This window comes from Lagopus muta, chromosome 22 (assembly GCF_023343835.1).
Source record: "Lagopus muta isolate bLagMut1 chromosome 22, bLagMut1 primary, whole genome shotgun sequence".
NCBI classification, from domain to species: domain Eukaryota; kingdom Metazoa; phylum Chordata; class Aves; order Galliformes; family Phasianidae; genus Lagopus; species Lagopus muta.
The window spans coordinates 6,523,987-6,592,924 of record NC_064454.1 but is presented as its reverse complement, the minus strand read 5'-3'; the positions used below and the strand labels follow the sequence as shown (position 1 = coordinate 6,592,924).

The window sequence follows — 68,938 nt, the reverse complement described above, 5'->3', positions numbered from 1 at the left end:
ATAAAATCTGGGGTTTTTCCCTTAAAAATGGCTTTTTTTCTGCCAGAAATCCCTGTTGATCCCCTAAAATCTTGGGTTTTCTCCTTAAATATGGTTTTTTCTCCTAGAAATCCCTGGTTTTCCAATACATCTGGGCTTTTCTAACAAAAATCCCTTGTTTTCCCCTTAAATATGGGGTTTTTCCCTTTAAATATGGCTTTTTCTGAGAGAAATCCCTGCTTTTCCCATTAAATCAGGGGTTTTCTCCTAGCAATCCCTGTTTTTCCCCTTATATCTGGAGTTTTTACCCTTAAATATGGCTTTTCCTCCTAGAAATCCCTGTTTTTCACATTAAACCTGCGGTTTTCTCACAGAAATCCCTGTTTTCCCTTTAAATCCCTGTTTTTTCCACTGAAATATGGCTTTTTCTGCCAGAAATCCCTGTTTTTCCCAGCAAACCTGGGGCTTTTCCCCTTAAATATGGTTTTTTTCTCCTAGAATTCCCTGTTTTTCCATTAAATCTGGGCTTTTCTAATAAAAATCCCTGTTTTTCCCCTAAAATCAGGGGTTTTTCCCTTTAAATATGGCTTTTTCTCTCAAAAATCCCTGTTTTTCCGATTAAATCTGGGGTTTTCCCATAAAATATGGCTTTTTCTCCTAGAAATCCCTGTTTTTCACATTAAACCTGCGGTTTTCTCACAGAAATCCCTGTTTTTCCGATTAAATCTGTGGTTCTTCCCCTTAAATGTGCCTTTATCTCTCAAAAATCCCTGTTTTTCACATTAAATCTGGGTTTTTTCCCCTTACATATGGCTTTACTTCCTAGAAATCCCTGTTTTTCCCATCAATCTGGGGTTTTCTAACAGAATATTCTGTTTTTCCCCTTAAATCAGGGGTTTTCTCCTAGAAATCCCTTTTTTTCCTATTAAATCTGGGGTTTTCCCCTGAAATATGGCTTTTTCTGACAGAAATCCCTGGTTTTCTCCTTAAATCTGGGGTTTTCCCCTGAAATATGGCTTGCTGTCCTAGAAATACCTGGTTTTCCCTTGAATCTGGGGTTTTTCCCCTGAAATATGGCTTTTTCTGACAGAAATCCCTGGTTTTCTCCTTAAATCTGGGGTTTTCCCCTGAAATATGGCTTGCTGTCCTAGAAATACCTGGTTTTCCCTTGAATCTGGGGTTTTTCCCCTTAAATATGGCTTTTTCTGACTGAAATCCCTGTTTTTTCCTATTAAATCTGGGGTTTTTCCCCGGAAATATGGCTTTTTCTGACAGAAATCCCCGTTTTTCCCATTGAATCTGGGGTTTTCCCCCTTATATATGGCTTCCTCCCCCCAAAATTCCTGTTTTTCCTATTAAATCTGGGGTTTTTACCCTTAAATATGGTTTTTTCTCCCAAAAATCCCCGTTTTTCCATTAAATCTGGGGTTTTCTCCCAGAAATCCCTGTTTTTCCTATTAAATCTGGGATTTTTCCCCTGAAATATGGCTTTTTCTGACAGAAATCCCTGTTTTTCCTATTAAATCTGGGGCTTTTCCTCTTCAATATGGCTTTTTCTGACAGAAATCCCTGTTTTTTCCTATTAAATCTGGGGTTTTTCCCTTAAATATGGCTTTTTCTGACAGAAATCCCTGGTTTTCCTATTAAATCTGCTGTTTTTCCCCTTAAATACTGCTTTTTCTGCCAGAAATCCCTATTTTTTCCTATTAAATCTGGTTTTTTTTCCTTAAATATCGTTTTTTTCAGAAAGAAATCCCCGTTTTTCCTATTAAATCTGGGGTTTTTACCATTATATACTGCTTTTTCTGCCAGAAATCAGTATTTTTTTCTATTAAATCTGGGGTTTTTCCCTTAAATATGGCTTTTTCTGACAGAAATCCCTGTTTTGACCATAAATCTGGGCTTTTCTAACAAAAATCCCTGGTTTTCCCATAAAATCTGGGGTTTTTCCCTTAAAAATGGCTTTTTTTCTGCCAGAAATCCCTGTTGATCCCCTAAAATCTTGGGTTTTCTCCTTAAATATGGTTTTTTCTCCTAGAAATCCCTGGTTTTCCAATACATCTGGGCTTTTCTAACAAAAATCCCTTGTTTTCCCCTTAAATATGGGGTTTTTCCCTTTAAATATGGCTTTTTCTGAGAGAAATCCCTGCTTTTCCCATTAAATCAGGGGTTTTCTCCTAGCAATCCCTGTTTTTCCCCTTATATCTGGAGTTTTTACCCTTAAATATGGCTTTTCCTCCTAGAAATCCCTGTTTTTCACATTAAACCTGCGGTTTTCTCACAGAAATCCCTGTTTTCCCTTTAAATCCCTGTTTTTTCCACTGAAATATGGCTTTTTCTGCCAGAAATCCCTGTTTTTCCCAGCAAACCTGGGGCTTTTCCCCTTAAATATGGTTTTTTTCTCCTAGAATTCCCTGTTTTTCCATTAAATCTGGGCTTTTCTAATAAAAATCCCTGTTTTTCCCCTAAAATCAGGGGTTTTTCCCTTTAAATATGGCTTTTTCTCTCAAAAATCCCTGTTTTTCCGATTAAATCTGGGGTTTTCCCATAAAATAGGGCTTTTTCTCCTAGAAATCCCTGTTTTTCACATTAAACCTGCGGTTTTCTCACAGAAATCCCTGTTTTTCCGATTAAATCTGTGGTTCTTCCCCTTAAATGTGCCTTTATCTCTCAAAAATCCCTGTTTTTCACATTAAATCTGGGTTTTTTCCCCTTACATATGGCTTTACTTCCTAGAAATCCCTGTTTTTCCCATCAATCTGGGGTTTTCTAACAGAATATTCTGTTTTTTCCCCTTAAATCAGGGGTTTTCTCCTAGAAATCCCTTTTTTTCCTATTAAATCTGGGGTTTTCCCCTGAAATATGGCTTTTTCTGACAGAAATCCCTGGTTTTCTCCTTAAATCTGGGGTTTTCCCCTGAAATATGGCTTGCTGTCCTAGAAATACCTGGTTTTCCCTTGAATCTGGGGTTTTTCCCCTGAAATATGGCTTTTTCTGACAGAAATCCCTGGTTTTCTCCTTAAATCTGGGGTTTTCCCCTGAAATATGGCTTGCTGTCCTAGAAATACCTGGTTTTCCCTTGAATCTGGGGTTTTTCCCCTTAAATATGGCTTTTTCTGACTGAAATCCCTGTTTTTTCCTATTAAATCTGGGGTTTTTCCCCGGAAATATGGCTTTTTCTGACAGAAATCCCCGTTTTTTCCCATTGAATCTGGGGTTTTCCCCCTTATATATGGCTTCCTCCCCCCAAAATTCCTGTTTTTCCTATTAAATCTGGGGTTTTTACCCTTAAATATGGTTTTTTCTCCCAAAAATCCCCGTTTTTCCATTAAATCTGGGGTTTTCTCCCAGAAATCCCTGTTTTTCCTATTAAATCTGGGATTTTTCCCCTGAAATATGGCTTTTTCTGACAGAAATCCCTGTTTTTCCTATTAAATCTGGGGCTTTTCCTCTTCAATATGGCTTTTTCTGACAGAAATCCCTGTTTTTCCTATTAAATCTGGGGCTTTTCCTCTTCAATATGGCTTTTTCTGACAGAAATCCCTGTTTTTTTCCTATTAAATCTGGAGTTTTTCCCTTTAAATATGGCTTTTTCTAACAAAAATCCCTGGTTTTCCCCTTAAATCTGGGGTTTTTCCCTTTAAATATGGCTTTTTCTGACAGAAATCACTGTGTTCCCATTAAATCTGGGGTTTCTCCCCTGAAATATGGCTTTTTCTCACAGAAATCCCCATTTTTCCCTTTCATCTGGGGTTTTTCCCTTTAAATATGGCTTTCTCTCCTAGAAATACTTGGTTTTCCCTTCAATGTTGGGTTTTTACCCTTAAGTATGGTTTTTTCCCCTAGAAATCCCTGCTTTTCCATTAAATATGGCTTTTTCTGCACGAAATCCCTGTTTTTCCTATTAAATCTGTGGCTTTTCCCCTGATATATGGCTTTTTCGGACAGAAATCCCTGGTTTTCTCATTAATTCTGGAGTTTTTACCCTTAAATATGGCTTTTTCTGCCAGAAATCCCTGTTTATCCCCCAAAATCTTGGGTTTTCTCCTTAAGTATGTTTTTTTTCTCCCAAAAATCCCCGTTTTACATTAAATCTGAGCTTTTCTCACAGAAATCCCAGGTTTTCCTATTAAATCTGGGGTTTTTTCCCCTGAAATATGGCTTTTTCTGCCAGAAATCCCTGTTTTTCCTATTAAATCTGGGATTTTTCCCCTGAAATATGGCTTTTTCTGACAGAAATCACTGTGTTTCCATTAAATCTGGGGTTTTTCCCCTGAAATATGACTTTTTCTGACAGAAATCCCTGTTTTTTCCTATTAAATCTGGGGTTTTTCCCCTTAAATATGGCTTTTTCTAACAGAAATCCCTGTTTTTCCTTTTAAATCTGGGGTTTTTCCCATTACATATGGCTTTTTCTGACAGAAATCACTGTGTTCTCAATCATTGACAGAAGTCAATTTCATTGGCAGAAATCAATATGTTCTCAATCCACAAATCCACTGAATTGCTGTAGGAGGCTAAGTGTGGTTTTAAGGCTAGATTCCTTTGCTTTGAAAAGATATGGTTTTGATGACAGGGAAGACAACGGAATGCTGCCAGAGATGTGTGTTGATCAGACAGAAAATAGTGGGTGTTGGCCTCCTGTGAGCTGGGCTTGATACTGATCTACCAGGACTCTTCTGTCCTGGATTTCTGCAGAGAACGTTGTTCTGGCTGCTTGTAGTTTTGAAGTGTGGGGAAGGAAAGAGTGGTTATGAATTGAGAACCTCAAGATAATATGGGATAGGTATAACTAACGCAGTTAAAGACAACATTTCCCTCTGAAGAATCCAAGTGCTTTGCATTGTGTATTAGTTCAGCTCCCCCAGACTAATGTTTGAGTGTGCCTGTCTTCTCCAACTGAATGATGAGAAAGCAAAATATATTAATTAGCTACAGCTAGTGCAGACTCTGTGACTATGCCCTCAAATTCTTTCCTTTACTGATAAAGGATCCTCTGAAGTAATGTTTCAGCACTATGATAGTCCTGTCTCTGGCATGACCTGGAGACGTGTGTCCCTGTGTCAACCTTAGGTGCCTATTTCCAATAAGATCATGGTTGTCTCAACTAAGCATCTCCCAAGAGCTGCTCATGGAGTACTACTTCTTACAGTATGAAGATGATGCAATTGGCCTTCCACTGAAGAACAGAATTGCTGAAATGCAGGGGAAGAAAACAGTCTGAAAAATGAGCCAAGTGAGAGGTAGAGATAGACAGCAGGATTGGATGCAGAGCTTTTCAGTTCAGGTTTTCTGTATGTTCTCTTTGCACGTTGATTAGGGTCGTAAACACTGGGATTTACAGTTAAAGATAGTTGTATTATTGCATTTCCACTATTTTACCACTACGTGAAGCAAGTGCTTTGGCTTCCTCCGGAGAGATGCTTTGCTCTGACTGGCAGCCACAGGCTCCTTCTGGGCTGGCAACCCTGCAGTTGCATCTGTGCTGGAGGAAGCAGCATGCCCAGTAGCTCCCCTTTCCTCCTCCCAGGCACGGATGCTAAGATTCTGGCCTGCTCCAGACTCGGTGGCCATCTGTGCTTTGCCCTGACGGTGCATTCTTTTTCCTTGGTTTCCTGGGCTGAAATCTGGGGCAGTCGGGTGAGATCCGGATCACAGGGGTATTTTCTGCGGCCCTGGGGTGAGATGTGGGGTCACAGAGGTGAGATCTGGAGCGCTGGGGTCAGCTGGAGCGTCAGAGCTGGAGGAGCTGCTGCCTTACCTGCCGTGACAGCTGGAGAGTGGCAGTTGGGGGAGCCCCTCCCCCCACGGGGGTTCCGTGACCGTTGGGCTCAGCCCCTTTCCCCCCGGCTTGCTGTGCTTTGACTTTTCGTACCCAGACCTCCTTCCCATCCCAGTGGTTTCGCATCCCAACGATCAGTGACCGTATCAATGGGCATTTTGCAGCCCAGTGCCCTTCCTTCCCAAGGGTCTGCCCGTCCCAGTGGGGATTTGCCATCCCTGCAGTGCATTCTCACCTCAGAGATGGTTTCTCCTCCCAGTCAGGATATCCGTCCAAGCGATTGCCAGTCGTCACCACCCAAAACCGTGTTTATCCAGCCCGTGGCTAAGGACTTAAACTGCCTGCATTAATTACCAGTTCTTGAAAGTGGTGGCAGCCGTGGTGGGCCAGGGTGGGCCAGTTAGATGGGTGGCAATGAAAAGGAGTGATTTCGGTGGGACAGCCCTGATTCAGCTGAGAACAGTGCAGGAATGATCAAGGCCCGTGCAGCGTATGCTGAGCTTGTTACTGTGAACTGGTCCTGTGTGCCTCCAGAACGTCACTAACTTCGAATCGTGGACTTTTTCTCCTCGCTTTGGCTGTGTTTTGGGGCATTGCTAGCGAGGACAGAGCAGACAGCGTTGTCTTTTCTGCTCTTCCCTCTTCTGTGCTTCCCTTTTCTGCTGTCTTCCTTACCTGCTCTTCAGCTCTTCTCCATTCGTGTTATCCTCTTTCTTTCTGCTCATCTGCAGTTCTTTCTTCCTTGTATCCCGACTCCTCTGCTGCATCTGTGCTCCTCTTCAGCTTTTCTTTCTTACCCGTATCCTCTCCGCTCCTGTTGTTCTCTTCATCCGCTCTTCTGACTTAGCTGTGTCCTCCTTGCACATCTTATGCTTTCCTGTTCTTCTGTTATGACCGCTATGTGCTCTTCTACTTTGCTGCTCTTTTCCTTCTCTGCTCCCCTGTGCTCTCTTCCTCCCTTCTGTTCTTTTTTTGTTTCTGCACTTCTCCCTGGCCTGGGTCCTCTCTGCCCATCTTCTGTACTTCTGCCGTACCCGTGTTCTCTCTTCTTCTCTCCAGCTGCTCTCCACTTCTGCTTTTCTGTCTTACCTGTGTTGGCTTACAGAATCACACAGAATCACAGAATCACCCGGGTTGGAAGGGACCCCAAGGATCATGGAGTTCCAACCCCCCTGCCTAGCAGGGCCACCAAACATACACATTCAGATCAGGTTGCCCAGGACCCCGTCCAACCTGGCCTTAAACACGTCCAAGGATGGGGCATCCACAACCTCCCTGGGCAGCCCGTTCCAGGGCCTAACCACTCTCCTAGTAAAGAACTTCCCCCTAACATCCAACCTAAATCTTCCCTCCTTCAACTTAAAACAATTTCCCCTAGTCCTGCTATTGTCAGCCCTTCTGAAGAGTTTACTCCCCTCCTGGGTGTAGGTTCCCTTCAGGTATTGATAGGCTGCAATGAGGTCACACCGCAGCCTTCTCTTCTCCAGGCTGAACAAGCCCAACTCCCTCAGCCTGTCCTCATAGGGGAGGTGCTCCAGCCCCCTGATCATCTTAGTCGCCCTCCTCTGGACCCTTTCCAAAATCTCAATGTCTTTCTTGTACTGAGGGCTCCACACCTGGACACAGTACTCCAGATGGGGCCTCACAAGAGCCGAGTAGAGAGGGACAATCACCTCCCTGTCCCTGCTGGCCACCCCTCTCCTGATGGAGCCCAGGATCCCATTTGCCTTTCGAGCTGCCAGAGCGCACTGCTGGCTCATATTCAGTCTCTCGTCCATCAGGACCCCCAGGTCCTTCTCTGCCGAGCTGCTCTCAAGGACCACTCCTCCCAGCCTGTACAGGTGCCTGGGGTTCTTCCGGCCCAAATGCAAAACCCTGCACTTTGCCGTGTTGAACCTCATCAGGTTCACCCGAGCCCAGCCCTCCAGCCTGTCGAGGTCCCTCTGAATGGCATCCCTTCCTTCCACCATATCAAACCGCACCACTCAGCTTGGTGTCGTCAGCAAACTTGCTGAGGGTGCACTCAATTCCCTCATCGATGTCATTAATAAAGATGTTAAAGAGCACCGGTCCCAAGACAGACCCTTGGGGGACACCGCTTGTTACCGGCCTCCACCTGGACATAGAGCCATTGACCACCACCCTCTGTCTGTGGCCTTTCAACCAATTGCTTATCCATCGGGTCGTCCACCCATCAAATCCACTTCCCTCCAATTTGGAGATGAGGATGTGGTGGGGGACCATGTCAAAGGCCTTGCTCAGGTCCAGGTAAATGACATTGGTCGCCTTCCCTTCGTCCACCAATGCCGTCACTCCATCATAGAAGGCCACAAGATTAGTTAGGCATGACCTTCCTTTGGTGAAGCCGTGCTGGCTGTCTCGGATCACATGCTCATTCTTTATGTGACCGAGCATGTTGTCCAGGAGGATCTGTTCCATGATCTTCCCAGGCACTGCTCTTTTCCTCATCTGCACGTCGTTCTTACCTTCATCCTCTCTTTTATGCTTCTGCTCTCCTCCTCTTCTGCTCATCTCCTCATTGCTTTGCTGTCTTGCCTGTATCCAACCGTTTTCTCTGTTGCACTTTTCATCTCCTGCACTTGTTTCTTACCTGTATCCTTTCTTCTTTTTCTTCTCTTCTGCTCTTCTTTATTTCTGCCTTGACTGTATGTGCTCATCCCCTCTTCTGCTCTTTTAGAGCTCTTGTCAGCATCCAGTCACTGCACCACAACTCTGTGTCGGACTTGATTTTGGGGTGGAGGAAGGTAGGTAGGGCCTAGATTTGTGCACGAAAAGCTATTGCGCTGTGCCCCGGAGGTGATGAAAAAGAGCCCTGAGGAGCCAGGAGCACAAAGGCAGCGTGTTTCTGCAGAGGCCACAGCGTAAGCACATGTGAACCTTGAAGGAGTGCTTTGTACCTCTCCAGGAACTGCTTTTGAGTGGGGAATTTTTTGGAGTTGTTTCCAGTTGTTGCTTGGAGGAGCTGAGGCCTTTCTCCTTGTATCTTTGCAGGAAAGGGAGCATCTGTGGTGAGATGCTCAGGTGAAATTGCCTTCCCTGCACCAGTAGCCTGTTTGTGTCCACATGAGGCATGGTGAGGAGAAGCCTGCAGTTCTGTGAGTAAGCCTGGCAAATGGAATAATGGTTGTGGCCTTCTTGGCAAGTGTGTGAGGAGGGGTCTTTGGACAGGCTGCTCTTTGGTTGGTTAGGTTTTTTTTGCAGGGAAATGCCATTTCAGTTGTTAGTTGCAACGGTTGGTTGGTGCTTGTTTGAAAAATACTTGTAGTCTAGACAAGCAGTGCTTTCGCACCAAAAAAGCGAGAAATCTCCTATGCATCCAGTGTTCTCCATGAGCTTTCCATTTAGAGACATTTAGTGCCTCTAAATGCCTCTAGCAATGGTGGGGGGATAAATGGGGAAGAGATGAGGTGCCATTTGTGTGCATACTCTGTGCACAGAGCAGGCGTCACCTACTGCGAGCTGGGAGCCCTGCAGAGCATGCTGGATTTGTTTTCCTTCCTTGTTGGAGCGCAAAGCTTTTGTAGGTGCTGTGTGCATTGTAAGTAACTGAACTGTGCTGAGACAACCGGTGTTCTAGAGAGAGCCCCGCTGCAGCCTTTTTCTTCGGGTGTTTTTATTCCCTCTGCGGATTAAAAGGGACTTGAAAAACTCACAAGTACAACTTGCTACTGCTCCGGCCTGTCAAGTGGAGGTGATGACTTTCCTGCCATTGGGGCAGGGAGGAAAGTAGCAAAGAAATTCATCTGCCAGCGTGAAGAAGCAGGACCGGAAGATGGTAACAGGCACGATGGGCCAGTTAGCAAGATGTTAGAATCCTAGAATCTGCAAGGTTGGAAAAGACCTCCAAGATCATCAGTCCACCCATGCACGGATCAGCAATAGTTCTCACTAATCCATGCCCCTCGACACAGTGTCTGAACATCCCTCGAGCACCTCCAGGGTCAGTGACTGCACCACCTTCCTGGGCAGCCCTTTGCAGCACCGACCACTCTTCTGGAACAGCAGTATTTCCGAACATCCAGCCTGAATCTCTCCTGGCACAAATTGAGTGCTCTTCCTTCCCAAGGGTCTGCCCGTCCCAGTGGATGAGAGAGAGCCCCAAGGTCCTTAGTTTAGTTAGGGCCTTTTTTCTCCATCTCTCAGTTGTTTTTTCCTTCTTCTTTATCTGGCCCATCAGGTAATTCAGCAGGGAGTTGTGTCTTCTTGCAAAGCTGTGGCAGGTGGGTGCATGCGCTTCACTGCTGGTACGACAAAGCTGAAAATGCCTGAGGTGTTTGAGAGCTTTGAGATGGAGAGTTCTTGACTAAGGAAGAGCCCTTTGGTCCTTGCCCCCTTGGGAGAGGGTGGGATTGCTGAAGGGAGAGAGAGATCTTTGAGTGATCTGAGGGGTCCAGGAAGGGAGCTGACAGGTTTAGGGTTCCTTTGCTGTGCTCTGCACAGGCTGTGACAGTGCTGGGGTTTGTTTTTGAGTCACTCTGAAGACAAAATCAGACAGAGGGTTTTTTGTGCAGCCTGAAACCCTGCAACTCTGCCGTAGGGGCTGCAGCCCAGGGTAGGTGCCCTGTCTCCACAATTGCTGACCACGCTCTTCCCTTCTCCACCGTGACCACGGCCAGCCCCTGAAGCTCCAGTCATGAAGACCCTGTACGTCATGTCCAACGCCATCTGTCTGCGCTGCCCATGGCTGTGATGGGTGCCGCTACCTCATGTCCCCTCAAACTGCCAGGCATGCAAGCTTCTCCTCCTCCACCAGCTCTCCACTGGCTCCAACACTTTTGCCACCTCCCATGTCATGTGGTGGAAATGCATGGTGCTGGGGCGGGCCCAAACTCCCACCCTGACAGCAGGCACATTTCCAAGAGCTCTGCTCACTTCCTCATCCCGCTGGCTCGTGAGAAGATCCTGTTGTCAGCTCTGCCAACCAGCACAGCAGAGGTGGGATTGTTACGGGCAGCTGGAAAACAGCAGAGGAATAACCATTTCCCCCTTTGGCTGTTATTTGTTGAGAAATGCTGTCTGGTGAGTGTTGAGTCAGGGCCTGAACCACTGATGGAGCATCTGGGGAAAGGACCCAGTCAGCCCTGGGAGCACAGGTGAAGGCAGTTCAGTTGTATGATGGAATGAGGGGAGCCTGGCTGCACCTCTCTTAGACCTCACTGAAGGGCTGACTGTGCAGTGGGCAAGGATCTCTGGTTGGAGATCCCTCCCTTGTGGAGTTTTCCCTGTGAGCCTGGATCTTCAGAGACAGGTGAGCACTTTGTCTTTGTAACACCATCTGTTGTGCTAGTCCCTTTGTGGTTATACCTCCTTCCACTGCACCGATCATTCTGGTTGTTACAGATGTCCTCTGCCCCTTCCCACCTGTAAAGCAAACAAGGCGATGACAGAGCCTTTATTTGAGATATAGGAGCTATAGAACAGGATATCAAAGAAAGAGGAATCGACTCATCCCTCCCAGCAACAGTTTGGCAGAAAGTGGTGAGCTGAGGAATGCAGCCTTCTGCGTTTGAACTGCGGTGTGCTGAAAGGTGAAAGGGGGCTGAGGGCTGGGGGGGAGACCTGTGCAGGCTGACTGTGTGTGTGCTGCTGGGAGCACTGCTGAGATGGAGAGAGAGGAAGGCTCCCTGGCTTGAGGTACTCGTGTGCTCACATGGTGGTTCAAGCTATGACCTGGCAATTCCACTGCACCACCTGTCCTGCACTGTCCATGTGCCACCTCCAGGTGTTGCCCAACTTTTGGGGGACTCGCTGTGACCTCCCTGCTTCACCGCTGCCTTGTGCACTGGACTTCACAGCATCTTGATGGCGAGTAGTGGTCCTCTGGAGATGCTGAGCAACAGTTGTGAGCTGCGCCCTTTTCCTGGACCATCCCATGCCCTTCTCATCCCAGAGCCTGTCTCTCTTTCCCTGGGTTTCTATGGAGAAGTCAGCAAGATGGGACTTTGCCAGCCAGCTGGTTTCAGCTTCACCACCCAAATGACAACAGGGCAGTCTTGCAGACCTACGGCTCTGCTCCTTTGCCAGGCTGGAGAGCTGAATCAGCTCTGATTCTACAGATCCTTCCCTGAGTCCTGCTGCTAAGCACAGATACTTCTGCATCCTCTGGGCCACATCAGGACTGGAAAGAGGAGTAGACATCAGGCAGAAGGATCTGGCCTTCTGCTGGGTGATAGCCCCCTGAATGGCCTGTTCCTGCTTTCTCTTTTCCCCAGGATGCATTGTGCTTCCCAAGGAGTGCGTGGACCTTTCTGATGGGAGTGAGCAGCAAGGAACCGACTGAAACATAGAATCACAAGGTTGGAAACGAGCTGTAAGAGTCTCAGCTATAGAGGTCCTATAAGGGTCTCAGCTTCCTTCCTGCCCTGCGCTTGACTGAGGGACACTGCGACCAGCTCAGAGGTAAGAGGTGGCCGTGAGCCCAGCTCTGCCAGCTTTCACTGCAAAAGGGAGCAGTTCAGGGAAAGACACAGCCTGGGTGAGCCTGAGCTTTACTCTGGCATCTGAGGGAGCCGTGGACATCAGCTGTGGACATGACTCATAACGGTGTGGGTCAGCTGTGGATGCTCAGTGTTCTTAAGCAGCCCAACTGTATCTCCAAGGCTGTAGTCACAATTTCTCTGTGAGGCTGAGATACCCTGAGGATCATGGCATCTCTCATTTTGCTCTCACGCCCTTGCTCACAGTCTCTGAGGAACGACTTGAGCCCTGTGACCACGTCCTCGCTCATGTGCTGGAGTCACCTTTATGCATTTTGGTGTCAGGGCTGTTGGGGCAAAACGTGCCTGGACACTGCCACACATTTAATGCCTTTCTGCAGTGCACACTGGAGGATGGAGAACTGGCTGGGTCTGTGATGCTTTATGAAGCTGGTCTGACCTCTTTCAGCAGCAGTGAGAACTCTTCTCACCTAGTCTAACCCTTAGAGCAGCATGGAGTGACCGGTGCTTCCTGGGGATGTCTTTTTTTCTACTTTCTATCCCAAGTCCTTTCCTTTCCACGGAAACAGCAGAAGTGTTCCTTCAGAGCTGATTTACCCCTGCTGTGTTTCTTTTCACCTTTTGTGGATGAGCATCTCTTTGCTCCTCCCATTTTACAGCTCATAGCGGGATGCCCAGGACACCCCACAGTTGTGGAGAGCAGCTGGCACAAGAGAAATAAGTCCTGAGGCTGCAGCAAAGATTTTGGGTCATTTGCAGTGGCTCAGTGGGAGCTTGCAGAGGCAAAATCCAGCTGGAGATGTGCTCTACAGTTCTGTGCTGGTTTGCAGATTCCTCAGGAGTTGTCCTGGGTCATCTGGCTTCCACCAAGAGTGCTCCTCTTCTCTCCACAGATCACATCCCAGGTGCTGTCTGTCTGTCTGTGGTAGGTACCAGAGCAAGGAGGCCTCTCCATGCCATTGTTGCAGTGATTTCAGTCTGTGGCACCCACATTTGGACGCATGGATGCTCCAGGAAACAGCTGTTAACCCTGGGGCTGGGAGAAAGATGCCAAAAACGATGTAGAGAAAAAAACAGAGGTAAGTCTCAGTTTGTTCTCGAATCAGGAAACAAACCTGCTAAGGTGAAGCTGTTTTTCCCCTGCAATCTAGCCCTAACTCCAGGAATCAAGCATAACCCAAGCACCACCAGCTGGGACCATCCAATAAGGTTTATTTTGGATGATACTTTCCAGCACCCATTTCGGAGCAGCCAGTGTGCTTCCCATGGATGCTCGCTGCTGTCCTGAGCCGTTTATAACCTCAGGAGCCCCTGCTGGAAGGCAGCATACTTCAGAACTAAAATGGCATGGTTTTGTAGGAGGGAGCAGGGGCTTTGTACCAGGGATCTGCAGAGCATCCTGGACACAGCATGGCAAGATAGGAACATCCACTGCCTGGCTGTGTTGGCTCCACAAAACTGCATGGGGACACAGCATCTCTAGCAAGAAAACCTCTGCAACTCATTCTGCTCCCTTTTTTTTTTTTAAAATGACAGGTGCAGCTCATTTTGGCCATGGGAGACAGCAGCTCCGACAGCATCCCAGTGCTGTGGCATCCCGCTGCCTGCCTCTCTGTGGGGCCAGGGCTGATCCAGAGCAAAGCAGCAGCTTGGTGCTGCAGTGGGAAGCGGAGGTGTGTGGAGTGCTGTAGGTGTGCTGGCTGTGCCACATCGCTGTGGGGTAGAGCTGGTGCTGCAGTGAGCCCTTGTGGGATGTTGGTGGTGCCTGCGGTTGGAGGGCTGCGCAAGCTGACTATTGCAGGGCTGGGGAAAACAGGGATAATGAAGGGGATAATGGAGAGAGATGGCTTTGGTGGGGCTGCCTGATTTTTTAGGTGCTCCAGAGGGTTGCTGAAGTTAATCAGGAAGCGCAGCATCTCTTCCTTGTAAATGTTTGGGGCTGAGGCACTGGGTGAGTGGAATGGCACAGCCGGGTCTGGAAATGATGGCCTTGGGTTTGGCCAATTCTTGGTGGCCCCTGGGTGAGCTGATGCCCTTGCCCCTGCCTTCAATCTCACGGACCAAGGGGGAAACAGCCTGCAGGCCCAAGGCTGCCTCATCCTGGTTCCACTTGGCTGTGGGTGGTGTGGGGCTCTGTGTCAGTGGGCTGAAGCCGGCCCCAGGGGGCACCCAGCAGGCTTTGACAGCAGCAGAGGTGGCTGGCTGCAGGCTCTCTCTGCTCCACGCTTTGTTTGGTTCACAGGTCTTGGGCTGCTCCCAGTCGTCCTCCATGTTCCAAGAAATTCTTCAAGTTGGAGAGGCATCCCCCAAACAGGTGGCAGCTGATGTGTTTCAGCACCTTACTGCAGTATGAGTGAAAGAAGACAGTGAACACAGTGGGTACAGGGCCCCATCCTCAGCTCTTGGGTAAGGCTGTCTGTCCTCCCAGGGGAGCATTGCGATGGGTCCTGCCTCACTCCAGCCTCCCCTGGATGTGTCCTTCAATCCTTGTGTCTCTGGGCTCCTCTGCTCCTTGAAGTGGGGGTTGGCTGCCAGCCGGCTGGGCTCTGGGTTGGGGTGAGTGCTGCTCGCCACCCCATTGCCCTCCAGGCAGTGCTGTTAGTGGCAGTGGCAGGACTCTGCCTCACTCACCTGGGCCAGCAGCTTCTTCTTGGCCAGCAGAGACATGATGGGGTGGTTGCCTTTGGAGTAAAAGCTGGAAAAGAGGCACTTGCAGGCTTCAGTGTGGGCACAGCAAGTGTTGGGACACCCCAGAGGGGCTGTGCCAGGGCCGTGGGGCTGGCACATTGCTCCACTGGCCAGCCTTGCTTGTGGGCCTCTGTTTGGTCTTCCTGGGTGGGGGATGCAGCCATCAGGAGGTACCCGGAGGGGCAGATCTGCTCAATGCATCTTTAAGATGGGGAAGAAGAGTATACATATCTGAGAATACCTCACTGGTGTAACAATGTCAGCACTGATAGATATCTGTGATGGAAACTTGTGTGGGAGCAATAATTTAGTAATAAAATAGGTCAAATCCTTATGCTGAAGGGGGTACCTTACAAGAACCATTTTGTGATTTTGTTTGACAGTTTGCTCTGCATGATGCGGATGGTGGAGCTGTGATGATGTAATCCATTTCCAGTTGTGAACAGGATTGCTCTAAGAGCTGCTGCAGTGAGATGCGTGTTGGCTGACTTTAAGCTGAAACGTAATTGCCTCTGAATATCAATGTGTGTGGGGAGATTTTGTTTTTAATTCTGGGATTTCATCCTTGCCCTATAGTAGCTCTGAAGAGGCCCTTGTTTTCCCAAACCCCACTTTGCTGCTAATTGAGGCTGAGGGCAAGTGCTGTGCTTTGGGCCCTTTGCTTTTAGTTTCTGTGGCCTGTGTACCTTGGAGGCTGCTTTCTTTCACATTTTTTTTTTTGCTAGCCACCTCTTCAGTAGATAATATTTATTAGGGATGTTCTTGCTTTCCTGTGGTGGCTATATGTAGGTGCTGGGCTAGGGAAGGTTATCAGAAAAGGGAAGGATTTGCTGCACTAATTGAATTGTAGCCTTTTAGACAGATGGAAGTTAAGGTGCTGATACTGCGCTGTGTAGCTAGAGAACTTCCTCAGGAATAATTTGGGACCTGATCCCCAGTTCCCAATTTGAGCTTCTCCATCTGTTCCCACCCATATTGGAGCAGACCTGTATCTTGGAGGCAAGATCTGGGTAGTGAAAAGCTCAGGGGATGTTGACTGGCCATGTTAGTATATGAAATGTTCAGGCATGGAAGGGAACAGCCAGTTTACAGCTGAGGAATAGTTTGCCTTTCTTCTTAAATTCCTGCGCCTGGTTTCTATGAGCACTGTTACCCACTGCTTGCAGTGAGACTCAGCACCGGGTTTGGGGGGCCTGGTGCTGAGCGAGGTGTAACTGCAGCTCTGCACTGGAGCAAACTGCACCCAGCAGTATCACAGGAGCTGGAACATCTGGTGTGTGCTAGGTTTTAAACTGGACATGCTTTAATGGGACGGGACTTGTGGGCTGCCACTCGTTCCCTTGGGAAGTTTCTGTAAGCCTGTTCAAAGATGTTAGGACTGCCAAGGGGCCTGCATGCCCTTCTGTCAGTGATGACTATTCTCAAGACATACGTATAGGTGGAGTTATACGTGCCTTGTTCTCTGTCAGGTTTGTTTTTGAACTGACAAGACAAAAATGGAATGGGGCATTTTTAGCTTGGATCAGTTCCCTAACGTGGTGCAGTGCGTGGTCTCACACTGAGAAGGTGATGGCTGAGCAAGGCTGGGGGCTGCTGGTGCTCCTTAGGAGGGCAAGGAGCACGCTGAGCTGTGCTCCAGCCAGGAGCTAGCAGGTCTGTAAATGGCTGTGCTGAGGGGTCAGGCCTTGCAGAGAGCTGGGGCCAGCAGCTGGGAGACGACGGCCTCACAGCCAGCCCTCCTGCAGATCACCATGACTGGCGTTGGGCTGCAGCCTTGCATCGTGCCTCAGGTTAAGCAGGGGGCTGGAGGCAGGTGATGTTACTGGGTGGGAACCACCAAACCAACAATCTTGTTCCTGTGCCTTGTACAGGCTGTGGGAACTGGAGTTTATTTGTTTTAGAGTGAGTTGCAAACTTCTGCAGTGCCCAGTCTCCAGTGGTTCGGTCTGTCCGCTCTTGAAGTCTTCCTGGTAATTTGGTTATTCAACTGCTCCACGAGAACCTTCCCTAAATAAAAGTATTTAGCTGTGGAAACATTTGACTGTAGGCCAGCAGGCAGAACAAGTGTGTGCAGAGGGGTTTGTGGAAGCACCTTGCCCGTTAAGGAGCCTCTTTCTGTGCTGTGACTGCTTCAGTGCTGTGATAAAAATAACATAAAGGATTCTAATAATTAATGAACTTGTTCGTTAATGGATTAAGTGTTGTCTTAAGGGCAGCATTTTGAGTCCATGTAAAAAAAGTTGGCTGGAGGTGTTTTGTCCTGTGGCTGTGACAAACTTTGCTTTATAATAGCACGTACTTTTCAGTAGCTGCTTGCCGTGCTGTAATGTGGTTGGAGTGGCAGAAACAGAGCACTGGCCATTTCCCATGATGCAGATAGCGATAAGTTTCTACTCACCCACAAAGCTCTATGCTCTGAGGGGTTTATAATTATCATCCTGAGATTGATGCCTCTGAGGGGACTGTAAAGATGGGCAGCATTAAGAAATCAGTAATCATTCTGTCCTGAAATGCAGATTCTGTACAACATTATAAACGCACATCAAAGATTTGATTCTAGGCTTGTCATCCCTCTCCATCCCTTCCTCTTCCCTGAACTCCCAGGTTCAGCGGCCTTCGCTGTGTCAGAAAAGTGCCTATGTGGTAGGACATTTCTTCCCTGACGGAAAAACAAGGATGGTGATACCAGCATCATTCGAGAGGCCGTTAAACTTGTTGTGTGAGCTTTCCTTTCCCCACAGTGCTGTTTTGATCTTGGGAAAGTCCCCCTCTTCTCTTCCACAGTTTCATCCCTGCTAGATGAGGGTGATGAAGGTTCATGCGCTGTTTCTCCATGAAGGGCTCTGGAGGGCAGTGTTAGCTATGTGCAGGGTTGTGGTACGTGCCTATTTCCCTTTCCTCCTTCTGCCTCCTCATTCAGCCCTCATTGAACATCATGAGTTTGACTGTCAGGTGCTGCCATGTCCTGCAGGATTCTTTCGCTCTGAGTTCTCCCCAGTCGGGCCTGTTTTTGAGATGCTGTTGTAAGTGATGCTCTGATCTGGAGAGCTGGAAACCTCTTTATCTCAGAGCAAAGCTGTTCACGCATGATCATCATGATGGCATGATCATCTGAGCTATTTGTATATTTAGTGTGGACTCAGGTAATTTTTAAAATAATACACTTTTTTTTTTTTTTTTTTAAAGACCAGTGATGGTCTGATGGTTGGTTGTTCATACTGTCACCAAACTCCGGCTGTCTGTTTTTAAGACAGCGAGGCAGAGTTGTTGCTCAGGTCCTTCTGCATCGTTTGTTGTAATGCAGTAGACTGTAAATGACAGCATATCACTACTGCAACCTGCTCTCCTAGGTTTCGTTTTTTGGAACTGTGAAGCAAGAGCTGCAAGATTTTGGAGGCTGATTATAAGGAGAAGTTAATTGTTATTTCTTACATTTAAATCTGCTGGGTAAGTTAAAGCAGCCAAGAAGGAGATCTAGGGTAGAAATGGTATGCAGTTACACACTGACAAATCTCTACCTGTCCTCTATGGGAAAGCTCTTAAAATGTTGCTTGTTGTATGCTAGTCTTCTGCTTGTTATCTGAAATGCTACTGGAGGCAGCAGTTTGTTTCTCATTCCATGCTGCAGCATTCTCTCTTTCCTGCACAGCTGACCCAATCCTGAATGTCATCAGGGAGGAGGTGTTTAACTTGTGACACCACTAATCCTTTCCTTGAGGCTTTTTGTTTGTCCTGCACAATGTCCTTCCATTGCTGCTATGAGCTGGAATGTGCTCAGCCCAGCAATGAATTTGTGTGACTGTATATGCACTCAGGTCTGTTGGCTTTAACGTTTAAGATTGGTGGTTGCTTAAGTATCGCACTGAACTGGGACCCACAGGCATTTTCATGTGTACAGCACTGTGCCTTGCTGCAGCTCTCTGCCCATGGGCACAAGGCGCTTGCTGCAAGTGCCTGGCTGTGCGTGGGGAGCATCCCAGCATCCAGCCGAGGCCTTGTCACAAACTGAGGAAAGCTGCAGCTCCTGCTTGGTCTGTATGTGTGTCTTCTCCTCGTGCTAATGCTCGTTTCTACGTTGCTGATACAGATGCACTGGGATAGGGCTGCGTGCTGTGGAGAAGGCTGCACTGCTGTCAGTCGAGCCCAGAGTCTGCGTTGCTCTTGGTGCACGTTGGTGTCAAGCCTGTGTAGAATATCGCTGTCCTCGGCTGGAAGGACTGACAGTCCTGGAATCACATCTCGTGGCACACAAAGGACCCCAGCCTCCAGGTGCTCTGCTGCCATGGCACGGCAGCCTGTCGTTGTCCCTAGAGGCTGGTCTGTGCCTGGTGCATGGTGCACTCAGACTCACGTGAGCCTTCCATCAAGGAGGCAGTTGTTACTCTGGGAGCAGTTCCAGCCTGGGCTTCTGCTGGAGCCCCGTGGCGTTTCTTTCTCAGGTTGGTGGAGAAGTGGACTTTGGCTTTCTCCATCCCTTCAAAAGCCATCCGTGCTGCTTCCTCAGTGCTGGGATGTGCTGCCAGCTGAGGGAAGGAAGAGCCTTTGGTAAATATTTCTGGTAACACAGTAAGTTCTCTCAGATGTTCTGCTTATTTTCCATATCCAGAAATCTCTCTGACCAGAATCAGTTCACTCTCTGTTGTTAGCAGAAATAGATCCACAGTAATTACAATGGATCAAAAAGAAAGAAAGAAAAAAAAAAAAAAAAAAAGAGAAGCAGCAGCAAGCACAGCATCGCATTGACCAACAGTGTGTGTGTTCAACTGGCTTCCAACCCGTGGATAATTATTGCTCTGAATCCATGTGCCACATGCAGTGCACAGTGTGGTGATGGAATTGTGCACTTTAAAGAGCTTTAGCACCAAATTATGCTTTAATTGAAAGTGCTTTAATTGCCGATGTATTTATTTATTTATTTACGTTTTTTCCCCTCTCTTTGTTGCAGTAATGATTTTTAAGTGCACATCATCCACCCTCTGAACCAAAGGAAGTCAGGGCAGTGCTTCTCTGAATGTTACTTTTCTTTGACACAGTAGAAGCGCGGCGGTGAGATGAAATTTGGGGCATGGTCAGAGGATCCCCTGCGACTGGCAGCCTTCATCAGTGAGGGAAAACGGGTGCAACTCAGACCTTGCTCATTCTGTTTGGTAGGAGCTGCCTAAATGGGGATTACTGAAAGGAAAGAGGGTTTGAAGATACTGTGTACAAATCTGTAGAAAAACACAGGCTTGATTAGTTTGGCCAGTCCTGGTTCAGACTTATTTTAAGCTGAGAACCAACGATGGCGTTCTCTGCAGTCTCTTTGTGAAAGGAGTCAAGCTGTTCTGATTGCAGCTTTACCCAAAATATTTCCTACAAATTTCAGCCTAAATCGTTACTGGCAAAGTGATAAACAAGTTAAAAACAGGGACTTGCGGTAGGAAATGTCAAGCAGTCTTAATTTCAGGCAGAGATAGCTGCTCCTCCTAGAGGAAAGCAGCCGATGATGTGAATAGCTTCCAACAGAGCCTTCCCCCAGGGAGACCAAAGGTTGACATGCAGCAGTTGCAGCCAAGGTGGAATTGAGCTTCCAGCGGCTGCGCTGTGTTCGTGGGAGTTGGGTCGGGCAGTTTGAGGTTTGGGCAGCAGTGCTTCCTGGCGCTCTCTGATATCCTGGGGGAGCTGACAGCTCTCCAGACCTGGTGAGCATCTGTGGAGAGCAGCTCCAAAGTGCCCCGGCGTTTGTCTCAGGGAAGATTGACTACAGGGTTTTGCTGCTGTTCGCCTTTCTGGCGGCTTGGAGATGGATGGGGAGAACAGAAAGGTGTGAGCCAGAGCTGTTGGTTTGAACGTCGGCAGATATCCATAAATCGCAAATTGCTGCACAGATGTGTGGATTTCATGAGGCTGTGTAATGCCATTTATTTGTGCTAAAGAAACCGACATGCATGGTACTGAAAAAAAGTGAATGCTGCAGGTGTTACTTTAGATTTTCCATTGCCAGCTGTCACTGCCGACATCGTAACGATACAGGTGAGCGCCAAGCACTTGTACAAACACATAAATAAGCAGGGGTGAGCAGTCACTGAACATCTGCTGCTTTAACAACTGCTGTGTTGTCAGCTGGTGGAAGGAGGTGACAGAGATGCTCCCCCTGCCCCCTTTTTTTTTAGTTTATTGAGTCTTAAACAGGTTGAGACTCTGAAAGTGACTTCTGAAGGAGGGAAATGATGGTAAAATGTTTTGTCCTTTAAATTTGGAGGAGCTGAGGCACTAAGGCAGATTCTGCCATTCTCATGATGTGCCATTTGTGTCTGTTTGTTGGACCAGTCCTTTGATGTGCACCTTTAGATGAGGGGGACTTTTGTGCTCGGGGCCCTGCCTTAACATGCAGCAATACTGCTGGCGTCTCGGAGCATGAGTGGGGCTCTCTGCGTCCAGATCCCAAAATCCTGGTCCCCATCGGTATCTGAAACTGGTGAAGAAAAAGATGCAAGGGAAATGTGCTTTACTGTCTGTCTCAGGTAAGAATACGTGTCTGAGAGCAGCACCCTGCCGGCACAGCTCAGCATTTAAGGCACTGTTGGCTTTTAAGAGTTTCCATTCAACTTCATCCATGCCATGCGATGGTTGGGCAACACTGCTTTCCTTCTTCCTTTAATCGCAGCGGAGCCCAACGCAGCAATGACTGCAGAATGCTCAGGGAGGAATCCAGGGGCTGTGATCCAGGGCTGCAGATGGCCTTTGCTCTACTGAATTTCAACAGACCATTCCTGCTGTGTTTTTTTTTTTTTTTTTTTTGAGAGTTTGAATTGATGTCAGGGACAGCAGAGCTAAGACTTCAGTGTGAAAACTAAGAATTTCGAAGGGTACCTCAGGGAGCTGATGAGTTCTCACTGAATGGCTGGCATATTAACCATGTGTCACTATTGAAGGCTGCCATGCAGAAAAGACTCGGCACAAACCTTATGAATCTCGCCTTTCCTTCCTCCTCCTTTTTATCAGTTATGAGCTGTTTTGTTCAATTTCACGAATGTCCAGAATTGCTGAAGTCAATGTGAAAACATGGTGTCACCATCTGTGGTTCATATTTGCTCAGCAGCCAAAAGCTGAATCTTTGGCAGCTGGTGGCAAATTTGAAACCTGCCACCGGGGACGTCCGTGTGTCACGTGAGAGGTCCTCCCTGATCAGGCCCTTGTCCTCGTCTCGGGCAATTCCCTGCCTTTGCAGGTGACATTCACCCTCATTTGTTCCATCCAGACCCAGCTCCAGTTCACTCTTAGCCTCCAGAAATCTGCGATCAGCGTAGTGAAGGCTATTTGCTGTGCTGCTGGAAGGGGGGGAGCCTGGCTGCACCTCCCCCAGACCCAATAAGAGCTGACTGCCAGTGGGGAAGGGTCTCCTGCGGATCCCTCCTCTGGAGTTTCATAGTGAGCCCAGGATACGGGTGAGCACCCCGCCTATTCTCTTTTGGTCTAACAGCTGCTTAGCCAAACTCTCTGCTGTATTTCATAATTATCACATCTGTGCATTCATTGATTGTATGCTTGGTGAGCCAGGCAGGCCAAATATACTAAAATTTACATCATGTCCTTTCTGTGGAATTTCTACAAATGGGTCGGGGGGAGAACATCACCCCTTGGGTAAAACGATCCCAGGGTTCCTGGGTTCTCCTGATTACCAATTTCTATCAATCTATTTCAATCTACCTGATTACCAATTTCTCAACCTCAGTTGAGAAATGGGATCCCCTGCATGCTATGGGGAACATTTCCCCATTCCGCAAGATGAAACGCTTTCAAGGATTACACAGAGACATTCTAAGTACAAAAGAAAGGCAGTTAGCTGCCTCCACAGTTAAATGCTTTAAATCAAGCTGAGATAAGAGCTGACACCTTAGAAAGTGAAAATCAGCTATTAGATGATTGCACTGAGAAACTGGAACAGTTGTATTCACAGGGGAAAGACCAGCTTGACGTTCCCCGATAGGCCAGGTCCGCAGCATTTCAGCAGATAATAACCACAGCTCTGCAGGAACGGACCTGGTTGTACAGGAAAACAAAAACTCTAGGTCAGATTTAGAGGCTCCACTTGGGGCAGATTCCTTGGAACCCCGTCCCATTATAACCCAGAAGACAAGGGAAGTACAAGGCAGACCGGTGGGGTGCCCCCTGCCCAACGGCCCCCTGCCCAAACGCATTCACACGTGGCGGCGAGGCCATGCACCAACAGAACTGGTGGATATGCGGCAGCATTTCGGCAGAGAAAGAGAGTGTGCCCACGTGGTTTGTGGATTATGGGACTCAGGGGCAGAAGGTGACATAGTGAATGGGCCAGAGGTATCAAAGCTGGCCACCATGACGGTAACCCTGCCATCAGGCAGAGGCTGTATGCTGCTGTTCATAGAGCAGTGAGAACCAGTCGATAACAGACTGGTGAATGGCAGCATCCACGTGGTTTGGCTGAACAAATCATTAAGCACAGGATTGTGGCCCTCCATGGAGGACCTTCAGAATTACATTCGTGAGCTGGGCGTAAGAGAAGCGATACAGGAGGACTCGTTTGAAAGCCCAGGTATGGTGAAGTTGTCGGCAGGTCCCCAGGGGGTCCTTTTGTCCCCTCCGCATGACGGTGACACCTGACGCTGGCTGTGGTGGCACAGAGTTCATCACTGTGCGTCCCCATCCTCGTGGCAGACGATGGTGACAGCGGCAGAGGGCTCCGGTATCAGCGGGTCCGGCTGCAGGCAGGGCTGCAGGGGTGAGAAAGGACAGCGAGAGGCTCAGTGACAGCACGGGGACAACGCGGGGCCGCCTGTGCCTGCCCCCATGTGGTGGTCAGAGCGCAGGGAATGGTGTCACCCGAGAGGTGGTGACACACAGGTGGTGGTGACACCGGATGACGGTAACAAGAGTGACAGCCAGGGATGGGGACACTGTGTCACAGCTGCTGCACATCGAGGTCACCCTGTGTCACGGTGTCACCTGAAGACAGTGACGCTCAGTGACACCCAACTACATCCAGTGAAGGTGACACCAGCGACCCCATGTCACACCCGCACCAGACCCCCCGTGTCCCCGACTGTCCCCAACCCCCTCCCTGTACCCCTCCTTGTCACCTCTTCAATGAGGATGGCACCACGCTGCCCTGCGCCACCATGGCAGGGGGGACAGCATGGGACAGTCATGGGCAGGCAGGGTGACAGCGTCCAGGGGCTGTAGGACACTGACGGGGCTTCAAGGTTCGCTGCTACAGCCCAGGTTCCACGATGACAGCGAGAACTGCAGGGACAGGCGGTTGTCCTGGTGGTGGCACCGCCGGCGGTTGTCCCGGTGACACCCGGTGGCCCTGGGGGGAGTTGTTTCCGTGGGGCTTTGCACAGGGATTTGGTGAGAACCATCCATTTCTGGTAAAAAAAAAACAAAAAAAAACCCCCAAAAAAACAAAACAAAACAAAAAAAAACAAAAAAACCCCAAAAAGGATGTAGTATTGATTTTAATAGAAACAGACATTTTTGAGAGCGATCCCAGGGGGACAAAGCAGAGTGAGAACGCGTTGCTGTGTGAGGTTGTCCTCAAAATCCTCATTGGAGATCTCTGGAGGACTCCAGGAACCCCTGTGGACCCCAAGACACCTCTGGGACATCTCCAGACCCTTCCAGAACACAACAAGACTCTCTGAACCCACCTGAGGACCCCCCCAGATCCCACAGGATCATTCCGGGACACCTGCAGACCCTTCTGGATGAATCCAAGGACAATCTGGATCAACATGAGGACCCCCTGGACCGTCCAAGTCCTCTCTGGGATGTCCCCAGAGATGTCTGTGATGCCTGGATGACTCCAGGACCACTCAGACCCACATGAGGACTCTCTGGACCCTACCAGACTCTATTGGGACAACTCCAGATCATCCCAGTGGCTCCTCGGAGCTCCTGGGCCCATCCTGGGAGCTTCCAGATCCTTCAAGGGACTCCCGGGACCATCCTGGGGACCCCCTGGACACCCCCAAGATCCCTCTGGGACATCTCCAGACCCTTCTGTATGACTCCAGGGGTGGACAGGGGGCTCATGGGGAATCTGTGGGGGGAAAAGGCGTGAGTGGGGCTTCTGTTAGGTGGAAAGAGGGTCTGGAGGTGGAGAAAGGTTGGAATGGGGAGACTGAGGAATTGTGGGGGGCTTCTATGGCATGGAAAGGGGGTCTGAGGATGGAGAGAGGGGGTTGTGAGGGGGAAGAGAGGAGAACAAGGCTTCTGTGAGTGAAAAGGGGGCCTGGGGATGGAGGGGTACATTGTGGAGGGGAACTTGGGGGGTTGAAAGGGGGAAAAGGGGCAGAAAGGGGGGTCAGGGAGTGGACAGGGAATTGTGTGGGGGGAAAAAGGGGGTCAGTGAGGAGAACACAGGGGGGTACAGGGGACTCTAGGGGTCAGAAAAAGGGGCCAGGAGGTGGGGGGAGAAGGGACCCTGGGGGTCAGATAGAGGGGAATGGGGGGTGGGAGGAGACTCTAGGGATCAGAATGGGGGATTTGGAGTGCGGGCAGTTGATGGGAGGAGGGGATTCTGGGGGTTGGATAAGAGGGGATTGGAAATGGGGGAGGACTCTAAGGGACAGAATGGGGAGACTGGTGGGGGTGGGGGGACACTTGGGATCAGAACGGGACACTGGCGAGGAATGAGGGAGTGGGGGGGAGGGGGACCCTGGGGGTCAGAATGGGGAAGGCACAGAGGGGAGGGGTGGAAGAGGACTGCGGCGATCAGAATGGGGGAACTGGAGGGGAGGGGGATGGGGGGAAGGGCGTAACCCCGGGGGTCACACAGAGGGACCGGGGGGGGTGCGGGCCATCAGCGGCAGGGGAGAGGGGGGAGGGCAGCGAAACACACGGAGAGGGGGAGGCGGGGAGACGCGGGGCAGCCGCCCCCGCCGAGCGGAAGCCGCGAGCACCGCAGAGACCCCGCGCGGCCGACGCAGAGCGGCAGCGGCCCCCCGGCGCCCCCCGAACGCCCACTTGTAGAAGCCGAGGCGGCGCTCAGATCCCCGGGCTGCCCCGCGCCGCTTCCGCACGGCCGCCTCCTCGGGTCGCAGGGCGATGACGTCACTCGGAGGGGACGGCGCGTCGCTATAGCGACAGAGCGGCGCTGAGACGCTGAGGCGCTGTCGCCATGGAGACGCCGCCACGCATGCGCTGTCGCCGCGGGGACGGCTGCAGGCGCAGAGGGTATGGAGAGGCCCGCGGTGCGGGACGTGGAGTGCGGGGCACGGAGCTGGGGACCCTCGCACCCTTAGGGGTGGCCTCTGCCAGCCAGGGACAGACACGAGCGGTCCCTGCCGAGCATGGGGACGAGGACACGGACACAGAGCGTGGCTTTGCTGAGGGCTTTATTGATCTCTGGAGGATGTCGGAGATCATCAGGGTCTTCGCTTCCTTCAATGGACTCCATGGGTCAGCAAAGGATGTCAAAAGCTGCCACTGACCGAGGAGAAGCCTCGTCCCACCAGGGTTTGTGCCCCAGGATTTTGGGCAGGAGAGGGGCGGCAGCAGCCCAGGGCAGGACGTTGTCCCCTGGGGGCAGCAGCCACAGCCCCTGTCCCATCTGCACAGTGACCCTGGGCCATCCCTAGGGCAACTCGAGACCCTCCTCCTCGGCACAGCCTCACAAAGCATGAGGGAAGCTGTGGGGTGGCAATGGGCCCCCTGGAACGGGGCAGGGATGGTGACCTCATCCCATCCGTCCACAGATCTCGGGGCTCCAGAGATCCCCAGGGTCCCTCAGTGTCCCCTGTTCCAGTGCCACCCTTATTTCACAGTCTTCTTCCTTATGTGCAATCTAAAGACTCCTTATGTCCTTCTTGATGTCCAGTCTAAAGGTGAAGAGGAAAGATTGTGAGGGGGTTTCCCCAGTGAGAAGTACAATTTCAGAAAGGGGCACGTGCAGAGAACCCAGAAGGAAAGCAAGGCAAACCTCACAATGACTGCCACAAAACCAGTGCTACAAAGAGAGAATTCACTGCCAGAAATAGCTGACAGTCCAGTGATAAAGGACTCCTTCCCTTCCCTTCCCTTCCCTTCCCTTCCCTTCCCTTCCCTTCCCTTCCCTTCCCTTCCCTTCCCTTCCCTTCCCTTCCCTTCCCTTCCCTTCCCTTCCCTTCCCTTCCCTTCCCTTCCCTTCCCTTCCCTTCCCTTCCCTTTCTTTCCTCCTTCCTTCCTTTTCCAGCTGACTGACAGCTGCTTTGTTTATGGCCACAGCTCCTGAGGAGCATTGAGAGCTGGGAGGAAACAGGGGAATGTTGCACCCCCTGCAGGATCCCGAAAATCAGTGACGCAGGGCAGGTGCTGGGAGGAGCTGCAGGGTGCAATGCTGGCAGCCGAGCTTCACTTCTGGTAGCACGATGGACTGCGCCTCTGAGAAGGTGACTGCAATCACAGTGAGCAGTGGCAGCAGGCACACCAGGTTTGCAGCACTGCCTTCCTCCCGTCTCTCTCCACTTTCAGATTCTCGATCCAGCCCACAGAGCCAAAATCACAGAATCACAGAATCACAAGGTTGGAAACGACCTGCAAGATCATCCAGTCCAACCCCCCTCCCATTCCTATTAGTACCACAAGCACTAACCCACATCTTGTAGCTCCTCATCCAGGCGCCTCTTGAACGCTGCCAGGGACAGCGACTCCACCACCTCCCTGGGCAGCCATTCCAGTGCCTGACCACCCTCTGAGAGAAGAAGTTTCTCCTCATGTCCAACCTAAACCTCCTCTGGTACAACTTGGGGTTGTACCTCCTCAAGGCTGGGAGAAGAGGCCAGACCCTTTTACACCACAGCCTCCCTTCAGGAAGTTGTAGAGCGCTGTGAGGCCTCCCCTGAGCTCCTCTTCTGCAGACTGAACAATCCCAGCTCCCTCAGCCGCTGTTCATAAGACTTGTGCTCCAGGCCCCTCACCAGCTTTGTTGCTCTCCTTTGAACACGTTCCAGGGCCTCATTGTCTTTCTTGCAGTGAGGGGCCCAAAACTGAACACAGTACTCGAGGTGCGGCCTCACCAGAGCTGAGTACAAGGGGACGATCACCTCCCTGCTCCTGCTGGCCACACCATTTCTAATGCAGGCCAGGATGCCGCTGGCCCTCTTGGCCACCTAGGCACGCTGCTGGCTCGTGTTCAGCCGAGCACCAACCAACACCTCCAGGTCCCTTTCCTCTCCACACTCACAACCACTCATCCCCAAACCTTTGTGCTGCATTGGGTTGTTGTGCCCAAATGCAGGACCTGGCACTCGGCCTTGTTGAACCTCATCCCATTCACCTTGGCCCAGCGATCCAGCTTATCTAGATCCCTCTGCAGGGCCTCCCTGCCCTCAGGCAGATCCGCATCACCTCCCAACTTGGTGCCATCTGCAAACTTACTCAGGGTACACTCAATCCCTTCATCTAAGTCATCAATGAAGATATTAAACAAGATGGGCCCCAGCACTGACCCCTGGGGGACACCACTTGAAACAGGTCTCCAGCTAGACTTCACTCCATTGACCACCACCCGTTGAGCATGGCCCTCCAGCCAGTTCCTGATCCAACGGAGGGTAAAACTGTCCAAGCCACGGGCAGCCAGTTTCTGCAGCAGGATACTGTGAGAGACCGTGTCAAAGGCTGTGCTGAAGTCTAGGTAGACGACATCGACAGCCTTTCCCTCATCTACCAGTCTGGTCACCCAGTCGTAGAAGGTGATGAGGTTGGTCGAACACGACCTGCCTTTCATGAACCCATGCTGGCTGGGCCTGATCCCATGGACGTCGCGCACGAGCCATGTGATCTCTCCCAGGAGGATTTGTTCCATGACCTTCCCTGGCACTGATGTCAGGCTGACAGGCCTGTAGTTCCCTGGATCCTCCTTACGGCCCTTCTTGTAGATGGGAGTCACATCAGCAAGCCTCCAATCCTCTGGAACCTCTCCAGTCAATCAGGAGCGCTGGCAGATAGCCGAGAGCGGCTTAGCAATCACCCCCGCCAACTCCCTCAGCACCCTAGGATGAAGCCCATCCGGTCCCATGGACTTGTGACTGCCCACAGATGGAGGAGGAGCTCCCTAACGGCCTCCACCTCGGTCTCCGGGGAGACATTCTGCGTGTCAGCCCAGATATCCAGATCAGGGCACAAAGTGCCCTGAAGATAACAGGTCTGACTATTAAAGGCAGATGTAAAGAAGGCGTTGAGGACCTCAGCCTTCTCCTTGTCATCTGTGGTCACATTCCCCGCTGCATCAATTAAAGGATAGAGATTATCCTTGTTTTTTCTCTTGCCATTGATATATTTGTAAAAGGATTTCTTATTCTTCTTTACTGCAGTGGCCAACCTAAAAGAAAAGGAAGAAAATGTGCTAGTAGTTCTTGCTTGGTTCCTATTGCAGAGCGAATGGTTGCCTGCTGGTCAGAGCAGGATGGTGCCTGCTGTCTGCTGAACCTTACGCAGGAACACTGGTGCTTTTGCATCATGCACTCCCACCCTTGTCCCCTGTCCTGTAGGGCACCCACAGCCTCTGGGCACCCTGGGCCAGGGCCTCGCTGCCTTTGGGAGAGGAATTTCCTCTGCACATCTACCTCAGTTTGCACTCTGAGTTTAAAGCCATTCCCACTAGTATGATCATCATCTGCCAAGTGGCACACAAGGTCTGGCAGCAGGTCAGGTAATGACACAGCAGCACGTGGACAGCTGTGATGTTATTTTGTTTATTGGTAATCTGAGGTACATGACAGCAGCGGTTCTGCGGATGTCCGACGGTGTCCCAAACCCGCATGCTGGGGGTGCTCTCACCTCCCGATGAAGAGTGGAGCGGAGCGGAAGGGCAGATGTAGTGCTGGGGGGTGCTGGGGGCTGCTGGCCCAGGTCTGCTTCCCCCTGGCAGTGGTCTTCCACTTATCTAATGAAGCCCCTGAGCTGATGCCCTGGGGGGGCCACTCCCACCGCCTGAAAGATGCTTGAGGGGAGGGAGAGGATGGTGCTCGGGGCGGCTGTGGGCTGCTGAACTGCTCACACTTCCCCCAGGCCGCAGTTGTCGGTCTTCTGGATAATTCCCCCAGGCCAAGACCCTGGGGGGGCTGCTCCCACCTCCTAAAGGATGGTGGAGAGGAGGGGGAGGGCAGCGGGGAGGCCTGGGGAGGCCACTCCCGTCCCCTGAAGGATCGTGAAGGGGAACAGGAGGCTGGTGACGGCGCCTGGGGAGGCCGGGGGCTGCTGGGCAGGTCCTGCTTCCCCCTGGCAGCAGCTGTCCTGTCGGACAGTTTCCTCGAGTCGGCACTCTGTGCGGATCGCTTCCATTCCCTGACAGGTGATGGAGGGAACAGGGATGGCAGAGGCGGCGCTGGGGGCTGCCAGGCCTGGTCTGTTTCCCCCTGGCAGTGGTTTTCCAGGGGTGTGATGATGCCCCTGAGCTGACACCCTGGGGGCGCTGCTCCCACCTCCTAAAGGATGGTGGAGAGGAGGAGGGGGGCAGAGGTGGTGCCGGGGGGGGCTGGGGGCTGCTGGGTCTCTCAGGCTCCCCCAAGGCAGTGGTTATCCAGGTGCTGGACGATGCCGCTGAGCCGACATGCTGAGGAGACTGCTCCCGTTCCCTGAAGGATGGTGGTGGGGGACGGGGGGGGCGGCGTTGATGCCCGCTGTGGCTGGGGGCTGCTGGGCCTGTCGCTCATCTGCTGGGGAGCAATCGGTTCGGTGCTGGCCGATGACCGCAAGCCTCCACCCCCGGCTGGTTCCTTCTGTCCCTTGAAGGATGGCGGAGGAGGATGAGGGGGAGGCATTGATGCCCACTGGGGCCAGGGGCTGCTGGGCCTGTTGCTGATCCCCCGCGATGCAGAGCCCGGGCTGGGGGGCCGCGGGGGTCGAGGCGGGGGTAGCTGAGCCCGGCTGCTGTCCAGCCTGGCAGGGGCCGCTCTGCTGGTGCCCTGTGGCTGGTGGGCAGGTTGTTGCCACATAGATGGTTGGTGGTTTGTCCGTCTGTCGGGCCACTCGAGGTCAGCAGACTCCTCCTCTGACGGCGAGCTGTAGCTGCTGCTATCGTCCCGCACTCCGTCAGCTGCAGCGAGGCGCCTGCAGAGAGAAGAACGTGCTGAAGGCACAGCAGAGCCCCTGCTCTCCTTCCTCATGGCAAAGAGCCACCCTCGGCTCTCAGCCTGTCTCAGGCCCAGCACTAAGAACGGGCTGCAGGAATGGCTGCGCCGCTCCAACGTCTGACAGCACAGATCTCAGACCATGTTAGCCAACGGCTGACCCGCCTCTGTGCTGCTTTAACTAGAAATGCCTCCTGGCTCATGGCAGCCCTGCAGTAAAGAGTTGGGCAGGATGGGGGTGGGGGTGAACAACTCACTGCTTTCTCTTCCTGCACCACCAGAAAAGAATGCAGCACAGAATCATCGTTAGCAACAGGGAAACCGGCACAGATGAGGCAAGTTCCAGGTACAACTTCTGTGCATCTTTAACTTGCTCGGCGTTTGCACGTCCTTCCTCATCCACACCTGCAGGAATAAAGTGGTCGTTGCTGTGTCTCGTGCCACACTGGCAATCTCGCAGGAGCTCTGACACGGCCACAAAATGCTCTTCTCATTTTGCTGGCCTCCTGGAACAAGTGAAAATCCTCAGGCTGCAATGCTTTCCCTGATTCCAGAGGAAGCTAAGGGAGTTCCCAAAGGCGCTGCACATCAACGCACTCTGGAGCCTCTGTTCTGCCTCTCAGCTTTGTTTACACTCTGGCTCTGTCACCATCCAAATGTTCCTGGGCCATGGATTTGCTCCTTCTTCTCCATCATGCTCTAAGATTTCTTTTGCACTTGCCCACCCTCGCCTCGTGAGGCTGGGCAGTGCTGCTGCAGGCACACCGTGACCGCTTGGGGCACGTTGTCTGACTAAAGAAAACTCCTTAGAGCAGAAGGAGAGCGTGTGGATCTCTTTAACCAATTGTGCTATGAGTGACATGGACAAGAACAAGCCCTGAGCTCCCCCCTCCCACTGGGAACCCACTCGGAGGCAGAGTCAGGCCATCTCTACAGGCACCCGAACTTGCCTCTCCCTTTTTGCCTTTCCCCCGGCGTGGGCACAACTTGCAGGCTCCGAGTTTTCTCCCCTTTATGAACTCCTGCCTGATTGTTGCTCAACTGGATTCTTCAGAAAAAAACCACGGATCCAGTTGTACAGGGCTTCCTGGGGCTCTAACAGCACTGTGAAGAATGAGAGAAAGGCAAAGTCTCAGCATGGTGCAGGCAAAGAGGCGGCAGGACGGGGAGGCTCCCTCTAGGGAGTCAGTGCGTCCCTCTGGAGCTCAGTTTGCAGGAGGGATCCCGCTGCGGGCTGCTGGTGTGCCAGGCGCCTCAAGGGAGGCACAGCAAGCTCTGGAATGCAGGGACTGTGGGAGGGAGGTACGTCGGAGGGTCCTATTTCCTCTCCTCATCTGCTGAATGTGGTTCCTCTGGCCAAAGTTCCTAAATCCCTGGGAACTGGGGGTGATGGGAAGGGAGCAACCTCTGACCACGGCCATGGAGCTCTAGGAGGGGCTTTACCTGGAGCGCCAGTCGTGTGCTTGGCCTCTGTTTCTCCCAGAGGGACGTGCGGTGTGTGACGGCTGCCTGCCTGAAATGCATCCCTGTGCCCAGGCTCTCTGTCTGCCTCTTTAGAAAGGAGGTAAGAGAGCGGGGCTGTAAGTAACTGCTTCTCACCAGGAAGATGGTATCTGCAGGAGGCACCAGTTCTCTAGACACATCAGTAGAGTTTAGGAACAAAGCCTGGGTTTTTTGTGGTGCACCCCATTTCTGCTTCAAACTGCGTGCCATTCTGTGAGACAAACTGAAGTGCTGCACACTTCCCAGTTTGTGAGCACAGACAGCAAGACCTGTCCTGCTGGGAGACCAGCAGGTTGCAGGCAGGCTTCTTGTGCGATTCTGGCAAGTTGCAAGATGATGCCACCAGCCAGTTCAGATCAGAGGGCTCTGATCCATCCTTTCCTGCTGTGCACGTTACAGTTTCTCCATGTATCTATCTAGAAACTCAGCTACCCCAGTCTTTCAGTGAACAGACAGAGAGACACCCACCCTGTGCTGCCTTCTCCTTCATGATTTTCTTCAGGACATGGGAGAGCCTCTGCGGATATTTTCCAGTTCTCGATGTCTCTTTCCATATCTCAGGACCTTAACAGAAAGCACAAAAAAACATTTCAGACAAAGGATTGAACTGAATGGACTTTTTGGTGAAGTCGATAAAGACAACAGCCGCCCCTGGGACGCCTATGGGGCTCCAGCACAGGAGGCAGCCAAGGATTTTTGCCTGGCCTTCCCTGGAGGCACTTCTGCACCCAAAAGCTGAGAAGAACTTTCCATCACATGCTGCCATCTACGCAGCTGCATAGCAGAGTTATGCAAGCTGCAGAGGGGGCAGGTGGGAGCTGCCTGGCACTCAGCAGCTTTCCGGATACTCTCTCCAGGTTGTGTGAAACAATCCTCAGAGACAGCATGGAAGAACATCTGGGTTTTCTTACTGGAGAGATCTGTGATGTACAGAGATGAAGCCAACAGGACACTGGGAGCATGCAGCACCCAACAAACAGGGAGTAGAAATCACCGGGCAGTGAAAAGCTGAACCCTGCCTCAACTGCCACAACCACATATGAGCAGAGAGCATGAGATGAAGGCTGGTGGCTCACCTCTGGCATCCAGCCCAGGCTCAGCAACAGGACTCCGCTCTGCTAATTCACCGAGAAGACCTGCAGGCACAAATGTGATCAGACACAGGTGAGGACAGCTTCCACTGCACCTTGGGGCCTGGACTTTCTGGAGTGACCTGCAAGGACTGGCGGCAGGTCGGGGAAAGACATGGCCCAAAGGCAAACGTAGAGGTTCTCTCCTTCAAAGATTGGCAAGGGCTGCTTTCCCACTGAAATGGGAAGTTATAGAATCATAGAATCACTAAGGTTGGAAAAGACCTAAAAGATCACCCAGTCCAACCGTTCACCTATTCCCAATAGCTCCTACTAAACCATGTCCCATGTTCTCCAAACAAAGAAATACTCAGGACTGTTCTGCGTACAGAACAGGGCCTTTAAGGCACAAAGAGACTTGAAAGACTTTTGGAGGTTCTTAAGTACCTGAATAAACTACGACAGCATTACTTTTTCTGCCTTCAAGGAAAAAGACACAACTTACCTCTGGGGTTCTCCTGAGGCACAAAAGCAATGTCCACCCAATCCTCTGGATAAGGAGCATCAGCGTCATCTAGAATCAAGAACAGATGAGACTCGTCCCCATTGCATGTCGAGATCTCCTTTTCCCCTAGTGACTGGGAGGGGCCAGGTAACAGGATGGGAGACCCAGGCTGGGATCGCCAAGGCTGCAGAGCGGCCAGGGCGACCTGGAGCCTGGCTCTCAGCAGCTTTCCAAATGCTCTCTGCAGGCCACGTGCAACATGCCGCTGGGACCACACGGAAGGGCACAAAGCCCATCAGGGCTTTTGTACTGGGAAATCCCTGCTGTATCTCACACTAAAGCACTGGAGGAAACGATGCCTGTTTGTTGTTCTGGGCTCCGGCCGGCAGGCTCTGTTGGGAGCTGGGATTTGTCTGCGGGGAGCAGCAGGAAGCCGGAGCAGAAACGCTCCTGCTTTTCCCAGCACACATCTGCTGAGCTCCCCCAGGACACCCCGGGCGAAGAGCTGCTCAGCCAGCACAGAGCCATGGCCCGGCACGGCCTGCAGAGTATCGCTTCCTCACGCCTTCGCCTGGCTCCGGCAGTGCCGCCCGTCCCCCCACCCCAACAGCCCCACGGCAGGCGGCCCCGGGGCACAAGGGGACGAGAGCCCAGATCTCTCGCCCTCGCCGCCGCTCGATTTTAGCCCCATCTCTGCCCACCCACCTGCTGGTGCTCGCCACGGAGCAGCACCAGTCTCCTGGGAACACGTGGCCACCAGTAGGAGGAGGAGAGCAAGGCGGGCGGGGGCCGCGGCCCCCCACACTCGTGCCATGCTGCCACCACCGTGCTGCAGCACGGAACGCCTGGGGTGTGGGCTGAGCATCGTGAGCTCACGGCACCAGGCTGAGCATCGGGAGCTCACAGCTGTTCCGCCACCAGGGCCGCTGCCCCTGGGCTCGCTGCCGTGCTGAGGGAGGATTCCCAGCCCTGCGGAGCAGCAGGAGGCCACTGACTGTCATGTGGAGTGCTGGAACGGCCGGGCTGGGAAGGGACATTAAAGGGACATTAAAGACACAGAGATGCTGTCAGAGCAGAAAGAAAATCACTGCAGTGTTGTTTGTGCTGCTTGGTGCAAACCAAGAGATTCACTTTGCTCTTTTAATGACGAAACAGAAGCTGGTTTTTTAGTGCCATTTCCACTTCAACCCTCCCCACCCCACCCTCTCTCCCCTCCCCTCACCCCTGCCTCTTGTTTTCTCCCTCCTCCTCCTCCCCTCTCCTCCCCTTCCCCTTGCCTTACGCCCAAATTACCTCTCCTGCTCTTCACGGAATTCTTCTGCATTCACCGCCTTTTGCTGCTATTCTTGCCTTGCTTTCCTTTGCAATGCCGTGCATTGCTCTCTCCACATTTCTTGCCACCCATTCTTTTCTTAGCTCTTATTCTTCACTTTTTACTTGGCTTTTTTCTCCTATTCTCTTTGCCTTTCTTCTCTTTTCTTCTTTTAGTCCTTTTCTCTCTTTTCTATCTCCCCCTTTTTTTTTTCCTTTTATTTTTTTCTTTTTTTCTTTTTTCCCTTTTTTCCATTAAATACCTGTTTTCTTCTCTCTTTTTTTCTTTTCTACTTTTTAATTTTTTTGCTCTTTTTTTCATTTTTTTCTGTTTTCTCTTCATCTTTTTTTTTTCCTTATTTTTATTATCTATTCCTTTTTTTTCTCTATTTTGTTTCTTTTTTTTCTCTTTTTTTCTGATTTTAATCATATATTTTCCTTTAACCCTCCCCTCAACCCCCTTCCCCTCTCCTCCCACCCCCTCTTTTCTCCCTTGCCCTCACCTCCCTTGCCCCTCCCCTTCCCCCTACCATTACCTCGCCTGCCCTTCACTTACCTTCTCCTCACTTCCTCCTTCTTCATGCTCTTGGCTTTTGCTGCTACTCACACCAAATCCCAACACTTGCCTCCTCTGCTTGCTGCTCTGCCCGGTGCCTCTCAGCTCTGCTCAAGCTTCACGCCGCCTGCCTGCTCTTCTCTCTTCCCTTCTCATGCCCTTCAGGCTTTCCTCCCCTTGCTGAGCAAGGCCGTGCCCAGTAGCTCCCCTTCAACCTCCTCTGCACTTTGCCTTCCTCCAAGAGATGCTTGCTTCTGGCCAGCACTCCTGCCCGCTGCTGGCCCACAGCCCGCATCTCTTGGGGAGACGGCAAGGTGGCCTGCAGCTGCCCACACCTCCTCCCGGGCACGGCTTCTCCGCTTGGCTTCAAGCCCACAACCCAAAGCAGCTCCTCTTACCTTTGGGCCCAGCTTCTCCTTCCGTGCAGCTCCTGTGGCAAGCCGGGGCTCAGCTCTTCCCCATTCCTCCATTCCTGCAAGGTTGCATTGTTTCATTCTTCGCCTTGCCTTGCTTTGCTGTGCTATGGTTAGCTTTCCTACTTGTGTTCTCTACATTTACATGCATTGCTTTTCACTTTTTATTCTCTTTCTTTCCTCTTTATTTCTATTTTCCTTACAACCCTCCCCATTTTTGTTGTTGTTGTTGCTTGTTTGTTTCTTGGTTGGTTTTTCTTTTTTAGACTTTTTATCTTTTCTTACTTTTTATTTTATTACTTTTTCTTTCAGCCCCCTGAAGTTACTTTATATCCATCCGTTGGCCCCTTTTGTCCCCCTTATCGTTTCTATATCTGGGCCTTTACCTATCCCTCCTCTCCCCACATTACCCTATAGCCCCGTCATAGCCCCATATTACCCTATACTTTACTAGAGCCTATGCAAGCCTCCTGTAGCTCCCCTACAGCCTTTTATAACCTCATATCTCCCTATGTCCCACCTGTACCCCTCCACAAACCCCCTCCAAAGCTCCCTATAGCACCGTGTCCCCCCTAACCTCCTCACAGCCCTCTATTGCCTCAAATCCCCCCAGACCCACCCCTGGAGTCCCATATACCCCAATCCCCTGCCACAGCCCACTTCAGCCCCATGTGCCCCCCCTATACCCCAACAGCCTTCTGTAGCCCCCTGCCCCCTCACAGCCCTCCCCAGCTCCCCACAGCTTCCTAGCCCCCCTCTATTTCCCCGTCAGCCCCCTGTATCTCTCCCAGAGCTCCCTGGAGCCCCATACCGATTCCACATCCACAGCCCATCCCATATATATCCCACTTCCCCACACCCCATCCTGTCTCCCTCCACATCCCCACATCCCAGCCCCGCTTCCAGCCCCTCACCCCACGCGCACACTTCCTTCCCTGTCCAGGTGCCGCTCTCCATCCCTCCCGGCTCTGGCGCCGCTGTGCTCAGCACTGCTCCCGCCGTGCCGCGGTTCCGTCTCGGTGCTGCCTGGAGCTCCGGCACGCAGCGGCTGTGGGACCGGTGCCATCTGAGGGGAGAGCCGGCTGCCAACAGCAGCCAACAGCAGCAACTCCCTTGTGAAAAGGGAGGAAAGGGTTACGATCAGACGAGCTGCTATGCAAGAATGGGAAAAGAATAATCCCCCTGGATGCCTTGGGATGGTGCCGGCACAGCAAAAATATCCAGTGGAAGACCCTAACTGGGACTGCAATAATGCACAACATTGGCAGAACATGAAGGACTTGCAAGATATAATAATCGCTGGAATTAAGGAGGCAGAACCTCAGAACCAGAATCTCACTAAGACATTTGAGGTTCAGCAGAATAAGGATGGATCCCCTAGTGATTTTCTAGAAAGGCTTAGAGACAGGATGAGAAAATACTCAGGAATGAATCCTGAGGATCCCGTAGCCCAAGGGCTCCTTAAGGTGAATTTTATAACTAAGGCATGGCCAGACATACAGAGAACACTTCAGAAGATAGGATGGAATATGAGGCCCCTGGAGGAGCTCTTACAAGAGGCTCAGAAGATATATGCCAGAAGGGAAAATGGGGAAGAAAAACAGAAGGCTAAGTTGATGGCTTCCACAGTGGATCGTGTAGCGAAACAAAGATTGGATAATAGGGAAAGGAGAACTGAAGAGAGGTCAGGTCCTGGAGGGTGGCAGAGAGGAGGAAAATTCCGAGGATATCGATCCAGACCTCAATTAGAGAACAGTGAAAGGAGGTGTTCCAAGTGTGGTAAGCTAGGACACGTAAAGAAAAACTGCCCAGAGTGGAGAGAGAGGAGAAGCTACATACTGCTTTAAATTCAGAATAGGGTGTCAGGGGTTCTGAAAAGTTGGTCCCAGCAGGAGCCCTTGGTAAATGTGAAACCGGGACCTGAAGGGGAGGAGGTTGTATTTTTAGTCGATACTGGGGCAGCTCGATCACTGCTAGCTCATAGAGTGTCAGGACTCAAATTAACGGATGAGACTCTAAGGATAACGGGGGTAGATAACAGGACTGGGATGACAGTGCCACTTTTTGAAAAGTAGGGAATAGGACAATAACAGGGCAGTTACTGCATGTGCCTGAGGCAGGGACTAATTTGCTGGGGAGAGATCTTATGATGAAACTGGGAATGCAAATAACAACCCGCCAGGAGGGAATGACAGTACCAATGAATGTGTTAACTGAGGCAGATGAGAAAGAGATCCTGTGGTGTGGGCAAAGGAGGGGAGGGGGCTGAAAACAGCCCCTTTAAAAATAAAGTTGCAGGAAAAATATGAGACCATAAGACAGAAGCAATATCCAGTTCCTTTTGAGGGACGTACTGAGCTTGAACCTGTGATACAAGGATTGCTGAAAGATGGGTTGTTGGAACCGTGCGTGTCGCCCTTCAATTCCCCATTCTGCCAGTAAGGAAACCTCATGGCTCCTATCGATTGGTCCAAGGCTTGAGAATTAATGAAATAGTACAAAAACGACATCCAGCGGTTCCAAACCCATGTACCTTGATGAATAAAGTCCCAAATGAAGATAAATGTATTATAGAGCTAAAAGACGCCTTTTGTTTTTGTCTCCTGGATCTGGAGAGCAGAGATATATTTGCTTTTGAGTGGGAAGATCCTGAGAGGGTGAAAACAACAGTATGAGTGCATGGTTCTGCCTCAGGGGTTTGCAGAATCACCAAATCTGTTTTGGAGCAAATATTAGAACACTTTCAGGCACCAGAGGAAGCGTCACTCCTACAATATGTAGATGATCTCTTGCTGTCAGGACCAGAAAAACCAGAGGTTAAAAAGGCTACGAACGAACTGCTAAATTTTCTAGGGAAACAGGGACTGAGAGCCTCAAAGAATAAACTACAGTACGTGAAAAAAAAAAAAACAGATGAGGTTTAACAACAGCAAGTGTAGAGTCTTGCATCTGGGGAGGAATAATTGCATGCACCAGTACAGGCTGGGGGATGAGCTGCTGGAGGGGAGCTCTGCGGAGAGGGACCTGGGTATCCTGGTGGATGACAGGTCGGCCGTGAGCCAGCAGTGTGCCCTTGTGGCCAAGAGGGCCAAGGGCATCCTGGGGTGCATTAAAAAGAGCGTGGCCAGCAGGTCAAGGGAGGTGATCCTCCCCCTCTGCTCTGCCCTGCTGAGGCCTCATCTGGTTTGGACTCTCACACTTTATCAATTGTGTCACCGAGGAATCATAAGAGTTGGAATTATTGGGGTTGGTTTACATGGACTATTGTTTGTACTCTAAAGAACCCATCCTTTGTTCAGTGTATTACTTTTAGTTTAGCTCCTTTTAGGATTGTTTCTGAACTGTGCTTCTTTATCTATTAATAAAGAAGGGATAAAGAAAGTTGCTGTTTTGCTAATGAGTAAAAAAGCTCAGCAGTAACTTGAGCCAGATGTAAACACACGAGGTGCCTGGTTCCTACATGTAACCAGTTGTTGATGTGTGGGTATTAAAGGTTGTAAGCACTACAATAAAGGTCTTTCGTTCCTCTTTCTGCACCAGCAAGGGAGCCTGCGCCTCTCTTGCCACACCAGCAAGGGAGCTCAGAGTCCTCTTGCCACAGAGAGGAGAGGAGAGAAAAGACAGAGCAGAACAAAGAAAAAAGGGAAGAGAGGAGCTTCTAAGGGGGAAGAACAGAAAGGTGATGAACGAGAGGGGAAAAGAAAGAGGGCAGAACAGAAAATACAGGTGAGAAGAGCAGATCTAAAAAGGACAAGAGATAAAAAAAGAGAGGGCAGGCAGAACAGAGGGAACAGCAAAAGAGGAAAGGACAGATGGAGGAAGAAATGAAGGAATGGTGCAGAGAAAAGAAGGAGAAGAGTGCAGAAAAAAAGAAGAGGAGGAGAGAAGTTCAGAGCAAACAGAGTTACTGAGAAGAGAAAAAAAAAAGGAATATGAATAATTTCTAAGTTCTATTAAAGTAAAATTCTTCTTAAGACAGATTTCTTTTTGCAGCGTTCGTATCCTAGACAATTTAGCAATATTCAGGAACATTTTCAGTACGTTTTTTTTTTTTTAAGGTCTGCTTCATCCCAGCTGCTCTAAAATACCCAACAGGTGTCAAGGGGGGATCAGTCCTTAAAGGCACTCAGAAAATCCCACTGTTTGTGTCCAACATCGACAAGTTTACCTTCATGAAGGAGTAGAGAGACTCCTACATGGTCAGGAATTCCCTTCTGATATCCAGCAGATCCATCTCGGAGCGGGACACCATCGCTCTGATCAGAGTGCTGTCAGCTGCTCCCAGGCCCTGGGAAGAAAAGCAGCCACGTGCAGCCGACACAGAACTGCTGGAGAATCACTCGCAGACACAAAGGTCTCAGGGCCCAGTCCTGTGCAGGAGCTGCTCTTCATTACAGAATTCTTGCATTCATGGAGCAATCCATGAGCAGCAGCTTGATCCTGAGTATGGCTGTTACCCTGATGTGCAGAAAAGTCTGAGCTTTCCTGGAACAGCCAGTTTCCTGAGAGGCTGCAGCTTCCATCTCATGATTGCCATGATGCTGCTGGCTGACTCGAGCACGGAAATGCAAGAAAGAAGCAAGCAATCTTACTCCACAATCTGTTTACCTTCATGGGTTTACACAGCCTTTCAGCAAAACACGCAGGCTCGTTTCGCACACACTGTACTGTAAGGAGAGACAAGAACAAGAGAATTAAGGGAATTAACAAGAGAATTAAGGCCAGTAGAAGCAGGAGGTTTTCCACACCGCTGCAGCACTTCCTTGGTGCAGCTGTTTCTTCTGCCAAGATGCAACTCCAGGTGAACAAACAGCAGCTGCAGTGCAGGCATGCAGTCAGTGATGTGCTGTGAGCTGATGTCTCTGTGCCTGCACACAGCAGGATTTGCATGAAGGCTTTCGTGCCTCCTGACAGCAAACCTCTGCTGCCACAGCTCCCTTTGGCCAAGCATACTGTACCATAGAGCACAAAGCTTTCCCACCTGATTTTGTCTGTAAAGCACAGAATCAGAGTGGTTTGGGTTGGAGGGGATCCCTAAGATCATCGAGTTCCAACCCCCTGCCATCTCAGGGACACCCCCCTCTACACCAGGGCGCTCCAAGTCCCACCCAGCCTGGCTTTGTGCCCACAAACAAAGACAAACCACGACTGCCTCCTGAAACCACGTAACAGCCGCTCGAGGGAAGACACAGCACCTCTCATCGTTTCACTGCTTTGAAGACAACGTTTAAAAGCAGGGCACTCACCCACAGCCAGCAAAGCACCTTCCAGGTCTCCTGACATCTCAGATTTAACGCTGTCTGTTACGTCCTTGTCAGCAGTGCCTCTGTACCATCAAAAACCAGGGGGAAGAATCCATGGCAGAAAGTCAGAGAGATTCAAAGGACCGCTTTGTAACAACGAGCTCCTCATGTACTGCATGAACATTCTATCATTCCTGCAGCACTGTCAGCTAAACCAGGATTGTCCCACAGAAAGAATTCATTTTCATTGCTAACAGACTTGCTAATTTCCTACCACAGCTGTTACCATTTTCAAGACCTGCTGCTTTGTGCTGCCAATCAAGTTCCTTAGCTCTTCTCCCCCCTGCCCCAATGGCAGTCACACCTCATGATCTCTGCTTTCCTTGAGGGTACTTAGGTTTCTAAAGCAGTCTCTTCAGTCTCAAGAGGGAATAAAATGGCCCGAATGGAATGGATGCAATGGGGCTCTCTCCAGGACACCTGCTGCCTCAGAAGAGTTCACATCTACTGAACACCAGGGACACGAGGACCCTTTGAAACATGGAAGATGTGTCAGATGCCATCCTCAAGGGAGCAGCCAGATTCTAGCAACCCACAACCAAAATGTCACTGCCCCTGCCAAGTAACCAGCCTGTCTGGAGACTCTCATTAGAGACTTGCAAACAAGACTAGAGCCATCATTCCCATTTCACAGGTTGGCTTCTCTTCACCTTGCATCACACAGATTAGACTGGGAAGCAAATTACTACACACCTGAGCATCTTGCTGAGCACAGCCACGTACATTCCTTCATCTCTGTTTCCCTGCAAAGACACAAGGATAGAAGACTCAGTTACCAGAACATCCAGGAAGCAACTCCTGGGAATTCCTCATTCAGGATCAGCTGCTGGAGATGGACAATGGAGTCCTTCAAAGGGAAGACTAGCTCACAAACACAGTGAAACACAGCTCAGGTGTGCTTTGGGCTTTCCTCTAAAAATGAGCAGCAGCCCACTTTACTGGGGTGTTTAAAGAAGAGCCCACAGCACTCGTGCACACCCAGAGTCAGAGTCTCCTCCCTGCAGAAGCTGGGTTTGAGGAGCAGCCATGGGACACCCAGGGTGAGAAAAAGCCAGCCTGGACTCCTCACCACTGAGTGCAGAACTGTGCCCACAGCTCTGAAGGTTCACCCCCTTCTCCCCTCGGCTTGGCTCACCATCGTGAGGGACACGAGGACCCTTTGAAACATGGAAGATGTGTCAGATAGGATGCCATCCTCAAGGGAGCAGTCAGATTCTAGCAAGAACACACACACAGCGTCCGTTAGGAGCAGGGCCACCACCTGGGTGCTGCCCACAACATTTGCCAGCCATAACCTGCTACGGGCAGAGCTGGGCCCAGGGCTCTCAGCATCACTGCAGCGCTCCAGCCATCATCATCAGTGCTGCAGCCTCCAATTAAGAAGCACAGACAGCAAGAAACTGGCAAGAGAGCCACACGTCCTGCTGACAGACAGAATGCTCCTCCCCGTTTTATTTACACCAATTCAGCTGCTGGTGAAATTCTAGTCTAGATTCTCCCTGGACAAACAGTAACACCTGGGATGGCCAGTTTGTCACACCTAAAAGTTCCCCACACTCCTTCCTCTTCACATCTGCCTGCACACACACACACTGACTGTCAGGCAGCAGGACAAGGCCTTTCACACTGCTTAGAAAGCTTCTAGTTCTCCTTAATGCAACCAACTTCTTCATTGGTGTGAGAAGCCAGAATTTCACTCAGGCAGCCTTCACCTGTTCCTGCTCCCTAGGGAACTGCCAAGGCAAGATTTAAGATACCAGCAACTGCTCGTGACGGACAACCATGTTTCCTTAAGACGTACATAACAAAGCAGCAAGCCCTTGGCCAGAACTTGAGCCATACGAAAGGAAGATTTCCAAACCTTCACAGCCCTCCTTAGTTCGTGCATGCCATACATGGTGGTGGGAGTCATCATCTCAATGATCACCCCCTCAAAATTCCCCTCAGCTCTAACTCAAGTCATCAATCAAATCCTAGAAGGCCAAAAAAGGAGAACGGAGTTGGCAGAAGGCATGGCCTTGGAGGACAGAAGGAACTGAGCTGTTCACTTCTCTTCAGGCTCCAATCCTCCTTGCATCAACAACTGCTCTGAACTGAACAGGAACCAAACAACTTTGCTGAGGCAAAGTCTCCGCTGACCTTTCTCTTATGGTCATTAGGTCATTTTTCGCTTTTCACCAAGTGACACAACCACGTTCACACATCTCTGCAGACCACCTACCCTGCTAAAAGGGCTCTTGTAGGTGATCAGAACTTGCTGATGTTGGCAAACATTGAGTTTGGTCAAGGTCTCCATGATGGCATCTTCATCCGTGCCTGCAAGAAACAAATGGAAGCTGGTCAGGCTGCTTGCACAAGAATCAAAGTGCCCTCTGCTCTTGTGCCACCTCCAGTCCCCTACATGGCGAGTTCTCAGCAGCCCCAGGCCTCCATCTGTGCACACAAAGCTGCCAGGACCCACACCACCAGAGCAGCTGCATTTCGGGACATGAAGAGCACTTCTGTTTCCACTACCCAAAGATTTTTAGGGCAGTTGTGCAGCAGAGCAATGCAAGCAGCTACACTTCCCTCTAACAAACCACCAGAGCAGCCATTCCCAGTGCTGGGGCAAAAATAAAAGTTGACTCGTGGAGGGAGATCAACTCAACAATGCCCTTCATGGCCTTCCTGAGTGCTTGACAGAGCCAGGCTGCATCCCGTGGAGCCCAGTGCCAGGAGCAGACGTTGCCACCAAACATCACACAGAATCACAGAATCACCCGGGTTGGAAGGGACCTCAAGGATCATGTAGTTCCAACCCCCCTGCCTGGCAGGGCCACCAAACATACACATTTAGGTCAGGTTGCCCAGGACCCCGTCCAACCTGGCCTTGAACACGTCCAAGGACGGGGCATCCACAACCTCCCTGGGCAGCCCGTTCCAGGGCCTAACCACTCTCCTTGTAAAGAACTTCCCCCTAACATCCAACCTAAATCTTCCCTCCTTCAACTTGGATCCATTTCCCCTAGTCCTGCTATTGTCAGCCCTTTTGAAGAGTTTACTCCCCTCCTGGGTGTAGGTTCCCTTCAGGTATTGATAGGCTGCAATGAGGTCACACCGCAGCCTTCTCTTCTCCAGGCTGAACAAGCCCAACTCCCTCAGCCTGTCCTCATAGGGGAGGTCCTCCAGCCCCCTGATCATCTTAATCGCCCTCCTCTGGACCCTTTCCAAAATCTCTATGTCTTTCTTGTACAGTTTGACACAGTACTCCAGGTGGGGCCTCACAAGAGCTGAGTAGAGAGGGACAATCACCTCCCTGTCCCTGCTGGCCACCCCTCTCCTGATGGAGCCCAGGATCCCATTTGCCTTTCGAGCCGCCAGAGCGCACTGCTGGCTCATGTTAAGTCTCTCGTCCATCAGGACCCCCAGGTCCTTCTCTGCCGAACTGCTCTCAAGAGGAGCACTCAGGAGCATCAGGAGCACTCCTGCACTGTAAGCGCTGCAGCACTGGCACAGGAACCCAGAGAGGCTGCAGTGTCTCCTCTTGGAGATCTCCAAACCCATCTGGACATGGTCCTGGGCACCAATTCTGGTGGCCCTGTTGGAGAATCACACCGGTTGGAAAAGTGACCTTAAAGATCACCGAGTCCAACCACGACCTAACCACACTACCCCAACTGACAACCCTCCTCCAAATCTCAGCCCTGAGCACCACAACAAATGGTTTTTAAACACAGTCAGGGATGGTGACTCAACCCCCTCCCTGGGCATTGCAGTGCTTAACAACCCTTACTGTACAGAAGTTTGTCCTGATATCCAACCTCAACTTACTCCACGTCTGCACGGCCTGTGGAACCCACAGGTGGGACAATGGGCTCTGGCTTCTGGGGTGCTTCCTCAAAGGAAGCCAGCGCATGGCGTCAGGAGCAGAGGAGGAAGCAGCCGATCCTGCCGCTGATGCTGACATTCTGCGTCCCACCCAGAACTCCCACACCCTCCTGTTCCCAGGAAGAGGCCCGCACGGAGCAGAGCGGAGCGGAGCGGGGCGGGGCAGAGCGGGCTCGGCCTCGCTGCGGTCCTCCGCGTCTCCGCCCTCCTCATCGTCCTCCCGCAGCTCCAGCCGGGGCCCGGACCCCCCGGGACCCCGGAAGCGGAGCGGGCGCGGGGCGGCGCGGGGCGGCGCGGGGCGGCGGGCAGCCGGGCCGGGGCCGGGGCCCTGCGGGACGCGCGCGGTGATGACGCAATGACGGCGCGACCGCGGACAGGAAGAACCCCGCGCGGAGTGCCCGCCTCATTCGGCGGACCGACCAATGGGAGACCGAAGGAGGAGGGACAGAGCGCGGGCTCTCCGCCAATGGCGGACGCGGAGCCGCCGCGGTCGCGCTGGCGCGACGGAGGAAGCGCGATGCTGCATCACCCCGCGTCCCCGCCGTAGCCCGCCCCGTGCCTCGGGGACACTGGGCGGTCAGGGGAATGCGGCGCGGGCGCACCGCCGCCGGCCCCGCTCTTCCCCCGTCGGAACCGAGCCGTCCTCCGTCGTTGCGGCGGGACGCCGCCGGGCTGCGGGAAGCGGCGGCTGACCGCGAGCGGCGGGACACGGCCGGTGTCCGGGCAGCCCCGGAAGAGAGGGAGCGATCGCACGGATCGAGACGCGTTCGAGCCCGGCACGGAGTCAGCAAGAGCCTTCGGCTCTCGCCCGGCTCCAATCATCGGCGGCGCTGCGCTGAGCTGCTGCCCCGCAGCCGCAGTCCCCAAGGGCCGGTTTCCATCTGTGTGTACCCGTGCGGAGCTCCCGGAGTCGCGTGAAGCCGACGTGGAGTCGCTTCGTGTTGGCCCCCAGGAGGGAAGCCGTGAGGGGGGATGATTGTTCGGGTGGGAGCTGGTTGGGAATACGGCCATTTCTCTGTTTATTGCTTCTATGTTCAATGATTAAATGTTTAGCGTTTGTTTTTCAGCACTTCTGTGTGCAGTCAATTCTGCAGCTCCAAAGAGGGGGGAAGGAGGATCAGAATGGGGAAATAGGAGCGGTGGGACAGGGTGGAGGGGAGAAGGGACCTTTAGGGTAAGAATTGGAGGACTCGATGGGGGGGGAGTGGGGGGAAAGGAGCCCCTGGTAGTCAGAATGGGGAGTTTCATGGGGGGGGGGGGGGGGGGGTGGAGAGGGGATTCGAGGGTTCGAGGGGTCAGAATGAGGGTCTGAGGAGGAGTGCTGGGTGGCGTGGTAAAGAGGATCACGGAGGAAGCGAGAGGTGGGACGGCGGGGGCGGAAGGGAAGGAGGAAAGGGACCCTGGGGGTCAGAAAGGGGAACGAGGCGGGGAAATGAGGCGGGGGGTGGAGGAGGACTGCAGGGATCAGAATGGGGGAACTGGAGGGGAAGTGGGGGGGCTGGGCAGATGAGAGGGGGACTGCAGGGAAGGGTGCAACCCTGCGGGCTGGGGGGGTTGTGGGCGAACCGTTGGGGTCACACAGAGCACCTCCTGCTCTGCAGAGGCCCCGAGTCACACAGAAGCCCCACAGGGCCAAATTGGAGAGGCACGCGGCCCCCCGCCTAGTCCGCAGGCGTTCTGTTTCTCCCAGGTCAGCCACTCACTGGGCAGCCTGCTGGACTACGGCGTCTGATGCTACAAGGGGATTTAATATGGAGACTAGGGTGCCGTACAGATGGGAGGGAGCTTGCTGTAAAATCAAATCTCTCATCCCTGCTGAAAATTTAACCATATGAGGGCCATCGAATGTATCTTCATAGATAGCCTTTCTTACACCCAGTTCACAGATATAATTTTGAAGGTCCTCCATGGAGGACCACATGCCTGTATGTAAAGGTATGTCTGATTTATTCAGCCATACCACACGGCAGGCCACCATTAACCATTCTAGTATAGAATGGTTTTCATCACGATATTGGTGACCCGCATGTAACCTCTGTCTGAGAGCAGGATGGACAGTCATGGTGGCCAACATAGCTATTTCTGGGCCATTCACCAAGACACTTTCTGCCCCAGAATCTCACAGTCTCAATAACCAAGCTGGCACACTTTCTCTAGGCTTCTGTCGAAATCGCTGTACTAAGTCCATCAATTCTGTTGCCGTGTATGGCCGGGCCATTACATGTAAATGAGTCTGGGCAGGGGGCACTGATCAGGCGGCACCCCTGCTGGTCTGTCCTGCACTGTTGTTTTCTGGGTTACGACAGGATGGACTTGCAGTGGATCAGTCAGAATTGGATATTCAAGATCTGATTTGGATTTGTTGTTTTCCTGATCAACGAAGTCTGTTGATTCAGGAGTCAGGTCATCGTTTATTGAAATATTTCGAACTTGGCCTACGGGAAGATATGGTACCTTCGCACCATTGAAAGTTAAACTCATAAAGAAAAGATGAATTGGTTACTAATTTGCTTTATTTTAGGGTGATGTCTCTGGTAAGTTGATGTTGTGTGCTGTTACGTTTTGTATTTTGGTTGCAATAGTAGTATGTTTTGTGTTATATTTATTGATTTGTTATTGTTAAATGTGTGATTGTCATTCTTCTCCCTTCTATTGGGATCAACCTTACATCTCTATACTTCACAATGGCCTCTATTAAAGTAATAACACTCTCATTAGTGGGCAGAATATCATAACGGAAGTAATATAATGAGTAGGTGTCATTCGGGTAAAGGTTTCTGGAGATGGGAGAGCTCAAACTCCCACCAGCATAGTGAGAACTATTTGGAGCCAGGGTTAAAAGGGTAAATAACCCCTTGGTAAGGTATAATACTGGATACTTTGAGAGCCCTTACCCCAGTATTAGGAGTCGCTCAGCTGGTTTGGATTAAACAGGACCCCCCAAATGCGAAGACATGGACGACCTGAAAGCTACCAAGACAAAGGAGGTAATGCACAACATGGACAATGAGCTTACTAAACTTCTCAGACTTAAAGGCTATCGATTTTTCTCCGCAGAAAGCCCAAGTGGCACAGCCACAAGTAACCCATTTGCACTATGGAATCACTTCGGGATGCGGAACCCTAGGAAACAGCGAGGGGACTCTGGAATGAGCTCCAGACTGTCCTAGAGATAATGAGGTGGTGCTGCCTACAACTATGAAATACTGGTAAAGCCCCTCTACGCCCTTTTGAAATCCTGTCCAAAGGTCCTCATAGAGGTTGAGGAAGAGAAATAAGAGGAAGGTTTAAATGTGTCAATTAGACACAGGCTCAGTTGTTAGTGCAGAACAAAAAACTTTTATTGTGGGCGATGAACTTGAACAACGTTGTATAACCAAGATGTTATAATCACAATACAATTGTGTATAATCAATAGATATCAAGATGTTATAATTGCAATATAATCAAAAGAGTAAGGCAAAGCAAACAAGGATCACAAAAGAGAATAAGTAGAAGAGCTTACCCTTGGGTTGAGCTCACTAAAAGATACCAAAAAGAGGAGGATCTCCAGAAGAGATCCTTCCCCTCTGGTAGCCAGCTCTTAAATAGGTCCAGGAGGGGTGGAGCCTGGCTCCACCCCTTCCGGCAGCACAGGTGAATTGCCTTCACCTGTGCTCCTCTGGCTGACTCAAGGCTCACCTCAGGTGATCAATCAGAGGTTCAGGCCGTGACTCAGCAGTTCCCATACACTCCACCCCTTCACGGCGTGAACCAATGATCAGGTTAACAAAAGGGTAAGCTTTCCCTAATACAGAGATCCGGTATATCGCGACGCTTATACAATTTTATCGCGACGTATGTTGGTACAGTTCAAGACAAGTGATGATTAGTGGATGTCCATACTGTTCTATGGGCCAGTGCTCGATGATGTGCCTGGAGGCATGAGGTCCTGAGGTGCAAGTCCATTCTATGTTCCATCAGTCCCATGCAGACCATCACCGGGTGTTGTACGTGATCTGACAGCAACACTGGAACGCTTGATGGCATTTTGTTCCTTCCGGTGGTCCTGAAGGCTCACAGACTCACGGGGAGTAATACAGATGTTTCAGAGGTACCAGGAGGGGAAGGTCTGCTCTCCAGGGCAAGATACAGGCCGTATTTCTGTCTTGGGTCAACACTTCCGCTTGTACTGGGGCACGTCCTGGCCGCCTGTACCACACCTTTTGGCCGGATATCTGCGGCTGCATAACGATATCAGGCACCAAAGGAGGTGTCCTGATCTGCCATAGGGACATGATGGGGGTCCCTTTAGCAATAAAGATCGGAGTGTTGACCACAATATCAGTAGGCCATGTACCTATTACTGGAGGGACTACTGAGCCTCCCACCTCCAATAGTCTCCCCCAAGGTGCAAGTAGGCCACACCACTTGGGTCCTACCTGCACCTTCCAGGGCCATTTTATTTTATGGGTACCTGGCTCTAAGTTTTCAGGGGCAGGGAGCAGAAGATTATTTTCATTACCAATCTGGGGTCTTACCTGATGATCAGTGCCCGTAATTTGAATCCTAAGCGGGGTGGCCCATGTCGTCTGCAACATTCTCAGGGCACTGGGTCTGCCATCTCGAGGTCTTTCATTCAGGTCCCGCAGGGTTTCATACAGTCTTTTTGTCCACCCCTGCAAGGACTGGGAGTCTGTCTTCAGGGCAGCCTTAAGAATACCATTATAACGTTCGACGAGGCCTGCCCCCGTTGGATTATATGGCAGGTGGAATCGCCATTCGATGTTATTTTCTTCTGCCCAGCGCTGTATCGTTGCACCAGTAAAATGAGTCCCTTGGTCGCTCTCGATGACTTGAGGTGTCCCATAGGCAGACATCAGTTTAGTGAGTGCCTTGATGGTATATGCCTGGTTTGCTTTCGGTACTGGATAGGCCTGCAGTAGCCCACTTGCAGTGTCGACACAGGTCAGGGCATATCTTGCCCCTTCGGAACGAGGAAGGGGCCCGATGTAATCGACCTGCCATCGCTGGAGAGGATTGTGTCCCCTAGCAAGATGGGCTGTTGTTTCGGGCAACGATCTCGGTCTCATCTTGGAGCAGGCGTCGTAATCCTGGCATGCCTGGACGATATCAGATAGTTGTATGGGCAGTCCCCATGCTTTAGCAGCTGCCCACATTGTCTTTTGTCCAGCATGCCGTAGCTTCTGATGTAACCAGCGGGCGATGTTCTCAGATGGTGAATTCTCAATCCATCGAACTCGGGCCAATGTGTCGGCTTCATCGTTTCCCGGTGACTGTAGGGGCTGATGACCAGAAACATGGTAGACACGTACAGTCCTGTGTTTGACTGTATTCCATATATCTAACCACATGTCTTTGCCCCAGATCGGTCGGGCGTGGATAGTCCATTCCTGGGTGGCCCACTGTGCAATCCAAAGAGTGAGCCCCCGGTACACAGCCCAACTATCTGTGCAGATGTTCAGGATACCATCACCGGGTTCCTTGGTTATAACCATCCACACGGCTCGCAGTTCTGCCCATTGGCTGCTCTGACCATCCCCCTCATCGAACCAGATTGTCTCGGTGGAAGGATGGTATGCTATTGCTCTCCACTTGCTCGGGTTGCCCTTGCTGGACCCATCTGTGTACCAGGCATCTTCAGGGATAGGATATTTTCCCTCCTGAACGGGACTCTTCTCTGGTGGAGCGACCAGTATTTCTTTTGGTGTATCACTGTGATACGTAACTGGGCCTAGGATCTTCTGGAGTTCTTCTTTCAAGGGGGATGAAGACAGACTGCTCCTTTGGCTGAGATAGGCGACCCATCGTGCCACTGTTTGTGCTTGGGCCACCCCTGTCTTAGGAAGGTGGGTCAGATCTTTCACCCACCCCTGAATTGGCAGAGTGGTCTTGACTATAACTGCAGCTGTTTGAGTTATTGGCTCTACTGCCTGTAATGCCGAATAGGCAGCCAATAACTGTTTTTCAATCATACTGTATCTTTCTTCTGCTCCGTGCCAAACCTGAGACCAGAAACCAATGGGGGTCCGAACAGAACTCTGGCGCTGCCACAGGCCCCAACCGAAGCCGTCTTGAGTAACATGAACGTCCAACTCGGCTGGGAGGGTAGGATCGAATATACCCAATGCCTGAGCTTGTTTAACTGCCAGTTTTGCTTGTTGGAAAGCATCCTGTTCGGTTTTCCCCCAGTCCCATAGCTGCCCCTTTTTTGTGAGTCTGTATAGTGGCCTTAGCAGCTGCGCTAGGTGAGGTATAAAGGAACGCCAATAACCCAATATACCCAGAAACTCTTGCAGCTGCTTTGATGTTGTAGGGACTGGGAATGCCTGAACCTTATCTATAACAGCACTGGGTAGCACTTTGGTCTTTCCTGACCAAACCACCCCCGGGAATTTTACGGACAGGCCTGGACCTTGCACCTTTTGGGGATTTATAGCCCATCCCCTTTGTTGTAAATAGGCAGTTAATGAATCTGCTGCCTGTCCTACTGCCTCCAGTGAGTCGGATGTCAACAGGAGATCATCAATATAATGATATAGGTTAACATCATCAGGTTTTCTCCAGTCAGCCAGGTCACGTGCCACTAGATTGTGACAGTACGTTGGTGAATGCACATACCCCTGTGGCAGGACCTGAAAGGTCCACTGCCTGCCTCCCCACGTAAACGCGAACTGATCTTGCGATTCCTCAGCAATTGGGATACTGAAGAATGCATTTGCTAGATCTAGGACACAATGATAGGTTTTTATCTCCCTACTCAATGTGTCCATTAGGGAAGCAATATTGGGTACGGCCGCATGAATAGGCGGCGTGACCTTATTTAATTCTCTGTAATCTACTGTCATCCTCCATGTGCCATCCGACTTTCGCACCGGCCATATGGGGGAGTTATACGGGCTGTGTGCAGGTCTTATAATGCCCACTTTTTCTAATTCCTGCACCGTTCTCGATATTTCATCTTGCCCACCCGGGAGTCTATACTGTCTAACATTAGTAATCCGGCGCGGTTTCGGCAGGCAAACAGGCTCATGTTTCGCATGGCCTCTTAATATTGCCTGCACCGCCTGGATACTGATACATCTTTGTCGAAGTCTGAACTCTCCCACAGTTGTTTGGAGAGCCAGACCCCATAGAATGTCTATGCCCAGGATGTATTCTTGGACTGGGGCAATAGACACCTTGTACTCCCGGGGTGGGAGACGCCCAACCCCCAATTTTAACCATGTTTGGGTGACAGGAATAGTCTGTCCCCCAAAACCACCAATCATCACTCTGTCGCCATGAAATTTTCCTGGATCTCCATAGATAATTGATGTCTCTGCTCCAGTATCTACTAGTGCCATAACTCTCTGAATATTTTTTCGGGACCAATAAATCGTTAATTCTACATAGGGCCTCCGGTCCCGTCTGGAGGCCCTACGGGGACTAACATCCCTTGTCACTGCATGAATTGTGCTAGGGCCAGTTCTTTTGCTTCTGATGGCTCAGGCATTGTGGCCCGAGACACCTGAGGTGGCTTCTTTTTCCTGTTTGGAATAATAAAATCTTCTAGGTTCTATGTTGTTGTTGGAACCCTCTCTATAGCTCTTACCCTTGATTTCTTAGGGTAGCTCTGGAATTTTTGATTGTCCTTTAGTTGTCTCCAGAGCTGGAGAAGGACGTGGTTGGGCTGGCGGTCGATCTTAGCAAATTGGACCCCAGCCCGAATTAAATCATTAAACATTTGTTTTCGGGATACCCTTATGGGTCCCGATCGAGGAGCTCGAGTAGCCGGCATTTTGGTTTTATTTACCGGCAGGACCTCTGCTTCCTCCAAAAACCGAATATTGCGCCTAGTCCGCAGGCGTTCTGTTTCTCCCAAATCGGCAACTAACTGGGCAGCCTGCTGGACTACGGCTTCTGATGCTACAAGGGGATTTAATATCGAAACTAGGGTGCCGTACAGATGGGAGGGAGCTTGCTGTAGAATTAAATCTCTCATCCCTGCTGAAAATTTAACCATATCAGGGCCATCAAATGTATCTTCATAGATGGCCTCTCTTACACCCAGTTCACGGATATAGTTTTGAAGGTCCTCCATGGAGGACCACATACCTGTATGTAACGGTATGTCTGATTTATTCGGCCATACCATACGGCAGGCCGCCATTAACCATTCTAGTATGGAATGGTTTTCATCACGATATTGATTGCCTACGTATAACCTTTGCCTGAGAGCAGGATGGACAGTCATGGTGGCCAACTTAGATATTTCTGGGCCATTCACCAAGACACTTTCTGCCCCAGAATCCCACAATCTCAATAACCAAGCCGGCACACTTTCTCTAGGCTTCTGCCGAAATCGTTGTACTAAGTCCATTAATTCTGTTGCCGTGTATGGCCGAGCTGTCACATGTAAATGAGTCTGGGCAGGGGGCCATTGATCAGGCGGCACCCCTGCCGGTCTGTCCTGTACTTTTTTTGTTTTTTGGGTTACCACAGGACGGACTTCCAATGGATCAGTTTGAATTGGACATTCAAGGTCTGATTTGGATTTCTTCTTGTCCTGATCAACGAAGTCTGTTGATTCAGGAGCCTGGTCATCATTTATTGAAATATTACGAATTTGGCTTACAGGAAGATGTAGAATTGGCTTCTTCCCCGTTAAAACGCCAAGTTCGTGCTCCAGCTTTTCAATGCGGTCTTTCAAAAGCTGATTTTCGGTTTCTAAAGTATTATTTCTTAAGTCCGCATGATTTAAAGCGGTTAATAGTGGCCATGCCACCATGGAGGCAGCCAATTGTCTTTCTTTGGTAATAAGGATATCCTTGCCAAGTCCTTGAAAATAGTCCGCCATGTGATATGGGGAGAGATTGCCCATAACGCGTAAGGGACCCCATTTTTCAATGATGGCAGCTAACTCATAATAGGGTGATCCCTCAAATCCTGGGATCTGCCCTGGAATCATTTTCTCTAGAGGAGTATTGTTCTCCCCCTTGACCCATTTATAGAAATTCCACAGGAAAGACATGATGTTAATTTCAGTATATTCAGCCTGCCTGGCTCGCCAAGTGTATAACCAAGATGTTATAATCACAATACAATTGTGTATAATCAATAGATATCAAGATGTTATAATTGCAATATAACCAAAAGAGTAAGGCAAAGCAAACAAGGACCACAAAAGAGAATAAGTAGAAGAGCTTACCCTTGGGTTGAGCTCACTAAAAGATACCAAAAAGGAGGATATCCAGAAGAGATCCTTCCCCTCTGGTAGCCAGCTCTTAAATAGGTCCAGGAGGGGTGGAGCCTGGCTCCATCCCTTCCGGCAGCACAGGTGAATTGCCTTCACCTGTGCTCCTCTGGCTGACTCATGGCTCACCTCAGGTGATCAATCAGAGGTTCAGGCCGTGACTCAGCAGTTCCCATACAAACGTGCACTTGGTTAAGTGCCTTATTAAATGTAACTCTCTTGCCACATTTGGCAGTGCTGGATCTTCCCTCCTGCCCTGAAGTAGATGGCTCTGGATCTGGACTTGTCCCTCTGGTGCCGTCTGTGTTGGTGTGAGTGTTGGACCGAGGCACCGGCTCAGTCAGCCTTATCTCAAGTCTGTGGTACCTCAGCGGCGTCTCCCAATAGCAGGCGATGAGGTCGTACACGCTGTCAAATACTTGGGTGTCAGTCACAAAAAACTTCTGACTGGCAGCGTCCTGTCGCCAGTGTATGCGGCAATGCCGCACCTTCCCACAGTGCCAGAAGGACAGAACGTAGTCCCCAATGTAAGTCTCACTTTCCCTGACCAGGAAGGAGCCATCAGGGGCCTCCATCCCAGAACAGTACTCCATCAGCAGCCGCTCAGCGATGTGCCACCCGCTGTGCCCTGCCCCCATCTTGCCGTGGAACCATTCCTGCGCGAGATGCAGCTCCATGTTGGCGCTCACCTCCTTCTGTGCAGGTTGTCTCCTCTGTCTGCTCTCGGTCAGGGGAATGTAAAGCGGGTTCCATGTACAGTTGAGGGGTTCTTCTGTCAGTTGGCAATCCACCACCTGCTCCTTTGTCATACACTCACCCATGGTTCCTTGCCGCTCGCCTCCACAAAGCCATCTCAGTTTTGGCGGGGCTTGCCAATGGTCTTTATAGCATCTGCTGACACCCATGCCAGGTGTACGAGCTAGACGTCTCGTGATCATGTCAAGAGGGTCTGTCTGGCATGGATAGTTACAATCTTTAACTTGCTTATACCTCTGGAGGTCTTTTGCTAGTCCGAGCTAGAATATCTTTATTTTCTCCCCATAGTATACAGGTTAAAGGAATTGGGGTAAGGGATCTGGACTAATTAAATGAAGGGGCACGGTGGTGAAGATCTTAGGGGAGGGGATAGAAGAGGAGTCCAGCGATGAGAATGGGGGAAGCGGAGGCAGGGGGCGGGCATAGGGTAAGCCCAGGGGTCAGACTGAGGGACTCGGGGGGTCGTGGGTGACCCGTGGCGGTGATGGGCTGTGAGGGAGGGGAGGGAAGGCAGTGAAACACTGAGCGGGGTGGGGGAGGGGCGGGGGGCACAGGGCACCTCCCGCCGCCGAGCGGAGCCGCTGAGCACCACAGAGGCCCCACGGGGCCAAGAGTGAGCGGCCCCAGCCCCGGTGCCGCCCCGAACACCCACTCTTAGAAGCCGCCGCGGCGCTGGAGCGGCGCGGGGCCCCGCTCCGCTTCCGCATGGCCGCGTCCTTTGGTCGCAGCGTGATGACGTCACTCAGCGGGGACGGCGCGTCGCTGGAGCAACGGACGCCACGAGGTGCCGTCGCTATGGAGACGCAGCCACGCATGCGCTGTCGCCGCGGGGACGGCTTCCGGCGCCGCCATGAGGGAGGGCGTGCTGTCGCCTGGCAACGCAGCCCGCACGCACGGCCTGAAGTCCGAGTGGGGTTCGAGGGGCAGCGGGGGGGGGGGGGGAACGGAGAGCGTTCAGGGATCTCCTGGGGAGGCGGGGGGGCGACTGGGAGAGGGCAGAGCTCCGGGGATGGCTGCTGTGGGGTGGGAGATCCACAGGGAGATCGTGGAGATATGGGAAAAGGAAGACGGGGATCTGGCCAACACCTTGAGAGCCTGGCTGATAGGGAGGGAGGGAGCAAGGAGGGAAGGAGTGGGAAGGAAGGGAGGGAGGGAAAGGGAGGAAGGAAATGGAAAAAGGAGGGAAAAAAAAGGGAAGGGAGGGGAAAGGGAGAAGGGGGAGTGGGAAGGACAGGGGATTTGGGGGAGGGGATGCAGGGAGGGAACGGAAGGGGAAAGGGAAAGGAAGGAGAGAGGGGCAGAAGGGAAGAAGAGAAGGGAAAGAGTCCAAAGCTTGGCCTGGGTGGTATTGCAACATAGAAAGGCTTCAGGTATGTTGTTATGTGCACAAGGAGGAGTTCGTGCAGCAGTAAATGATGTTGTTGTGTTCATGTAGATCAGAGGGGTAGAATTGAAGCAGCTATAGATAAGATATGGCACCAAACTGAAATACTGCCCAACATAAGACAATGTGAGCTGAAACCAACGTGACTTCCTGGCTTCCCAAATTGCAGTGGCTAAAGAAGTTATTTGTGGGGATGGTGTGTGCAATCGCTGTACGTGTGCGTCCTTCTTTGTAGCGTGATTGGATGTTGGAGATGTGTCTCTAAGCAAGAAAGGTCAAAGGTGGTGAGGATTAGGATGTGAACATCGTAATCCTCGAAGGAAAAGCAGGGATTGATGTGGGCTGCTCTGTTCAGCAGCAGGGCTTAGCACATCAGTTTAAGAACCAACATATGAATTTAGCAAAAAGAACCCACGAGTGATAGTTCTCAAACTTTCGTTTCAGCTTTAGTGGGAGAGCAGCTTCGTTCCTCCTCAAGAACTTTGTGTGGGCACACAAAGGAATACTTGTACCTTCTAACTCAATGATTGTGCCTCACAAGCTTCTCACCACTTCTGCTTTTGTCTTCTCTGTATCCGCTAATAGCTCTTTTGCTTTTCTCCTTGTCTGCTTGTTACCTCCATCCTTTTTCTTCTTCTCTGTGCTTCTTTCTTTCTTGTCTGTTCTCCTTCTGCTCTTATCCTTCTCATCGTCTCTTACCTTTATTCTCTCCACTCCTGCTCATCTCTTTTGCTGTCTTGCCTGTATCCTATCGTGCTTTTCATCTTCTGCTCTTCTTCCTTACCCATATCCTTAATTTTATCCTCTCTTCTGCTCTTTTTCACTTCTTCTCAGTGTCCAACATCTGCATCACACCTCTGTCCGAATTAGTTTTGGGGTGGAAAAAGGTACCAAGGTAGATAGATTTGTACAAGAGAACCTCTTACACTGTGCCTGAAAGGTGATCCAAGGAGCCCTCAGGAACCAAGACCACAAAGGAGCTGCTTTCGAATGGAGAATTTTCCAGAGTTCCTTCCAGTCATTGCTTGGAGGAACTGAGGTTTTTATCCTTGTATCTCTGCAGAAAGGCAGGGCGGAGGCAACGTTTATGGTGAGGTGCTCAGGTGAAATTGCCCTCCTTGCACAAACAGCCTGTTTGTGTCCATGTGATGCACGGTGAAGAGAAGCCTGCTGTTCTGTGAGTAAGCCTGCTAAAAGGAAGTAATGGTTCTGGCCTTTTTGGCAAGTCTCTGAGGTGAGATCTTTGGACAGGCTGGTTGATTTGCAGGGGAAATGCCATTTCAGTTGTTTGTTGCCACGCTTGGTTGGTGCTTGTATGAACAATATGTATCATCTAGACAACCAGTGCTCTAGCACCAGGGAAGGGAAAAACCTCATGTACATCCAGTCTTCTCCACGAGCCTTATGTTGTCTTTTCACAGAGTCTCTAAATGCCTGTGGAAATTACGGGGGGGGTGGCAAAGGGTGGGACAGTGGGGGGTGGGTGGGGGATGGGGAAGAGATGAGGGGCAATTTGTGTGCATCCTGTGCCCATGGAGCAGGTATCACCTACTAAGAGCTAGGTGCCCTTCATGGCGTCGTGGACTTGTTTTCTTTCCTTTTTTGAGCATGATGGTTCTGCAGGTGCATTTTAAGTAACTGTGAACTCTGCTGAGACGACAGGTGTCCTAGAGAGAGCCCAGCTGCACCCTTTTTGTTCAGGCTGTTCTATTCTCTCCTGAGATTAAAAGGGACTTGAAAAACCCAGAAGTACAACTTGCACTTTCAGGCTGCTGTTCCAGCCTGTCAAGTGGGTATCATGCAGTGTGACCACCATTGGGGCAGGAGGGAAGTAGCTGAGAAATTCATCTGCCTACATGAAGTAGCATGTCTTGAAAATGGTCATAGCCATGATATAATTAGCAAGGTCATAGAATCCTAGAATCACCAAGGTTGGAAAAGACCTACAAGATCATCCAGTCCAACCGTCCACCTGTCACCAACAGTTCTCACTAACCTGTGTCCCTCAACACGATGCCTAAATGTTCCTCAGGAGCATGCAGTGTTTCAGAATGACAGAAGGTCTGGAGCCAGAACCCACCCCTTCCCAGCCCTCATTGAAGGGCTGGCAGTGGAGGCAAGGGGATCTCACTGGAGATCCCTGCCTACCTGAGTCCTTCTGAAGGTAAGCAGCTCCTTGCCTTGATTTCTGTGCCCACGGCTGTTGCCTCTGAGCAAATCCTCCCTTGCTGCAGCCTTGGACCTTGCTCCTCTGCTGTCATGGCTGTGCTTTCCATCGCGCCTGGCCTCATTGGGCTCAACCCCGCTGACGGATAGATGTGTTGGTTTGGTTGGGGTGGTTGCAGTAGCTAATGGCAAAACCCTTTCCTGAGTGCAACTAAAGAGATAAGTGAGAAAACAAGAGAGTCTCGAGAGGAAAGAGTGACTGATGGCAGTGCTGTCCTGGAAGCTACAGTGGAAGCAGTAGAGAGGCCGATAGTGGCTGTTGGTGTCAGTAGAGCGATACGAGTCTGTGTGTAAATGGTGGTTCTTAGAGCTGTGTTAATTCCTTGAAGAGGCCTAGCATTGTGGAGGTACTTGTACTGACAGTTGTTTGACTCAGGAATGAAGTGTGTTTCCCAGTTCGTGATAACCTGATAGCGTTGTGTTTGCTCGTGCAGCTGTGCTCTGTGCATTGTAGAGCTGTCAGACAGATGTGGGTTCACTTGCCACTCTCTCAGCAGGAATGAGACTAGTAATACTTTCTGTAAGTGCATTTCAGTTGAAAAAATGATTTTGTTTTGGCTGTAGAAATGCTGTATTTGAGGGATTTTGGTGGACGTGGGCTAACAGGACAAGGATTCTATTGGCAACTGCTTTCTGTGACATGGAAAGGGTATACTTTGTTTTAGGGATGGAGCATGGGATTCGATTGACTCTTACTGAGAAAGGGGGAAGTGGAAAGCCTCTGTGGGTAAGAACGTTTTGTGAGCTGTAGTTTGGGTACCTTCATCTAAGTAGGACTGTATGAAAGGGTGCGTGTGATGGAGGAGAGGGGAAAGTGCCTTGTGTGGACTGTAAGGAAGGCATAATGTTACAGAGTGGAGAGGCAAATTTAAGAAACTCTGCTTGAAAACTTGAAGGTAGTGGCTGGCTGTGCTGAAATCTTCTTCCAAAGAGTTGCTCTTCAAGTATTTCCTGCTTTCTCTCTGCGAGAAACTGACGCCAGTGGCCTTCCACTGCAGCGTGGCCGTGCGGAAGGGCTGGGGAACAAGACAGAGCTAGAGAAGGCACCAAAGAGAGCTACAGGTACACAGCAGGCACCTGGACTTGATGCATTGTCTTTCTGCCCAGGCTTTCTGTTTGTTCATTCCTAGGACAGTTGTCTGCAGTTTGCATCCCAGCTTTCTCCCAAGCCCTGGCTGCACAAAAATGCAAGCAATCAGAGGAAGAGAAGGAAAAAGCAGAGGAGTGGGCTTCTGAGAAAAGAGCTGAGGGGGAGCATGAGGAGCTTGAGGCAGTGTTTCAGAAAAGTAGTGCTTTCACTTAGGATTGTCTGAGATTTCCTTGCCCTGGGTTATGATTGTGTGTAGCTATTGGTTTCTTGGTGCCTGTGTATCCGTTGGTACACAGATCAGTGTGTGGAAAAGACAGCTGAGAGTGCAGGACATGGCAATGTATTTCTCCTGGCCAAATGTGCTGAGGTACTGGAAGGATTGTGAGAAAGACCAGAGAGAATGGTTTCAAGCTACGGCAGGAGAGATTCAGGCTGGACATGAGGAAGTATTACTTTTCGGAAAGGGTGGTCAGGCACTGGAATGGATGCCCAGGGAGGTGGTGGTGTCACTGACCCTGGGGGTGTTGAAGGAAAGACTGGACGTTGTGTTGAGGGACATGATTTAGTGGGAGCTGTTGGTAAGAGGTGAACGGTTGGACTGGATGATCTTTTAGGTCTTTTCCAACCTTGGTGATTCTATGATTCTATGAAAGAGAAGAGAACCTGGATTTCTCTTGCGCAACAAGTCTGTATCAGTTCTGTCTCCTTTCACTGAGCTGAACGCACGGTTTGTGTGAAGCCTTCTGATGGGAAACCCATGGTCTCCACAAAGTGGGCGCAGAAGCAAAATGAAGCTGAGATGCATCTGTGTGCTGAGTCCTACTGCTACTGCAGAAAAAGCAGCTTTGGTAAGAATAGTGGTGAAGGTAGGAGAGGATATGGAAGGTTTAGACTGCTCTTAGAGGCAAGGTGGAAGTTTCAAATGTTGTGCAGGTTCAGCATGCTCCTACTGCTTTGGTGTGCCGCACCTGCCTGCCCTGTCAGCACTACGTCAGGCTTTTTTTTCCTTTTTAAGGTAGGAAAACCAATTTCTGGCTAGGAGAAGAAGAAATGCAACAATCTTCCCTGCATTGCTCCTTGGGTAATGGGTGCTGATGAGCAGTCCTTGTATTAGAATAATGTATTGTAATTTGATCTTTCTGTCTTTGCACTCTTTTAGCAACTGGGGTGTTGATGCAGCTGCACGTATCTCCTGTTTTGTCCTTCTGCTTTGTGTAAAAGAAATGTCCACTATGCAATCTCTGTGTGAAATTTTCTTGAAGTATTTTACTTTATTTGCCACTAGGAAGCAATGGCTTGGAAGTGACGGCGGCGTCACCCAGCAGCCCACACAGTGACCTGATGTCTCATTGCTTGGGTCTGTTAAAAACCACCCTGATGAGAAAAGAACGTTTGCACGGATTCTGTGCTGACTGTGTCAGTACAGCCCTGAGGAGTGGTGTGGACATGGCATGGCAGGGAGAAGGCAGTTCCCTTCTGATGGGAAAGTGCCCGAGGAATGTTGACATCCCGTGTGTTGGTGCCCCATGCCCGCTCCATGCCCGTGCCCCATGCACTTCTGAACAGGCAGCTCAGCTTTTGTGTCATTCAGCCACCTGTGGCAAAACAGACCAGGCTTTCTGCAGACGTGGATAATCGTCCCATCACTTTCTGCCTTAAAAGGAGTAGAAAACCTTTTCATTTTGGAGTCCTACTTACTGGAGCTTAACCATCTCCAGTGAAGCAGATGTCATTTTTCTTGTATCTTTCAATTCTGAGTCCATGTTCTCCCAAAAGCAAAAGAGTTTGGAGGTAACCATGAACAGTTAAGTGAGTGATTTCAGTATTTATTTCTGATCGTGACAATTACTTCAGTTTAGAGGTCACAATTAATGTACTGTGCCTGTTTTAATTCTGACCAAGGTTGTAGTTGTAGCTGACTTCCCAAGGCTGCAATACGTGGTGACAAAGCCGTGGGCTTCTGCATTGGCATTAATCCCACGTTTCCTTTCTGTGCCTTGCAGGTCAGCTTGTGCTGGAAGTGGATGGCATCAGAGTGTGAGTGAAGGTCAGTGCAGGAGCAGCTGTTACAGAATCACAGAATTGTAGGGGTTGGAAGGGACCTCCAGAGATCATCGAGTCCAACCCCCTGCCAAAGCAGGTTCCCTACAGCAGGTCGCACAAGTCGGCATCCAGGCAGGTCTTGAACATCTCCAGGGAAGAAGACTCCCCCACCTCCCTGGGCAGCCTGTTCCAGTGCTCCTCACCTCACTGTACAGAAGTTCCTTCACACATTGGTGCAGAACTTCCTATGCTGCAGTTTCCGGCCATTTCCCCTTGTCCTGTCTCCACTCACCACTGAAAAGAGTCCGGCCTCGCCATTCTGCCCCCCACACCTTAGATATTTATAGAACTGGATCAGGTCCCCTCTCAGTCTCCTTTTCTCAAGGCTGAACAGACCCAGTTCACTCAGCCTTTCCTCATAGCAGAGATGCTCCAGGACCCTCACCATCTTTGTGGCCCTCCGCTGGACTCTTTCCAAGAGATCCCTGTCTGTTTTGTACTGGGGAGCCCCGAAGTGGACGCAGTGCTCCAGATGAGGCCTTACCAGGGCAGAGCAGAGGGGGAAGATCACCTCCCTCGACCTGCTGGCCATGCTCTTTTTAATGCACGCCAGGATGCCATTGGCCCTCTTGGCCACAAGGGCACACTGCTGGCTCATGGCCGACCTGTCATCCACCAGGGTACCCAGGTCCCTCTCCGCAGAGCTCCCCTCCAGCAGCTCATCCCCCAGCCTGTAGTGGTGCATGCAATTATTCCTCCCCAGATGCAAGTCTCTACACTTGCTTTTGTTAAACCTCATCCGGTTTTTCTTTGCCCCGCTCTCCAGCCTGTCCAGGTCTCGCTGAATGGCAGCACAGCCTTCAGGCTGTCAGCCAATCCTCCCAACTTCGTATCATCAGCAAACTTGCTGAGAGTGGCCACCATTGCCTCATCAATGTCATTGATGAAGATATTGAACAAGACCGGACCCAGCACCAACCCCTGAGGAACACCGCTGCTTACAGGCCTCCAGCCAGACTGCACCACCAACGACGACCCTCTGTGCTCTGCCAGTCAGCCAGTTCTCAACCCACCTCACTGTCCACTCATCTATCCCACACTTCCTCAACTTTGTTGTAAGGATGTCATGGGGGACAGTATCAAATGCCTTGCTGAAATCAAGGTAGACTACATCCACTGCTCTCCCCCCATCCACCCAGCCAGAGACATCATAGAAGACTACCAGGTTGGTCAAGCACGACCTCCCCCTGGTGAACCCGCGCTGACTACTCTTGATAACCTACTTTTCTTCCAGTTGTCTGGAGGTGGCATCCAGCAGATCTGTTCCATCACCTCTCCAGGGACAGAGGTGAGGCTGACTGGCCTATAATTGCCTGGGTCTTCCTTCTTGCCCTTTTTGAAGACCGGAGTGACATTGACTATCCTCCAGTCTTCAGGCACCTCCCCCATCCTCCAAGACCTCTCAAAGATGACAGAAAGCAGTTCAGCAGTCACCTCTGTTGAGCTGTTAATGTGGGGAAGGAAGTCCAGGCTAATGGACTCTGTAGCATCTCCCAGTACAGTACCAGAGGAGGCAAGAATGATTTCAGGGGGCTCCCCAGCAGGAAAGTGGCTCATCCAAATGCTTGCTGACAGTTTGAAAGCCCAAACCCTTCCAGCCTCCACCCTGTAAGCAGCTCCGAGGCAGCATCTCTTTTGTCCGACTGTGCAGCACCTGAGCAAGAGGGTGAGCTGAGCTGGCTGCACAAGAGTCATCTTAACTTCTTTGTTATTTTACTTCAGATAACCCCATTGGGTGACCCTGCAGTTGGTTTCTTAAAATTTGGATGTAGGAGATGACCTTTACTTATGATGGAGGCCCAGAAGTGCTGTGGGCACTCTCAGAGGTCACAACGGTTGCTGGGGTGGGAGCATTTGTCCCACAGCTGGTGAGCAGAGCTGGTGCTGCACGCAGAGACTGGGCTCTGGGCCTTTCCTGAGAGAGATCACCCTGTGAGAGCACCGGAAGCACTGCTGTGGCATGCGCGTTAGCTGGGCACAGCACAGGTTGAGCAGGCCGAGCCGGTGAACTGGGTTTGGTGCTGGGTGGCTGCTGGGAGGTGTCTCAGCAGAAAAGCTGGGCTGGGTGGGCCTGCTGTGTCAGCCCTTGTCCCAGCTGGTAGTGAGAGCAGGGGGAGGCTGATGGGTGCTGCCCACTGTTCCTGCTGCTCTTACCGTGTGGTACAGCAGCGCTGTGGCGTGTGAGCTGGGAGGGACAAGTACAGCCGCTGAGCCTGGCTAAGGCAGAGCTGAGGTTTGTGGAACACGTGGGTCATGCCAGTGTAGCTACTGCAGCTGTGGTAGGAGTGGAAGACAAAGGGAGTTTTCTCCATGACAGCAGCACCAGCCATTTGCTTCAAGGTGTATAACTATTGAGGAGATGGAGAACACTTGCTGTCAGAAATCATGGCAGCTGTACAGAATCTAGATGTATTTTGGGGATGGTTCTTGTAACCAGCTGATTTCGAGACACTGTCGTACTTCAGAGTCTAAAGTGCATGATAGAAGAAAGCTGGGAAAATGCTTCTCCTCGCTGTTTTTCACTTGCAGATTCTTTCTTTAGGGATCCTTTCCAAAAGGAGATTTTTGGGATTGAGGCAGTTGAAGAAAGAGTGAAGCCAGGGGCAGTCCCTGTGGAGAGGACCCCAGGAACTGAGATTCCCCACCACTGTCTCAGCAAGGAGACAGACGCAGTTCCCATTCCTGCTCTGCACGTGGAAAGGTATGGCTGGGTTTCTTTGTTTGGGTTTTCTTCCTTTCTCTCACTTCGAAGGGGAAAAGTTGGAGCAGGGGGAGCCTTACTGGTACTTTGTTACTTGTGTAACTGGTTGGATTCTGCATGTGCTGCAACAGGACAGCAGAGCAAGGCTCCTTAACCTTCTGGGGCAGGGTGGGAGCAGAGAGTGGGCACAGCCCTCCTGCCAGCTGCACCTGGTTATGGTTTGCCAGGCCCCTGCTGCCCTGGATTTCACCTGAGAGGTTTGTTCTAGCTGCTTGCAGTGGTAAAAGATAGGGAAGAAATGGAAGTCAAGAGCTAAGGCTCTACACGGTAACTTTGCATGGATTGAACTGTGGCACCTGAAGACACAGGTCCATTCCTGAATAATGCTGGCATTTTGCGGGTGTGTTGGTTTAACCCCCTGAACTGATGTCTGTGAGCACCTGTCTTCTCCACCTGAACAATAAGAAAGCTAGATATGCCCAGAAATTGCAGCAGTTGCTGTGAATACTCTCCCAAATGTTTGTTTCTTTTAGTGATAACTAATGGCTCAGCACTGTGATCTCGTGTCTCTGGCACGATTGGAATGCTTCATCTCTTTGCCGATGTTGGGTGCCTGTTTCTATGGACTCATGAGCACTCACAGAGGTCACAACTGTTGCAGGGGTGGGAGCGTACCACAGCTGGTGTTTCCAGAGAGGCTCTAAATGCCTGTAGAAATCACAGGAATTTCTCCTTTGCATGTCTTTTCTTTGCTTAGCTTTTTAGTCGTTATTGTCATATATTTCTTCTTTACTTTGAGAAATTTGGGATGGCAGTTTCTTGTTTTTTACTTTCTTTGAATCAACTGTTTTGCCATGATATTGCATTCTATGTCTTGCTTTTTCAGTGCTATTCCTTTGCTTTGCCAGCTAGTTTTTGTTGTTTTTTTTTCCCCTTTCCATATTCCTTTTCTTTACAGCCCCATTTAACTATGCTTTATTGTTATTTTTTATACTTTTTGTTTCCTCTTTTCCATTCCCGCTTTTTTTCAAATCACTTTTCATGGCATTACTTAGAGTTTCTCTACTTGAATACCTTATATTTTTTCTCTTCCTTTCCTTGTTGGAACCCTACCTCGTCCCCATTGGCTGCTTCCTTCCACTTACCTTGCCTTTCCTTACCTGACGTTAGCTCCCTGGTTCTTCATTCCCACATCCTGGGTGTAATTGCCTCTTTCCCCGACGAGGACTTCAGGCTTTTTGGATGGCTCTTTTTCTTTCCGTTTATTGTCTTTCACCTCGGTCCCATTGGTTTGCTTTCCTTTGTTCACTTGGTTTTGCTTTCTCTACTGCTCCTTTGGCTTTGCTCTCCATTGTTAATTTCATGTTTGTTTGGTTTTTTTGATTTGCTTTCCTCTTTGTTGTTCATTCTGTTCCTTGGCTCTTGGTTTTCTGGCATTGCTTTGCTTTGTCCTACTTTCTATTTTGCTTCTTGTCTTTAATTCTGGTTTGTTTTGTTTGTTTTTCTTTTCCATGTTCTCCCCTTATATTTTGTTAGCTTTGATATTGTCTCACTGTGTTGCTTTGAATTTTTTGCTTTGCTATATACTTGCAGACCATGCCCTTGCTTTTTTTTGGTACTTTTTCCACCGGATTACTTGTCTCTTTTCCTTTTCCTTTTGGCTTTTGTTTCCTGCTCGGTTGGCTTTGCTTTCTACTGCTGATTTTTCTTTTTGGTTGGTTCTTTTTCTTTCCAGACCATGCCTTTGCATTATTTTCATCTGTTCTAAAAGTTAGTCTCCTCTTTTCTCCTCGATTTCTTTGGCTTTCATTACATTCCTCCTTCTTCCACTTACCTTACCTTTCCTTACCTGATGTTAGACTTCTGTATTGTTAACTCATATATCCTTTGTGTCCTAGCCTCTGTCCTTGTTGTGGACTGGAGGTTTTTCCTCGGGTGCCTGGCAGCATGCATGCCCGGTAGCTACCCTGACCTCCTCCTCGGCATGACCACGAGCGCTTTCCCTTCCTCCAGAGAGATGTTTTGTCCTGCTTGCAGCCGCGGACTCCTCCACAGGCGCCAGCTGAGGAAGTGCATCTCTGCTGGAGGTCGCAGCCTGCCCAGTAGCTACCCTTTCCTCCTTCCAGGCACGGATGGTGAGCTTTTGGCTGCACCGCAGGCTCTTGTCACCTTTGCTTTGCCGTCTCATTGAATCCCATTTCCTTGCTCTTCTGTTGGTTGTTTCAGTTTCTTTCTGCGTATTGTCTCTTTTTCCCCTGGGTCCCATTGGTTTGCTTTCCTTTGTTCGCTTGGTTTTGCTTTCTCTACTGCTCCTTTGGCTTTGCTCTCCATTGTTAATTTCATGTTTGTTTGTGTTATTTGGTTTGCTTTCCTTTTTGTTGTTCATTCTGTTCCTTGGCTCTTGGTTTTCTGGCATTGCTTTGCTTTGTCCTACTTTCTACTTCGCTTCTTGTCTTTCATTCTGGTTTGTTTTGTTTGTTTTTCTTTTCCATGTTCTCCCCTTAGATTTTGTTAGCTTTGACATTGTCTCACTGTGTTGCTTTGAATTTTTTGCTTTGCTATATACTTGCAGACCATGCCCTTGGTTTTTTTTGGTACTTTTTCCACCGGATTACTTGTCTCTTTTCCTTTTCCTTTTGGCTTTTGTTTCCTGCTCGGTTGGCTTTGCTTTCTACTGCTGATTTTTCTTTTTGGTTGGTTCTTTTTCTTTCCAGCCCATGCCTTTGCATTATTTTCATCTGTTCTAAAAGTTAGTCTCCTCTTTTCTCCTCTATTTCTTTGGCTTTCATTACATTCCTCCTTCTTGCACTAACCTTGCCTTTACTTACCTGATGTTAGACTTCTGTATTGTTCACTCATATATCCTTTGTGTCCTTGCCTCTGTCCTTGTCATGGACTGGAGGCTTTTCCTCAGATGCCTGGCAGCATCCATGCCCGGTAGCTACCCTGTCCTTCTCCTCGGCATGACCACGAGCGCTTTCCCTTCCTCCAGAGAGATGTTTTGTCCTGCTTGCAGCCGCGGACTCCTCCACGGGCGCCAGCTGAGGAAGTGCATCTCTGCTGGAGGTCGCAGCGTGCCCAGTAGCTACCCTTTCCTCCTCCCAGGCACGGATGGTGAGCTTTTGGCTGCACCGCAGGCTCTTGTCACCTTTGCTTTGCCGTCTCATTGAATCCCATTTCTTTGCTGTTCTGTTGGTTGTTTTTGTTTCTTTCTGCGTATTGTCATTTTTCCCCTGGGTCCCATTGGTTTGCTTTCCTTTGTTCGCTTGGTTTTGCTTTCTCTACTGCTCCTTTGGCTTTGCTCTCCATTGTTAATTTCATGTTTGTTTGTGTTATTTGGTTTGCTTTCCTTTTTGTTGTTCATTCTGTTCCTTGGCTCTTGGTTTTCTGGCATTGCTTTGCTTTGTACTCCTTTCTACTTCGCTTCTTGTCTTTTATTGTTATAGTTTATTTTTTTTTTCCATGTTCTCCCCTTAGATTTTGTTAGCTTTGATATTGTCTCACTGTGTTGCTTTGAATTTTTTGCTTTGCTATATACTTGCAGACCATGCCCTTGCTTTTTTTTGGTACTTTTTCCACCGGATTACTTGTCTCTTTTCCTTTTCCTTTTGGCTTTTGTTTCCTGCTCGGTTGGCTTTGCTTTCTACTGCTGATTTTTCTTTTTGGTTGGTTCTTTTTCTTTCCAGACCATGCCTTTGCATTATTTTCATCTGTTCTAAAAGTTAGTCTCCTCTTTTCTCCTCTATTTCTTTGGCTTTCATTACATTCCTCCTTCTTGCACTAACCTTGCCTTTCCTTACCTGATGTTAGACTTCTGTATTGTTCACTCATATATCCTTTGTGTCCTAGACTCTGTCCTTGTCATGGACTGGAGGCTTTTCCTCAGATGCCTGGCAGCATCCATGCCCGGTAGCTACCCTGACCTCCTCCTCGGCATG

At 50.5% G+C, this 68,938-nt stretch overlaps 2 protein-coding genes, 2 long non-coding RNA genes and 1 pseudogene across 7 annotated transcripts; 1 reads left to right on the top strand and 4 right to left on the bottom strand.

The window, feature by feature from the left end:
* Positions 1–13,762: 13,762 nt before the first annotated feature.
* On the bottom strand, positions 13,763–15,385 carry LOC125703542 (AT-rich interactive domain-containing protein 5A-like; annotated as a pseudogene).
* A 7,327-nt stretch (positions 15,386–22,712) lies between these two features.
* LOC125703715 (uncharacterized) lies at positions 22,713–25,525 on the bottom strand. 2 transcript variants are annotated; one of them, XR_007380948.1, is made up of 3 exons: positions 24,006–25,505; positions 23,407–23,639; positions 22,713–22,929 (listed from the first exon to the last, which is right to left on the bottom strand). It is a non-coding gene; the product is annotated as an uncharacterized LOC125703715 (long non-coding RNA). The 2 variants fall into 2 exon arrangements; XR_007380947.1 differs by having other exon boundaries at positions 22,713–23,639; positions 24,006–25,525.
* Positions 25,526–29,584: 4,059 nt separating this feature from the next.
* On the bottom strand, positions 29,585–36,934 carry LOC125703681 (uncharacterized). 2 transcript variants are annotated; one of them, XM_048968479.1, is made up of 9 exons: positions 36,321–36,934; positions 34,761–35,078; positions 34,056–34,124; positions 33,557–33,616; positions 32,949–33,044; positions 32,421–32,528; positions 32,022–32,081; positions 31,235–31,385; positions 29,585–30,957 (listed from the first exon to the last, which is right to left on the bottom strand). In XM_048968479.1, exons 2-9 carry the CDS (start codon positions 34,918–34,920, stop codon positions 30,402–30,404), a joined length of 1,260 nt encoding a protein of 419 aa, XP_048824436.1. In that variant the 5' UTR covers positions 34,921–35,078; positions 36,321–36,934; the 3' UTR covers positions 29,585–30,401. The 2 variants fall into 2 exon arrangements, with proteins under 2 accessions (XP_048824436.1, XP_048824437.1); XM_048968480.1 differs by lacking the exon at positions 32,421–32,528.
* On the bottom strand, positions 35,897–45,813 carry LOC125703682 (annexin A4-like). Its single transcript, XM_048968481.1, has 8 exons — positions 45,449–45,813; positions 43,860–43,954; positions 42,332–42,381; positions 41,582–41,661; positions 40,944–41,002; positions 40,504–40,623; positions 37,261–37,447; positions 35,897–36,394 (listed from the first exon to the last, which is right to left on the bottom strand). Exons 1-6 carry the CDS (start codon positions 45,582–45,584, stop codon positions 40,528–40,530), a joined length of 516 nt encoding a protein of 171 aa, XP_048824438.1. The 5' UTR covers positions 45,585–45,813; the 3' UTR covers positions 35,897–36,394; positions 37,261–37,447; positions 40,504–40,527.
* Positions 45,814–58,394: 12,581 nt separating this feature from the next.
* LOC125703557 (uncharacterized) lies at positions 58,395–66,217 on the top strand. Of its 2 annotated transcripts, XR_007380884.1 has the most exons (4): positions 58,395–61,044; positions 62,200–62,243; positions 63,066–63,587; positions 64,842–66,217. It is a non-coding gene; the product is annotated as an uncharacterized LOC125703557 (long non-coding RNA). The 2 variants fall into 2 exon arrangements; XR_007380883.1 differs by having other exon boundaries at positions 58,395–62,243.
* The last annotated feature ends 2,721 nt before the right edge of the window (positions 66,218–68,938 follow it).

Bases quoted from the DNA above. Each gene is read 5' to 3' on its own strand.
- LOC125703681 (XM_048968479.1), bottom strand. From the start codon at position 34,920: ATGCTCAGCCCACACCCCAGGCGTTCCGTGCTGCAGCACGGTGGTGGC. The intron at 33,617-34,055 runs GTAAGTTGTGTC...TTGTGCCTGCAG, and splicing joins GCCTCAGGAGAACCCCAGAG to GTCTTCTCGGTGAATTAGCA. The intron at 30,958-31,234 runs GTGAGTTGTTCA...TTCTCTCTGCAG, and splicing joins TGGTGCAGGAAGAGAAAGCA to GCGCCTCGCTGCAGCTGACG.
- LOC125703682 (XM_048968481.1), bottom strand. From the start codon at position 45,584: ATGTCAGCATCAGCGGCAGGATCGGCTGCTTCCTCCTCTGCTCCTGAC. The intron at 42,382-43,859 runs GTAGGTGGTCTG...GTGTCTTTGCAG, and splicing joins ACAAGAGCCCTTTTAGCAGG to GGAAACAGAGATGAAGGAAT. The intron at 41,003-41,581 runs GTGAGTGCCCTG...CTCTCCTTACAG, and splicing joins AGGTGCTTTGCTGGCTGTGG to TACAGTGTGTGCGAAACGAG.